The sequence below is a fragment of the Microcaecilia unicolor genome, chromosome 8 (genome assembly GCF_901765095.1).
Source record: "Microcaecilia unicolor chromosome 8, aMicUni1.1, whole genome shotgun sequence".
NCBI classification, from domain to species: Eukaryota; Metazoa; Chordata; class Amphibia; order Gymnophiona; family Siphonopidae; genus Microcaecilia; species Microcaecilia unicolor.
This window is the reverse complement of record NC_044038.1, coordinates 68,037,759-68,109,847: the sequence shown is the minus strand read 5'-3', so window position 1 is coordinate 68,109,847 and position 72,089 is coordinate 68,037,759. Positions and strand designations below refer to the sequence as shown.

The following is a 72,089-nucleotide window of genomic DNA, read 5'->3' as shown; positions in this document are numbered from 1 at the left end:
ATGCAATAAATAAATAAACAGGACAAATAAGAGATAAGGGAATTACTGAGGTAGGGATGATAAAATAAGGGAAATGGGACTTGATATACAGCCTTTCTGAAGTTTTTTGCAACTACATTCAAAGCAGTTTATATATATTCAGGTACTTATTTTGTACCTGGGGCAATGGAGGATTAAGTGACTTGCCCAGAGACACAAGGAGCTACAATGTGAATTGAATGCAGTTCCCTGGGTTCTCAGGCTGCTGTACTTATCCACTCCACTACTTGTTATTTTGTTTTTTTCCTGTTTCTTTTCTATAACTTTTATCTTTTTGTTTCCTACTGTTATTGTTTTATATGCTTGTGAACCATTTTGAAAAATCTATTTTGATCAGGAAAGGGGTAAATAAGTGCAAATGAATAAATAAAAATGCTTATTGGATTCTGTTCCTGGCTCTCTCATTGTGGGAAGAATGTATATGTATTTATATGTTCCAATTGATTTGCCCATGTGAAAACCATTCACTGACTGCCTCTTACATACTGTAAAGAACCTTTTCTGCTTCATCTATTTCAGATCAGCACATTCAGGGAAGGTCCCCTGTGTCACTGATGGGCCTAGGAGCTGAGGAAGTGAGCAGTGGCAGTGCTGTGGCCAGAAGCCAAAGGAGAAGGAGAGTATTGTCTGGGATCCGATCCCGGGACAAGGCGAAAAAGCACAGGTGTCGACTGAAAAGCCTGCAGCTACGGGTCAAAGACCTAGGGCTGGGTTACGACTCTGAGGAGATCATCCTATTCAAGTACTGCAGCGGTAGCTGTCCTGAGGCCTGCACCAACCATGACCTGACCCTCTCATTGCTCCTCCAAAAGAGTGACATCCCTGCTCTCATTGAGGAAAAGATCTTCAGCCACCCTTGCTGCCGGCCCACCCATTACGAGGATGTGGTCTTTCTAGACAACAATAACCAGTGGCACAAGGTAGAGAAGCTCTCTGCCTCTGCCTGCAGCTGTGTAGGCTGTTGAGAGGGAGCTGACTATGGCAGATACACATGGCTGCTGGAGTACCAGTGATCACAGGACAGGAAGCTTTTCCTGATGCCACACTCTCTGCACATGGAAGAAGGTGAGAGACTGGTCACTCCTAGAGCCCAGATGCAAGCATCAACTAGACACGATCCTCACATTGTCCTTGTAGCAATCTCCATACCCTGGATATCCGTGGGTGATGAACACTCCCTACGGGGCTTCTGCACCAGCTCCTGCTGTTTCTGCTATGGTGGCTGCTCCTGTGCCTGAGCTGGAGCTGAGTCCTGAGGCTGCACATTGTGAGAAACATGATTGGTGACTATTTGCCTTTTGTCACATAATGCCTAGCCACCTGCCTGTGGTTACCCCGTGGCCACTTAAGAGGGTCTATCCCAAGCATAGCTCAGGTCCACCTACACCTGCCATTTGTACTCTACACTAGCACCCTCCTCCCACTGACTGGGTCACCACCGCCTCTGGGCAAGTCTCCCACTCTCAAATTATCCCCAGTGATTTCTAGGTTACTGGAGGCCACACTCCCAGTGGTCCCACAGTTCCCAGAAAGCACTCACAGACCCAACACACAAACCACCAGGATTCTTTAACAGTACACACAAAGAGGCAATAAACTAAATTATTTATGGTCTTTAAAATTGAACAGTGTACAAAAAAATGTGAAATCAGCAAACAATAACAGGTAACTGAAATACGGATCAATTATAACACTATTTAAACATTTGTTCACTTTCTAAATGTCTTGTCCGCAAGGAAGGTGAGCCCTTAGGTCCCGCAAGGCCCCGAGGGACCTCAGAGGACAGCCGAGCAACCCCAAGTCTTCACCCGCGGCGACCGCCGTTCACCAAGGGTTGAGCCCCCAGCTGCAGGCGGTCAACGGGACTTCAGGAACCTCGGGGTTGATGGACTGACCTGGACCAGGAGAGAAGCGGGCAGGTGGAATAGAGACATCCACAAACAGGCAACAGTTCAGGGCAGGCAGCTAACAGCGTAGACAGAGTCAGGCAAGAGGTCAAGGCAGGCAGCTAGCAGAGAAAACCAGGAACAGTCCAAAAGTCCAAAACCAGCAACACCAGGAAACCAACTGAACACAGGAACAACGGAGACTGGCCTCGGGTAACAGAACCTGAAGCAATGTCCTATCTCAGGCCCGGTCCTTAAGTACTGTTCAGCAATCAGCCGCCCAGCCCCCCTAGGCATAGCCGACAAATCAGAACCTGGTTATCGACAGAACTCTTCTGATTGACTATGTCCGACCTCCCAGGCGGGACTACCGTCCTGGCCTCCCAACCTAACTCCTCAGATGCGGAGCTTCGGGTTCCCGCGCCCGAGAGTGAAGGAGACGCCGGCCATCGCGCCTCGGCGCCATTTCCCCTACTGGCGCAAACACAGCTCTCATAGCCGGTGATCAAGAGACCGGCAGCCGCGATCGCCGGCTTCCGGCCTCGGCCCCGAACTGGGCGGCCATCACCACGGCGAGCCCCGGTTCCTCGCCGTGGCCTCAAGCAAGCCGGCCTTCGTTGTGGCGGATGCCGGCTCCTGCTTCCCGTGAAGGAGCAGCCGGAGGGAGCGACGGATGTGACAGTATCCCCCCCGGATGCCCCCCTCCTCCGGGGTCCAGGTTTTTGAGGATATCGATCATGGAAAGCCCGTACCAACTCCAGGGCATGTACATTAGTAGCCGGCTCCCAGGAGTTGTCTTCGGGACCGAAATGCTTCCATGATAACAGGTAGAGCAGCTTTCCCCGACGCCTCTTGGAGTCTATGATTTCTTCAACCTCATATTCGGGATCGGGGTCAGCCTCTGAAACAACTGACTCTTTATTCTGAGGATGCCATTTAGACCCCCGGAAGATCTTCAGCAGAGAAACATGGAAGGCATTATGGATCCGCAGAGTACTAGGAAGCCGCAGGCGGTATGTCACAGCTCCGATCCGAGACTGGATAACAAACGGCCCGATGAACCATGGCCCCAGCCTCCGAGAGGGCACCCGAAGCCTCAGGTATTTGGTGCTTAGCCATACCTTTTGCCCCGGCTGCAAAACCGGGGCGGGGCGCCGGTGTCGGTCAGCAAACGACTTATACCTGGCGGCTGCTTTCTGTAGTTGCTCTCGAGCCATATTCCAGACTTCCCACAGGTCAGCCAGAGTTTGAGTAACCATGGGAGGAGTCAGAGGGAATGGGCGAAGGAAGCCGCGGATGTTGTCCATATACCATGAAAAATGGAGATTGCCCAGAGGCAGAGTGTTCACTGTGGTTATAGGCGAACTCGGCCCACGGAAGAAGGGATGCCCAGTTGTCTTGCCGCTTATTGACAAAAGCCCGCAAGAACCCCTTCAACGTTTGGTTAATCCTTTCAACCATCCCATTGGTCTGCGGATGGTAGGCAGAGGAGAAATGGGTAGCAACCCCCAGAGCAGAACACAGGGCTCTCCAGAATCGTGAAGTGAACTGGGCTCCGCGGTCACTGATGATCCTTACTGGTAACCCATGGAGCCGGAAGATATGTTGGATAAACTGTTGGGCTAACAGTGCTGCCGATGGAAGACCTTGCAGGGGAACGAAGTGTGCCATACGGGAGAACCGGTCTACCACCACCCAAATTACTGTGTGCCCCTGGGAACGGGGAAGATCCGTGATGAAATCCATAGACAATTCCTCCCAGGGTGCTGTAGGAACGGGCAAGGGCTGCAGATCTCCCCAGGGGCGCCCCACCACTGACTTGGTCCGTGCACAGGTCGGGCAAGTCGTGACAAACTGAAGGATATCTTGCTTCATACGAGGCCATTGGTACTGTCGAGAGATCAGACAGAGGGTTTTTTGGAACCCAAAGTGTCCGGCCCATATAGACGAATGTCCCCAACGCATTACTTTTTCCCGGTCCTGAGGAGGCACCAGTTCCCGCATTGGGGTGACCCCTCCTGGGGCCGCATAGAGGCAGGCCGTATCCATCATAGGATGAGGCTCTTCAATGTCCTCTGGAGCTTCGAAGGCTCGGGAGAGGGAGTCCGCAGGGGTATTCTGTGCAGCTGACCGGAACACAAGTTGAAACCGGAACCTGGCGAAGAACAGCGACCAGTGGGCTTGCCGCGGATTCAGCCTTTGGGCCTCCTGCAGATACAAAAGATTTTTGTGGTCCGTAATCACTGTAAATCGGTGCTCTGCTCCCTCCAGCAGATGTCTCCATTCTTGCAGAGCTAACTTCAAGGCTAGCAATTCTCTGTCTCCCACAGTATAATTGCGTTCCGCAGGGGAGAACTTCCAGGAGAAAAAGAAGCAAGGTTGACGCCGGCCCTTGGTGTTAACTTGAGAGAGGACTGCCCCAGTGCCCAAAGCTGAGGCATCCACCTCTACCACAAAAGGCTTGTTAGGATCTGGGGCTGAAGGATGGGAGCGGATTCAAAGGCTTTCTTCAAGTGACTTAATGCTGCTTGCGCCTCGGCCGGCGAGTTCCGAACATCCGCATGCTTCTTAGTGAACGCTGTCAGCGGAGCTGTCAATTGCGAATAGTGAGGAATAAATTGACGATAGTAATTCGCGAACCCCAGGAAACGCTGCAGCGCCTTCAGGCCTTGGGGTTGGGGCCACTCCCGGATAGCGCAGAGTTTGTCTGGATCCATTCGCAGACCCCCAGGTAAAAGAATATGTCCCAGAAAAGGCAGAGTCTGCTGATGGAATGAGCATTTGCTGAGTTTGGCAAACAGGCGATATTGCCGTAGGTGCTGAAGAACAGTCCGAACGTGGGCCACATGCTCCTGGGGATCCTTGGAAAAGATCAGGATGTCATCTAGGTATACAATTACCGTTGCGTAAAGCAGGTCTTCAAGAGCGAAGTTTATGAATCTCTGGAACACTGCTGGGGCGTTGCACAGGCCGAAAGGCATCACCTGGTATTCGAAGTGCCCCTCATGCGTATTAAATGCAGTTTTCCATTCGTCCCCCTGCCGGATACGGACCAAGTTGTATGCTCCACGGAGGTCCAATTTAGTGAAGATCTGGGGCCCCTGCAGCCGATCAAACAACTCTGGGATAAGGGGCAGGGGGTATTGGTCCTTAACGGTGATGGCATTTAGGCCCCGGTAGTCAATGCAGGGCCTCAAGGAGCCATCTTTCTTGGTCACGAAGAAGAATCCTGCCCCGGCAGGGGACGTGGAGGGACGAATGAACCCTTTCTGGAGATTCTCCCGGATGTAGGCTTGCATGACCTTCGTTTCCTCTCGGGACAGGGTATAGAGTCGGCCCCGCGGTGGCATTTTGTCAGCCATCAGATTAATAGCGCAATCAAAGGACCGATGTGGGGGTAGCACATCCGCTTCCACGGGACTAAACACATCAGCGAACTCCCGGTACTCCTCTGGTAGAGCAGCTTGACAGACTGACACAGTTCTAGGAGTGGCTACTACCGCGGGACAGCTGGATTCCCGGCCCTTCAAACAGGTCTCAATACAGGCGCCACCCCAGGCTTGAATCCTCCCTAAAGTCCAATCTATAACAGGAGTATGACGCCGTAACCAGGGCAGGCCCACTACCACAGGATGAATGGTGCGGGGTAAAATCAGAAATTGGGCGTCCTCCCGGTGGTTTTCCCCCACCTGGAGCCCCAAAAATGGAGTCACCTCTGTGATAGGCTGGGGTAACGCTGTTCCCTGGATGGATGTCACTTGCAAAGCGGATCGATAGGGCAGAGTAGGCCATCCCATTTGCCGCAAGAGTTCCTGACAAATTAAATTTCCCCCGGCCCCGGAGTCCAAAAGAGCTCGGGTGTGAACCATCGTCTCCTGCCACCGCAGGGTCACCGGGAGAGTTATCAGATGGTCTGGTAGGGGATTCGAGTGCCCCAAGACTCCTCCCTTCAGGGCGCCTTGGGAGCGGCGTTTCCCGGCCGTGCAGGGCAAGTGCGGATGAAATGACCTGCCTCGCCGCAATACAGGCACAGGCCGCCCCGAAGGCGTTGAGTCCTTTCCGACGGGGTTAACCGTTGACGGCCGATGACCATAGGTTCCTCAGAGGTCGCCCTGGATTCGCTGGAGCCCTGTCGGGGGGAAGGAACCCGACTAGACCGGGACCCGCCTCCAGACCCCCTCCGCCGGTCAGCACGGGCTCTGGCCCTTTCCTGGAAACGGGTATCCACCCGGACACAGAGCGAGATCAATGCGTCCAACTGCCCCGGAACCTCCCGGCCAGCCAGCTCGTCCTTGATGCGATCCTGAAGCCCCTCCAGGAAAATCGCGGATAGGGACTCCTGATTCCAGCGCAATTCAGTCGCCAGGGTCCGGAACCGGATAGCGTAGTCTGCTACGGTCCCTTCGCCCTGTTGGATCCGCAGCAGCTCGGAAGCGGCGGAAGACGGCCTTCCTGGAAGATCGAACACCATGTGAAATCGGCGTTGGAACTCCGCATAGTTGTCCAAAATCGGATCTTGTTGCTCACATAGCGGGGACGCCCAGGCTAGGGCCCGTCCTGTAAGCAAAGAAATAACATAGGCTACTTTTATCTGGTCAGAGGCAAAAGCTTCTGGTTGCATCTTGAAGTATAAGTTGCACTGGTTGAGGAACCCCCGGCAGTTTCCGGGGACACCATCAAACCGAGTAGGCTCAGGGAACCGAGGTCCCGGGAAGGACCCTCCCGGATGGGGAGTCGCTGCGGCGACCTGGTGCGCCGCAGCGGCCTGGTTCTGCACCTGGACCATGGTTAGCTGAGAGCAGACATTCTGCAGGGCCCCCGACAGGGCGTTTAACTGCTCCTGCTGCTGCTGGAGAATTTTAGCCAGGTCCCGTAGATCGGGTTGCGTAGGCGAGCTCATGGCTTCAGGTTCCTGTCTTGTCCGCAAGAAAGGTGAGCCCTTAGGTCCCGCAAGGCCCTGAGGGACCTCAGAGGACAGCCGAGCAACCCCAAGTCTTCACCCGCGGCGACCGCCGTTCACCAAGGGTTGAGCCCCCAGCTGCAGGCGGTCAATGGGACTTCAGGAACCGCGGGGTTGACAGACTGAACTGGACTGGAACCAGGAGAGAAGCGGGCAGGTGGAATAGAGACATCCACAAACAGGCAACAGTTCAGGGCAGGCAGCTAACAGCGTAGACAGAGTCAGGCAAGAGGTCAAGGCAGGCGGCTAGCAGAGTAGTCAGAGTCAGGCAAGAGGTCAAGGCAGGCAGCTAGCAGAGAAAACCAGGAACAGTCCAAAAGTCCAAAACCAGCAACACCAGGAAAGCAACTGAACACAGGAACAACGGAGACTGGCCTCGGGTAACAGAACCTGAAGCAATGTCCTATCTCAGGCCCGGTCCTTAAGTACTGTTCAGCAATCAGCCGCCCAGCCCCCATAGGCATAGCCGGCCAATCAGAACCTGGTTATCGACAGAACTCTTCTGATTGGCTCTGTCCGACCTCCCAGGCGGGACTACCGTCCTGGCCTCCCAGCCTAACTCCTCAGAGGCAGAGCTTCGGGTTCCCGCGCCCGAGAGTGAAGGAGGCGCCGGCCATCGTGCCTCGGCGCCATTTCCCCTACTGGCGCAAACACAGCTCCCATAGCCGGCGATCGAGAGACCGGCAGCCGCGATCGCCGGCTTCCGGCCTCGGCCCCGAACTGGGCGGCCATCACCATGGCGAGCCCCGGTTCCTCGCCGTGGCCTCAAGCAAGCCGGCCTTTGTTGTGGCGGATGCCGGCTCCTGCTTCCCGCAAAGGAGCAGCCGGAGGGAGCGACGGATGTGACACTAAAAAGTACATGGGATGATCAGGACATATAGCTGTTTACTGAGCTTCAGCAAGAGATCTGTCTCTCTTTTCTCCCTGGCTAAGACTGAACTCAAAACCAGTAACTGCTAGTTATCTTCAAACTCCAAGCCAATCAGAGCCTAGAACACAACATTTCAAAAATATACTGCATCTTTACTCCGATGATCAGAAGCAAACGCAGGTGCTAGGGGCTGTTAGCGCCATGTTACTCTACCTGTCTTGGAGGGTGAAGTGGATGGATGTAGAGTACAGATTATCCACCATGTTTTGTCACAATGAGTCAACACCTTCTCATCTTTTGGAGCTCAGTCTTGGCTCTCACATGAAATCCATAGCTCTTTATTTATTATTTATTTATTTATTTATTTATTTATTTCAGAACATTTATACCCCGCTGTATACCACTTAAAGCAGCCTCAAAGCAGCTTACAATGAACTGAGAAATCAAGTACAAAGACAGTAGAGAGGGCAGAAGAATCAGAGGGAGAAGGGAAGGGAAAATGCACTGAAAGACTGTGGCCAGATCAGAGGGGATACAAGTACAATGAAAATGGAAATTGATTAGATAAAAACAAACAAAAAGGAAAGATGAGAAAAGTCCAAAATGGGCCATAAATATGATGGTAAGAAGGACTTCAGATGATATTTGGAAGTCGAGGTGTAGACTGAACCCCACTTTGCTGCCTGTGCCAGTCCCTGAAGGTAGAGAACACAATGCAGGATGAGATGAGAGCGACCAAGCAGTCCAATGCGATAAAGCAGGCTGCAGAAGTTGAAAGCTGTTCCTCAACCGACCGCTCCAGCTCCTCAGACGAAGGATGCAGCTACCAGGTGACGCAGAGCCCCGGGAAGCTTTCATAATTGAGGCTTCATGCACAAGAATGGCTGTGAAAACATCCTCTGGCTTTAAATCTTTTTCTGGTGCCTTTTTCGACTCAGTGCTGAATATGCGACTAAATTGGACCCCTTGGCTCTGCACTGTTGCCACGCTATGGGCCTGTTCTGGGACCATGCAGTCCGCCTCCTGTACCATCACCCTGCGCTCCACTTCCGCTGACGGGAATGCGGCTCCTCAGCAGCCGAGGCACCTCCTGTAACACGGACACCCGGCCTTCCCGCTACGAGACTGCAGCACCAAGCGCGACTCAGGAATCCCGTGCTGTGCCTGACATCCACTGCCTGGCTCCACCACCAACATCTCTCCCTTGCTCGAGTCCGCCACTGTTGTAATGACCTGCGGTGCTGCTGGCCTGATCTCCAACCCTCCCGGCATCAGCCACCCTCAGTGACGCTCAGTGGTGGCGACGGAAATCAAGCAGGGAACCGGCCGAAAGATGACCGGAGCTCCACGGCAGCCCACGAAGCAAAAGGCGAAAAGATCGGACCAGATCACAGCCAGGCAACGGTCCATTGTGGTGATGGCAGCTTTAAATTGACCATTTTAGTCTCCTTCATTTCTACTCTTTCGTTCTCTATTTTAGTTATTTGTCTATTTAAATATTGTATTTGTATAACCACTGGATTGGCGTTAGCCTTTTCAGTCTACTGTAAGCCACTTTGAGCCTGCATCCTGTGGGAAAAAGTGGGGTAAAATGCGATAAATAAATAAATAATAGAGCCTGCGTTTGCTACCGCCCCATGATCAGAGCCCCTGAACACGTCTCAAGCCCCCCCCCCCAGCATTAGCAAGAAGTCCCTGGTGGTCCAGTGGGCACTTGTCAATCCCCACCTCCCTACCTTGAGTTGGAGGGAGGTGGCCTGCCTCCCTCTTCTTCCTTCGACTCCGCCTGCAAAATGGCGGTGCCCAGACCTGCCCAGTGTATCATGCGATGCGCTGGGCGGTGCTTCACACCATATAAGGGTTGGACCACCAGGGACTTCTTGCTAATGCTGGGGGGGAGGTTTAGAGGGACTGCAGACCCACTGGATCTCCAGCCCCCCCCCCCTGAACCTGTGTCGGGGGGGGGTCGGAGGGACAGGAGGTCTGCCGGACCTCCAGGCCCCATTTTACCTTGTTCAGGGCAGGGGTAGTTGGGGGTCTGGCGGTCCCATGGACCTCCAGCCCCTGTATTTGATAGGTCTGGGTTTTGACAGCCCAGACCTGTCAAACAAGTGCGGGAGGATTGTGCCTGAGCGCATGCTTAGGCACAATCCTTCCATACTTCTACCCCATGATGAATTGTGTGCTTAAATTTGCATGGCATTATCTCTGATCATAGGTCCAATAATGCCCCGCGCTGTTCCAGCGCTATTTTTAGAGTGCTGTTTGGAACAGTGCGGGGCTTTTGATCATCTTCTTGCTTGTATCTTGCTTCCTTTTGTGTTAAACTAAAGAAAAGAGCACTCATTTCTCAGTAACAGCTTTACAGCAAAGAAACACAACCTGCTGGAGGAGTGGCCTAGTGGTTAGGGTGATGGACTCTGGTCCTGGGGAACTGAGGTAGTGAGTTCAATTCCCACTTCAGGCACAGCTCCTTGTGAATCTGGGCAAGTCACTTAACCCTCCATTGCTCCAGGTACAAATAAGTACCTGTAAGCCGCATTGAGCCTGCCAAGAGTGGGAAAGCACAGGGTACAAATGTAACTAAAAAAAAAAAAATAGGAGAAATACACTTCAGGACATAAGGCAGGAAAATATCTAATACATCTTACAGGCTTAAAACACACTGTTTCTTCACACCTTTATTGGCTGAAGGTGCTTCTAGGTGAAGCCATGGATTGATCCTGCTGTTTCTATCACCAGCATGCTGCCACTCGCTATGAAATCTGTCATGTAAATGCCCCAAAATCTCTTAACTACACCTATTTTCAGACAGTCTTTTGCATTTTTCACTGTATGGAGTTTGCAAGTATGTATGTTAAATAAAAAAAATATTTTATTCAAAGTGTGTATTTGCAAAATGTCCTCATTCTATATTTTATTCAAAGTGCGTATTTGTGATATGTCCCCATTCTATATATGGCACCTAGATTTGGGCAATCAAGTTTGGGCATGATCCAGAGCTGCGCATGGAACTTAATTGACTAACAAGTCATTAACGTGCAATTATTGATGTCAATCAGCGCCAACTAGGACCTGTGCATGCATATGGTTGTGCACTATTCTGTATCACAGGGCGCCTAAATCCCATAGCATGGAACTCAAAAGGAGGCGTGGTCATGGAAGGGACATGGGCATGTCAGGGGCATGCTAAAATGTTGCATGCATTGTAACAGAATAATATGTCAGCTAGCGTAAGTATGGTGCCTAAACTTAGGGTGCAAGAATCAGTGCTCATCACAATTCTATAAAGTGCGCCAAACTTTCCAGCATCATATTTAAGTGCCATTTATAGATTCCAGCATTGCAAGTGCAGTTGAGCAGGTAAACATGTCCACATATACTAGCATTTTCTAAAGACACAAAATGCACATTTATCTATATGTTTATAAAATAGCACCTAAGAAAGCACTTACTCGGCCTCATAACCTAGGGGTTTGGTTAAAAATTGAACCTCCTAATGTCCAACTACTACATCTCTCACTGGCATAGCAGACTAATATGCACATCTCACAACATGGTCCCTGATATTACAGCCCACTGGAAAGCAAATATTGGTTTCATTATATGAAGTCTCAATATAGCCCAATGTGAAGATATACTGGATTGAACCTGCTGGAATTTAGGATTTCAAGTTACCAGGTATACTAGACCAGAATCCTTTTCATTACTAGTAGGGGTTTGTAATAATAAATCACAATTAGCCCGGCTTCTTCAAACATAAACCTGTTTTATATATGTCAATGCAAGTTCATCAACTGAAGTATTCAATCATATCCTGAGCTTGTAACTTAAGTTCATTCAGCGTGAATGAAGCACAGTCTCCTTAAACATAGGAAATGCTCCTCCGAAGGTAAGTGTGCCATTTTCAATGTGTTATAAGGGAACCCTTGTAGAGAACACTTCAATAACATTTCATAGCATTTCATAGCATAGTCTGAGGAATGACCATTAGAAGTCATCGCTCTTATCACATATCCTCAGGCATTATTTCACTTATTTTTAAAAGGATGCCCATCAGTAATAGTCTGTGGTGTTATTAGGAAGAGATAATCTAGTTATTAAATGGGTCTCAGTTACAATCTGTAGGTTTATCAGCAGGAAATAGTCTTGATTTCTTGACTAATGCCACCAGTAAAGGCCCATATGCACTTGCTGGGTCCTGTTATCTCTTGAGTTCAGTGTAAACAGACTGATTTTTGAACAGCAAATCCTAAAAACCAAATAGAGAAACATTAAATATCTCCTCCCAAATCATACATACTTTACAGTATGCTGCACATTAAGGTTAGTACAATAAATAACATATGATATAATCTATAGGAGCAATTTTCAAAGGGAAGTTGGTGGGTAAGTGGGTGTTTATTCATAGACCCCCCCCCCCCTTTCAAAACTGCCCTCCCCTCTTGAAGGGAAAGGAGCAGTGACAAGGGCTGGGGCATATCAACTGAAATTCCCCTTGTGGGCCTGGGGGAGTGGTTACTTTCTGGGAGGGTCTTCAGTTGGTAGAGGAGAGATTTTTGGGTGGGTCCAGTTAAGAAGAGTTCCCGAAATGCAGAGGGTGAGAAATGGAAAACTGTGTATAGCTTTCTAACTCATAAAAAACAGGGAAAGCAGACACAATTTTCTACAGGTAATTTTTCAAAAGACAATAATAAAAATAAAAGTATATGAGTATGGGCGGACCTTTGCTTTCATTATCGCTGCAAACCCTGCAGGTTACAATTACCCATGAGGTTTCCAGTATCACAGCCAGATTCATTGCACTCAGTATGTTGTATCCATTAAAGAATTTCAATATACACCCAGGTGGGGGCAATTCTATAGCGGCATTAAGGCACATGTAACTCATTATAGAACAGTAGCACAAAATTGATTTGGCATGTAATTAAACTCTGGAATTCGTTGCCAGAGAATATAGTAAAAGCGGTTAGCTTAGCGGGGTTTTAAAAAGGTTTGGATAGCTTCCTAAAAGAAAAGTCCATAAGTCATTACTAAAATGACTTGGAGAAAATCCACTGCTTATTTCTAGGATAAGCAGCATAAAATGTGTTGTACTGTTTAGGGATCTTGCCAGGTACTTGTGAGCTGGATTGGCCACTGTTGGAAAGAGGATGCTGGGCTTGATGGACCTTCAATCTGTCCCAGTATGGCAAAGCTTATGCACTTATGAACTTATAAGGTGCATGCATGGTAGGTGGAATGCCCATAACACGCCCAATCCTTCACCACTGGTACAGCCCATTTGCTGTTATGCGCCATGCAACTACATGTTCCAAGTGCCTAGCACTTACATGTTTGTCAATTTTTGGCATCATTTATGTGGTAACTGTGCCTATTCTATAAAAGAATGCATGTAATTTACACCTAAATTTGGTGCCCTTTATAGAATTGCTCTTATGATATACATTACAAGATAGCAAATATTTTGTATGCAGGAAAATAGATTGTATTGAGTAGCCTCAATTCCCCCCCCCCCCCCCCCCCCTAATATTCAGCATTATTTAACTGGCTATCTCCCACTTAATATTCGCAGTCAGCGCATAGTGGTTAACCAGCTATATCGCAAACACTCAGCGCACGGCTAGCTAAGTTTTGGGGTTGCCCCAGTAGCAGGCCTATTTTTGGCCACTATAAACTTAGCTGGCCAGTGCTGAATATTGACTTAGTCGGCTAAGTTTATAACAGCCAAAAATAAACCCAGTATTCATTGACAGCCCCAATATCTTTTCAGAGTTCATATATTCTCTTACCGTATAAGTTGAATCAGGTGCTTTGGGATTCAAGGTGTTAATCTGTAGGAGACAGATGCAGAATATTTTGTAAAATATAGAAAATATCTGCAGAGAAGGACCACTCAGCTGCCCAGTCTGTTTATTTCAGCTGCCTATTGTTCTGTCAGAGGTTTTAATCTGTGCTGGTCTCCCTTTCTACCCCTCCAATAAAGGTTCTTTTCTACCTTCTCCCTGGAAAACAGCTATGGGATTGAACAGGGTATCTAGAGAGGAAGTCATGTTAATATAATCAGAGGCATAGACAGACCTCGGTTTTGGGGAAGGCCCACCGCAGCCCCACATACCTGGGCTGGCAGGTGTCCCCAAGCCCCGCCAGCAGAATCCTTCCTGCAGTGAAATTTGACACCGCACTGCCTGCCCCCATGCACATGCTTGGATTTAGTGAAATTTAGCATGTGCTAAGCTTGCACGTGCTCAATTTCACAAAAAGTGAGCATGTGCATGGGGGAGGGGGAAAGCAGGACAGGCAGTGCCGAATATCACCACAGGAAAGCTGTTGCTGGAGGGGATTGGGGATCCCTGCCAGCTAAACCAGCAGACCTTGGGGGCCCGAATCCAAAATATGGGGGGAGGCCCCCTGTGGCTATGCCACAGTGTATAATGAAGCAAAACCAATAGGATGACAACACCTTATAGACTAACATTTAGGGAGTAATTTTATAGCAAAGATTCTTATGACAAAGTTCCAAATGCCCTTTTTTGTAGCCCACCCCTAGTGGTAATACTGAGACATTACAGCCACCATTTTAAAACCTGGACCATGGGAAGCAGGATCCTCCCCCGATATTCAAAACTACTACTACTATACTTGACACCTGGCCGGTTAAATGGCACCTAACCGACAATCTGCCGATATTCAGCTGGAGATAACCCTGCTAAATATTCCCAGTTAGCAACTAGGAGATAACTAGCTATATCATGTGATATAGCCGGCTATCCCCGAATATCCAGCACATAGCCGGCTACTGTAAGTGGCTGCTTTGGGCTGTGTAAATAGCTGAAATATCTACAATTATAGAATTGCAATTGAAGTGGAAGGAGTAATTCCCTTGAAATGGCCCCTGTTTTTTGGCACAGCTTCCTTTTCAATGTGAATCTCTGCAGAAGATAAGTTGTTTTTTTTTTTTTTTTTTGAATAATGAATGATTTGATATTTAAAAGGAAAAAGGATTAATGAAGAATAGTATACCCTAATGCTTTGAGAAGGAGATTTTGAAAGGCTATAAGACTCTACATGTATAGAATGCCCTCAAGGGCTCTCTTATTAGGTTGAAATTGAATGTGGGTATAGACACTAGTAAGGCACTAGTAAAGATATACAAATTCAGCATTGCAAATATTACACTAATCCCTAGAACACCAACACCTTTATTAGGAAACAGAATAAACAGGAGTTTCTACACAGAAACTACATATGAGCTCACCTCTTCCACATATACACAGAGCATGGATATTACAGAGCCAGTCCAGGTTTTATGCAGTGGGAGTAAAACCAGGATTGGATCAGATTGTCCCTGATGACCTGTAGCTGTCTGGAAGGTCAAACCTTTCAGATTCAAACTCTAGGAGCAGTTAAGGCTGAAAGCAAGCAAATTGTTAAGAGCTGGAGGGTCACCTAATCCAAACATGACTGACAAAACCTTCTAGAGCCACAGCACACATTTGCAGCCTGTCTAGTAAAGAAATTTGCAGCCTATCTAGTAAAGACTGGCAACTGCCACCTTTAAAAAAATTCCTATAGTGCTTTAAGGAAGTGTAGTAATGTCTGCATGCAGCCAATGTGAACCACAGTACAGAAAACCAACAAGCTATCAGGGAGGCTGAAAAGCCTAAGTAGGTGGTCCTGGCATTTCTCCTTCAGGCTAGGTCTCTGCCTCATAGAATCAGTGCAATATTGCACTAAGGGTCCCTTTTACAATTGAGCGCTAACATTTTTAGTACACATTAAAATTAGCACATGCTAACTTTGTAGATTCCCATAACAATATTATGGGCATCTATATGTTTAGCACATGCTATTAATGCCAGCACACCTTTGTAAAAGACCCCCTAAAAGAATAAAAGTGGTGTGGATCACTGAAGACTCTGGGGACACTGAATCTAAAGCAGTCCCTTGGAGTAAAAAGCAAGGTTGGCTAGAGAGAATCCATTATCTCCTTCTCTAGACATCATATGTAGAATCTGGCCCTTAGCACGCACTAACGATTAGTGTGAGCTAAATACTAAGAAGCCCATAGGTATGAAATGGGCTTCTTAACAATTAGCACATACTAATCATTAGCACTATTGTAAAAGAACCCCTAAAAGGCTGAAAAATCTATGTGGTAAGTGCAATTCTATAAAAGCTTCAAACCCTTTAGAATCATGCTTAGTGCCAGGTTTCCGTGTCATGTCTAGAATATGCCTAAATCTCTGTACTGTTTACAGAATACGGCTAGCCAGTTTCCACGACATACAGAATCTGCCTAAATTTCCAGGCACTGTGGCACAATATTGAAGCTGATCGTTCAGCGCTGATTTGACATGATGTTATGCACATGGGGATACTGGTAATAATTGTATCCAGAAATCAGGAGCCCAATTTATCTGCCTCTAACATGGGGACAGGGCTGAAGATTGATTTCTTTGGTGGCTCCAACTATGATGATCTTTTTCTCAATGCTGACAGTTTATTTTCTTCACCTCTTCTGTAATGAGGAGAAAGCTTAAACATGTCTGGGCAGTAGCATGGATGAGAAAAGACTGAAGACCCTGAGTAGAAAGAGTATGAGACAGGAACTCCAACATCTGCCTGGAATATTTCAAGTTCTTTCTTGGTTCTGAGAGAGTCATCTGTTTTGGCACCATTGGTTGTCATCACCCACCTGTGCGGCTGATTTATCCTGCTTATTGATATGGAAATGGTGATTATTCACATTAATTCCTTCATGATTCTGAGGTATAATGTTGCTATACTGGTGTGGAGGGGCTCTACTCACATCTGGAACCTCAAACAGGTTCCCTCCAATACCTGGGGGTAAGAAGGAAAGCAGAATTTTGTCTTCAAGTATTAGTTTGTGATTTAAATGTACAACAAGCTTGATGGGTGGTGCTGCACTTACCATTTTCTTTTCTCTGGCACTTGCCACCCTTCTTGTACAGGAGAACAGCTGTGGTGATAATCAGAGCAGCACCAAGGACAGCACCAATAGCAGCTCCTACTGCAATCTGCAAGGTTCTGTCAGGCTGTTCCACAGAAGATGCTGTGAAAACATGGGGCATCCAGGTCACTAGAACTGCACTAAAGGTGATTCCAGAACCAAGACCGCCACCAAAAGCTGGCAGAGAAAATAATCAAAGGGACCCTTCCAAGACAGTCAGAATCCAGTCTTTGCTGGTGAGAATTTTGAGTTCACAATTACATTATTATAAATTATAAAACTACGTACTATGATACCCAGCAGCACTATTGACTATGTAAACCTCCTCGAATGCCTAGACCCAATACATGGGGAATATCCAGCAGACCGATCATGGAGCAACTTTGATTCACTATCGACTGAAATATCTCTCAATCACTCAAAAGATACGCCAAGTCGCAATGCAAATTAGACATCTGCCCTAGTAATCTCATAAGATCTGCCCCTCAACAATTCATAACAGACCTCACGAGACACCTAATATACATGCTACAAAATGGTCTTTTCCCAAAGGATAAAGGAAATATTCTACTTACTCCACTACCTAAGGACGCGAAGAAAAGCACAAACGACTTAACCAACTATCGCCCAGTAGCATCCATCCCACTGATAACCAAACTTATGGAAGGCGTAGTGACGAAACAACTCACTAACCACCTAAACAAACACTCAATTATATACGAATCTCTATCAGGATTTCAATTGAACTATAGCACAGAAACAGTACTAGTAACTTTAATGAACAAATTTAAACAAACAATTGCAACTGGCAATAACATACTTCTCCTCCAATTTGACATGTCCAGTACCTTCGACATGGTCCACCATGGAATATTATTACACATCCTGGAATACTTTGGAGTTGGAGGTAACGTGCTTAAATGGTTTAGAGGATTCCTGACAACAAGATCATACTAAGTAACAACTAATGCAGAGACATCAACCCCGTGGATACCTGAATGCGGAGTTCCCCAAGGATCCCCCCTCTCACCAACCCTCTTTCACCTAATGATGATACCCCTAGCCTAACTATTAGATAATCAAAATCTCAATCCATACATATATGCAGATGATATCACGATTTACATCCCGTTCAAACAAGACCTAAAGGAAATCACCAATGAAATCAATCAAAGCTTCCAAATCATGCACACCTGGGCGAATGCATTTCAACTAAAACTCAACGCAGAAAAAACACAATGTCTCATTCTCACTTCACAACACAACACAAATAACTTCACCTCCATAACCACCCCTAACTTCTCCCTCCCCATCTCAAACAGTCTGAAAATTCTGGGAGTTACCATTGATTGAAATCTCACACTTGAAAATCATGCAAAGAATACAATTAAGAAAATGTTCCACTCCATGTGGAAACTCAAAAGAGTAAAACCTTTCTTCTCAAGGGCCATTTTTCGAAACCTGGTACAATCAATGGTATTAAGTCACCTGGACTATTGCAATGCACTCTACGCTGGATGTAAAGAACAGATCATCAAGAAACTTCAAACAGTCCAAAACACCGCAGCCAGACTTATATTTGGCAAAACAAAATATGAAAGCGCAAAACCCTTAAGAAAGAAACTACACTGGCTCCCACTTAAAGAACGCATCACATTTAAGATATGCACGATTGTTCATAAAATCATTTATGGAGATGCCCCGACTTACCACCTAGAAATGCTAAAAGATTGTCTCGCACCTTTCTTAACCTACACTTCCCCAGCTGTAAAGGATTGAAATACAAACTAGCTCACGCAACCAGCTTCTCCTACATGAGTACGCAATTATGGAATGCACTCCCCACTCACTTGAATACGATCAAAGAATTAACTAACTTCCGCAAATCTCTGAAAACCTCTCTCTTTAACAAGGCCTACCACGAGAACCCTTAACTAACTATAACACAACACCTCTCCACCTTATTCAGAATGTATCTCTCTATAACTGCTTGACCAGATCCTCTTGTCTTCTTTGACTTCTTTGTAACACCAATTGTATTCTTTACCCTGGTATGGCAATGCCATAACAGTTCTTTGTAAGCCACATTGAGCCTGCAAAAAGGTGGGAAAATGTGGGATACAAGTGCAATAAATAAATAATAAATAAATGATTGTGGAAAAAGCCCTGGTATGTGACTTTTAGCCAAGATTCATTGCAATGACTGCTTTAACTATCTTGGAAAGGAAATATAAAATAGAGGGAAATCCCTGGTGATTGTGAATGAAGATCCTGATTCCAATTATGCAGGAAACCCAAAGGTGCAGGAAGAAACTGCTTGGCCATAAAAACATACATGAGCACCTCCTAAGGCAGACTTGAGAGGGTCATGGGTGGATCAAGGATGTTCCCTTAAAAAGCATGCAGTGTTACAGAATTCGGGGGATCCACACCCAACTTGCATGCTGGGATTTATACCTGGCTTCAGTTGGTGTAAATCCTAGCACCCAAAGTTGGACGTGGATTCCAGCACTATGTACTATACTATAAAGGGTGCCCATCCTGGAGCCCCCTTTATAGAATACCATTCAGAGCCTATATACTGAATCCAGCCCTATATGTATTGAAAAGAAAAGCCTGGATGGCAGTGGTCACTTTACCCACTGCACAGGGTACGAAAGTGGGTAAAGTGTGGCGAAGAGGCTGTTTTCATGGGATCAGATATTCAGACCTTATTCAGACTGAATTCAAAAAGTAAGTCACCTCACAGTAACCTTTAGAAGACTATGCTTTAAGAAGGAGAGTCAAAGTTATAAGAAAAAACAACTCTTAATTCCTGTAGTATTTTATACCAAACCTATATATTTGGTTTTGCTCCACCAGAGATGGTCATTCTCATTGGCTGAATATTCAGTTGCAATAGCAAAAAGGGGCCTGATATTCAAAGTGATTTTAAGCAGGACACCTCTAGCAGTAGTTGGGAAAGGGGATAGGATTTGATATACCATCTTTCTTGGGTTACAATCAAAGCAGTTTACATATTATATGCAGGTACTTATTTTGTACCTGGGACAATGGAGGATTAAGTGACCTGCCCAGAGTCACAAGGAGCTCTACCATGTGTTTACCACTAGAGGTTGTGATGGCCAGGACCAGAAGTGACTGGGGAGCGTAAAGTATACCCTGTGGGTGGGGGGCCTACAGGTACGTGGGTACAGAGGATGCTGGGAGGAGATATGTGTTCTCTAGGGGTGGAGGCAGGGGTCAGAATCTGTTTAAACAGGAGGTTCATAGGGACTGGAGAAGAAAATGACTTATCCCCTTATTCAGGTCCTGGCTGATATTCAGCTGAGACCCACATAAGTATGTTATGTAGGTTTCAGCTGAGTATCAGCTGAGATTCACATAAGTTCAGTCAGCTAACGCAGGTCCGGTGAAAGCCAGATATTCAATGCTGCTGCTGGACATGGTTTTGTAAATTGCTGGTCATGACGTGTAAAAAAAAAAGTGTATCTCTAGGTCATTTATAAATATGTTAAAAAGCAGCAGTCCCAGCACAGACCCCTGGGAACCCCATTAACTACCCTTCTCCATTGAGAATACTCAGGGCCGGTCTTAGCAAGTACAGGGCCCTATGCAGACCAATTTGGTGGGGCCCCATCCTAGCCCCGCCCCACCCTAGCCCAGCCCCCACCCCATTGATAAGATTATTCCATTTTTAGAAAATGTTTTTATTTAGGAAATTTCAAATAAAGACAAGTGAAGCTAAACTTGATTGAAATAATAAGCACAATGCTATCATGAAACCTCCCCTCCCCAGAAATTATTCAGTTCAAGTCCACTACAATTAGTAGTTCCAATTCTCATAACAAAGGAGAATAAAAGAAAAATATTAAGAAAAGATCCAGTACTTTCAAATTCCCCTATTACTCTGTAACCCATCAAACCAGAGAGGCAAGTAGCCATATCAGTTACTAAAATAGTTTGAACTGATTGTACCTACTTTATATCAGATTTTGCTACTTTATGATTTCCATTCTCAGATTTTAGCTTAGTAATCTTTTCTTCCTGTGATTGCAGTCTAGCTTCCAAATGATTAATTCGAGGTGTCATATCATTAATTACTGGAAGAAGTGTTTTAGCTAAATCTGCTATTGCCATCCAAATTTTTATCAGGAGAAATATCTGCAGATCTATGTGAAAATAACCCAGATATGTTAGAAACAGCCTCTTCCAAGCCAGAAGATCTTACTTGCTCAGCTTCTCCAGCAACTAATGTTGTTGGGTCAAATTCCTCTCATGGAGGCAGACATTTCCAACCCTTGCACCATCTGCAAGTGTCATTAGATGAGAGAGACACTTCTCCTAATCTCCTGCCTGCATGGAATCCGATTTCAATTTGACATAAGTGCACAACTGTTGGCATCAGCAACAATGGCTCACCTCACGTCCTCACCACCTCCGATCAGGCTCCAGCTTTTCCCGCTCAGTGGCTCCTGCCCTAGCGTCCAAACACAGGAAATACATCAGAAGGCGGGACATTGAGCGGGAAGCTGGAGCCTGGAGGTGAGCCGTCACGCTGCAACTGTCTGTCGTCGTCGTCGGGGGCGGAGCCATCGCTGCCTGGGCTGGCTCGCTGGCATCGCTCAGTTACTCGCCGGGTCTGGGGACTCGGGAGCTGACGGCGGGCTCAGCGGGCCCAAGCCGGGGGTGGGCGCTGCGCCGGTGGTGGTGGGAGCGGAGCGGCTGAGCCGCAGGAATGGGGATCATTTCAGGCGACTAAGGCGAGCAGCGGCAGAGGTCGGAGCGGAGGCATGAGCGAGGCAGAGTTGAGGCGCGCCGCGCTGGGCCCCCTTAGGCGCGGGGCCCTATGCGGCCGCATCGGTCGCCTCTGCCTAAGACCGGCCCTGAGAATACTGACCATTTAACCCTACTCTCTGTTTTCTATCTTTTAACCAGTTTTTAATCCACAATAGGACACTACCTCCTATCCCATGACTCTCCAATTTCCTCTGGAGTCTTTCATGATTTACTTTGTCAAATGCCTTCTGAAAATCCAGATACACAATATCAACCAGCTCACCTTATCCACATGTTTGTTCACCCCTTCAAAGAAATGTAATAGATTGGTGAGGCAAGATTTCCCTACACTAAATCCATGTTGGCTTTGTCTCATTAATCCATGCTTTTGAATATGCTCTATAATTTTGTTCTTTATAATAGTCTCTACCATTTTGCCCTGCACCGATGTCAGACTCACCAGTCTATAATTTTCCGGATCTCCCCTTGAACCTTTTTTAAAAATCGGCGTTACATTGGCCACCCTCCAATCTTCCAGTACCATGCTCGATTTTAAGGATAAATTACATATTACTAACAATAGTTCTGTTAGTTCATTTTTCAGTTCTATCAGTACTCTGGGATGAATGCCATCTGGTCCAGGAGATTTGCTACTCTTCAATTTGTCAAATTTCCCCATTACATCCTCTAGTCTATAGATATTTCATTCAGTTTCTTCGACTTGTCAGCTTTGAATACCATTTCTGGCACCGGTATCTCTCCCAAATCTTCCGAGGTGAAGTCTGAAGCAAAGAATTCATTTAATTTCTCCGCTACGGCTTTGTCTTCCCTGATTGCCCCTTTTACCCCTCGGTCATCTAGCGGTCCAACCAATTCTTTTGCCAGCTTCCTGCTTTTAATATCCCTAAAAAAATTTTTACTACTGTATGTGTTTTTGCCTCCAACGCAATCTTTTTTCAAAGTCCCTCTTTGCCTTCCTTATCAGCGCTTTGCATTTGACTTGACATTCCTTATGCTGTTTCTTATTATTTTCAGTCGGTTCCTTCTTCCATTTTCTGAAGGATTTTCTTTTAGCTCTAATAGCTTCCTTCACCCCTACCCCCATTGCTCACTAGACTACCAGGGACTTCAGAAAGGCCCAGAAGGGCCTATCCTGAGTGGGTGAGAATGGGAAGGGGTATGGATCTATGGAAGTTGCGGTGTTTTATTGGGGGAGGGAGTTGGGAGTAGGGCTCTGGACCTCTTTAGGGTGGAGGATGGGAGGGGGTATGGATATATGGAGGGTTGAGAGGTCTTGTTTTGTTAGGGAAGGGGAGTAGGGCTCTGGACCTCTTTGGGGGTGGAGGATCGTAGGGGAAATGAGACAATGTTTGCTATGCTGATCCCAGCCAATTTGGTTTATGGTTTATTGGGTCTTGCTATACCTCTCTTAATTCAATATGTCAAAAAGCAGCCATGTCAATTATGCTCAGATATTCAGTAGTGGTTCCTGGACATGGCCTGACACTGAATATCTGGGGATAATTCTGCCCGTCATGGTCAGTGTTTATGAAAAGGCTGCCGTGGGATGAATATTGACTGGATATTATTCTAGCATGGAACCCATTTTACACAAGCATATTTTGTGAAAATATAAATAATTTAATTTTGTGCATGACATTAATTCAAAATTTTTCAGGCCAATGTACTTAACAAATGGCCAGTCAAAATTCAGCCCACAGTGGTCATTCTTTATATCAATATTGACCACTGTGGGCAGAATTAGCCCTGGATATTCAATGCTGGACCTTGTCTGGTCATGGGCACTAAATATCTAGGGCTAATTGAAAGTGAGCTGGCTGCCAGAGATTATATGAGTCCTGGCCAATATTCAGCCAGGACCTGCATAAGACAGTTGTACAGGGTCCGGCTGAATATAATCCGGGATCCACATAACTGATACTCCTCTTCTTTGACCTGGTCCCAATCCCTCTCTGTCTCCCCTGAAGGGAATAATAGGCCTGAGAGGGCTTATGAGGGTGGGATAGGTGGGCTTGGGCTGGGCCTTTCTGGAATCTCCCTCAAGATCTAGGGAGTCATACCACAAGATTTAAACATTATGAGACTGCTGCTAGAAGCATGGTGGCCATTTTGAGGCTGGACCCATAATGCGGAGGAACAAGTGGGCATCACTCCTGCCCCTATGACTGCCTAGACCACCAGAGAGATTCCAGGTAAGCCTGGAGAAAAGTTATGGGGGTGAGAGGTGGGAGCTCAGGCTGGGCTTATCATTTGCTTTTGGGAAGGGAGGGAGAGGGGATAAGGATAGGGGGCACCCAAAGCCACGCTTGCTGCTACCCGGAAGTCAGGTGTCTAGATAGCTTCACTGCTAAAGTTAGGACAGCCTTTTCACTGCCCTAACTTTAACCACATACTTAACTGGTTAGCTGGCTGAATACTGCTGCTAACTGGTTAAGTACAGGCTCCGCCCATGGATCACACCAGCATTACCAGGCAGTGCAGGGGAAGTTCATGTGATATTCAGTGTCACTGTTTGGTTAACTGCCACTGAATATCAGTGCTTAGGCAGCCACCAGCAATTAAACTAGGCAGGAGCCTCTTCTGCTCTGTTAAATCACCTTGAATATCAGGCAGTATATTAATATATCACTATGTTGCTACTCACATAATACTAAGTTCCTGATTTTTTTCCGTTTCCTGATTCTTTTTCCATTTTAAAATTTTCTTCAATTCAAAGTTTCCAACTGGGAGATATAAATGTTTTAAATCACTCACCGTATACTATTATAGTTACTGTGGCTTGGTGTTGTTGTTTTCCCCCCCTTGTTTGAATATTCACAGTGTAACTGCCATTGTCAATTATATTAACTCCTGAGATCTCCATGGAGCAGTTTGGAAATCCCCTCACCCTACCCTCATAAGGAGGAAAGGTTTGCTCAGGAGGTGTAGCAGTTGGGACATAGCTCAGCATCAGATTTTCCTGTATGCACTCCCCTCTGTGCCAGCTGAAGAACACAATATTCCCAGTGACACCACTGACAGACAGCAGGACATTCTCTCCCACCATTGCAGTCTTCGGTATGGGGACAACAGATATTTGTGCAGAAATCCGCTGCCTCCATAAACCCAGAAACGCTGAAAGAGAAGGAGAGAAAAGAATCTTAGTGGGATTCAGCTCCCAGTGCTGACCTCATGTTTACACTGGCGACCTCACTGACTGTGTGGGTTGGTGTGTGTGTGGGGGGGGGGGGGGGCAGGGGGGTAGAGGAGCAAAAAACTATAGTTAACTGATTTTTCGCCACCTTCTCCAAAAAATTATGATGAAGGCACTAGCTTCTCTCTAAACACTTGAACAAGTGCAAAATATACAGCCACTTATCAAATAAAAACTGCACATCAATCTATATAAATGACAAGTGACCGACTCACCCGCAAAAGCGCAATAGATCCCGAACGTTCAGAGCAAAAGTCCAAGTCCCGCCTCCACCAGCTCCAGAACCAGAAAGGAGGAGGAGTCAGAGGCGGTGAGGGGCGGAGAGAGTACAGAAAACAGCCCGAATGTACGGTATGTGGAGAGAAGGACGGGGCGTGGGAATCGGAGGGGGAAGGAGGAATGATTGAAGACCCCCCTCCCTGACGTTGCTGCCACCCCCCCTCCTTCCTGCCCGCCCAACCGGAGCCTCAGTTCATGGGGAAGCAGACAGAGGACGGCGTTTCCACCAGTGTTGGGGCCCGGAGAAGAGGTGAGCGGTTCCGACGCTGTCCCGAACCGACGAACACGAGGGCCACCTGGTCATGCGCCTGGTCTCTCTCCCACTGCCGAGTCGGAGGTGATACCCAATGGAACAACTGCCGCAGAAACTGGAGAGCACAAGGACCCAGCAGACGGCATTGCATCACCAAGGCAGCACTGCCGACGAACAGCACCGGAACGGCGGGGTATCCCGGAAATTAGTTTGTGAGGCCATAGGAAAACAAAAAATTTGCCCGTTTTTTTTATGGGCTTAACGGCTAGTATAAAATAATAAACTCTAATGTACAGCAATTATTTTTTTTTTTAGTTTTCTTCCTCAAAATTGTTTTCCTTCTCTACTTTAACATAGTTGTGCTATAGTTCCTTTTCCAGGTTCTCTTTCCTTCTATTTCTTTCCCATCCTCATTTCCCTTATCTGTCTCTTCAGCATTTTCCAGTCACTTCTCTCTAACCCCATCACCATCTCTTCACATCATTTTTTTTTACTGCTACTTATTGATATTTTACATCCTCTTTCACCCTATCTCCTCTCATCTTCTATCCCTCTACCCCTTCCTTTCCCTCTTCACCCCAGTTCCCTTATCTAAATCTCAGCTTCTTTATAGCCCAGCTTGCCTTCACCACCCCTCTGTTCCTCTGTCTCGAGCCCAAACATCCCAATTTCCCCAGAGGGTTCTAATTTTTTTTTTTAATGATAGCCAGCAAAGCTTTTAGTAACCACTTTCCCCTTCTATCCCCAGCTCAAAACAGTTCCCTCTGCCAAACCTCAATCTCCCTCTCTTTCAGTGCCTCCCCATAAGCCTCCCTCTGCTTCAGTTACCCTTCCTCCAGTCACCATGATATCCCCCTCAGTTATGAGCAATAGCTGACAGTGCCCATCACAGGATAACTGAATGAGTTCATGGCTGTCCTGCTACCACCTCTATTTGCAGTACATGTACCAACCTTTAGGGATAATGGATTCAGAAAAGACCAACACAGTGACCATGAGGGAATGCACATGCTTATTCAATGTACCTAAAATAACACTCCATCAGCTGCAATCTGCAGTCATTGGCACCAGGAGTTTAGTTGATATTGGTGACTGGCATTTATATATTTTTGGAGCCCTGGTTTACCAGTCAGTAGCGTAGGAAGAAAATAGATTTTGGGTGGGCCTAAGGGGGAAATAGGTGAGCACTAAAAGTGCTCCCCACCCCCACTCCCCTCAAGTCCGCCTCCCAAACTCAAGCTACATCAGCAGGTGCCACTGTTGGGTAGACCTGTGCCCACCCATAGCTATGCTGGTGCTACCAGTCCCTCTTCATCTCCATATCCCCATCTGTAAATCTTTCTCAATGCACAAGGAAGTGGGAGCAAAGGAAGGCTAGACAAATCCCAGGAACAATAAGGTTAAAAGTTTATTGCTATGGTGTGTAAAAAAACACTACAAAAATAACATAAAATCAGTGCTCAAAATACACTATTAAAACAGTACACAATAAAATAATATCAGTACTCAAAACTCAACTAATTCATATGAGCGAATCGAATTTCACTGAATTTCACTACAGCAGAAGTTAACTTGCTATGTCGCTTTAGATCTTGCCTTAAAGCCTCTGCCTTGCACAGGGCCTTTTGGTCTTCTTAGCACTTCTTTGCATCTGTGCTGAATAGCTAATAAGTTCACTAGCATGGATAGAAATGTACTGCACACTAATGTGTATGTTTAGTAGATTTTTGATATACTGCCTTTCTGTGGCACAACCAAAGCAGTTTACGTATTATATAAAGGTACTTTCTCTGTTTTGTACCTGAAGCAATGGAGGGTTAAGTGATATGCCCAGGGTCACATGGAGACAGTTTCCCCAGTTCTTAGCCCATTGTGCTATTAAGCTAATTATCCACTCCAAAGCAATCAAAGTGGAATACATTCCATACTGTAGTTATTTTTCTGTCCCTGGAGGATTTATAATCTGAGTTTGTACCTGAGGCAATAAAAGGTTAAATGACTTGCCCAAGATCACAAGGAGCTGAACTGAGATTTAAAACTGGGTTTTCCTGGTTCTCAGTCCACTGTTCTAACCATTATGTTAGTCCTCTACTCCAAACTCCATGTGGATGTTAGGTTTGCTCCTGTGCAAAAATGTGCACTAAAGCCAAGCTAAGTAGTGCACAAACCCTAGCACACTTTACTGCATTAGCCACTAACCTCTGGATTCTATACATCGCACCTAAATTCTCATGCACAAAGTGACTAATGAGCTCGGAAACATCAATAATTGGGTGCTAACAACCAATTATTGATGTTAATTGGCAGTCAATTATTTGTGTGCGCATGTCGCTGCACACTCTTCTATAAAAAACACAGCTCCTAATTTCAATTGCGCATATCTGAAAAGGAGCATATCAGGGGCATTCCAAAAAGTTGCACATGGATTTACAGAATTCATCTGAAGTGCGGTGCAGGCATTTATACCTGCTTTTAGCAGGCATAAGTATGACACCCAAAAGTTAGGTGCCAGGTCTGCACAGAACACTATTTATAAAATACTGCTTACCGCTCAATTTTTTGGTGCTGACATTTATTGAACTCTTTCCTGAGGGTAATTTTATAACAGAATGCCTAGGTTAATTGGGCAGGAAGCCACCTATTTTATAAAAGGCACATAAGCATCTATACGTCTTTATAAAATACTAGCACAAATCCTGCAGAAACAGAACTTATGGCTCCTAAGCAGTGCCCACAGTATAAGTATGTAAGTGTTGCCATACTGGAACAGACCAAAGGTCCATCAAGTCCAGTATCCCATTTCCGACAATTGCCAATCCAGGTCACAAGTACCTGGCAAGATCCCAAACAGTAAAATTCATTTTATGCTGCTTATCCTAGAAATAAGAAATGGATTTTCCCAAGTCCATCGTAATAATTGTTTATGGACTTTTCTTTTAGGATGTTATCCAAACCTTTTTAAAACCCTGCTAAGCTAACTGCTTTTACCAGATTCTCTGGAAATGAATTCCAGAACTTAATTATATATTGAGTGAAGAAATGCTTTCTTCAATTTTAAATTTACTACTTAGTAGTTTCATTATATTTTTGGAAAATGTAAACAAGCGATTCATAGCTACCCATTCCACTCCATTCAGTATTTTATAGACCTCTATCATATCTTCCTCAGTCATCTCTTCTTCAAGCTGAAGAGCCCTAGCTGCTTTAGTTTTTCCTCATGTGTAAACTGTGACTCCTCCCAAACCCTTCTTTGAGCACACCTACTCTACAAGTATGTGCGGCTTGCATCCCATGTACTTGTAGGCATAATCTGATTTTTTAAAAGAGACCTCTTGTGTGTGAAAAGATGTTATAAAATTACATGGTTAGTGAACTTCAGCAAGTCATTTTCAGGGCTGACTCAGCCGCTAGGTGATAAGGCAACAGGCTTTGTGGATGGCAATGCAGCATCAGCACAAACAGCAAAGGTATCACTTTAAAGCCACTATCAGTGGCAGACCTTTCAGCATCTGTGCACATGCACTTAAGGCTTGCCCCCTTGAGAGGCAATGGAGGACACAGCAAGCTTTAAGTCTGAGCAGGATGCTGAAAGGCAAAGGCCCACCTCTGAAGGCTAGAATACGAACTTGGTCCAGTGGCTGGAGCCGCAACAGCAGTGGTGGAAGGGGAGGGACAAAAATCCTGGACACTGGAAGCGGGGGATAGAAAAGGGAAGATTTTGGAGACCTAGGGTGGTATTAGAGAAGACCTAGACTATGGGTTGTGCCAACATGCATGGTTGCTTAGGCTGTCCCTGGTCACCATCTGTCTTTTGTTATCTATTGTATCCAGGGCTGGCTTAAACCATTAGGCAGACACTTAGGAGGCGGCAAATAGCTGCCTTAAACAGTATATCCTGTCAGTTACAAAAGCTCAAAGAACCATCAGCGTGTAACTTTATCTGCAGTGAATGTAGGCAGTTTTTATACAGTCCATATACCCAGGTAAATTTCTTTTGGAATACTGCCATATAAAATATATGAGAAAAGGAAAGGGAAATGGGACTTGATATACCACCTTTCTGTGGTTTTTTGCAACTACATTCAAAGCTGTTTACGTGGAGGGGCATAATTGAACACGAACACCCATCTCCATGGGCGTCTATCTCCGAGAACAGGTACGTGAAGGGGCGGGACAAACCGTTTTTTCGAAAAAAAAATGGACGTCCATCTTTTTTCCGATAATACGGTTTGTGCCAGCCAAATGCATCGGATTTGTGCGGATTTGAGCTGGGCAGTATTCTTTTTCAGCTATAATGGAACCAAAGGCGCCCAGCTCAAAAACGAACAAATCCAAGGCATTGGGTCATGGGAGGGGCCAGCAGTGGCATTCCTAGGGGGGCAGACACCCGGGGCGGCGCCCATATTTTGTTTCGATAATACGGTCGGGGACGCACAAATCTTAAAATTTAGGTCATCCTTAGAGATGGTCGTCCATCTCAGAAACAACCAAATGCAAGCTCTTTGGTCATGGGAGGAGCCAGCATTCGTAGTGCACTGGTTCCATTCACATGTCAGGACACCAACCGGGCACCCTAGGGGGCACTGCAATGGACTTCAGAAAAAGCTCCCAGGTACATAGCTCCCTTACCTTGTGTACTGAGCCCCCCAACCCCCCCCCCCCAAAAAAAAAAACCCACTCCCCACAACTGTACACCACTATCATAGCCCTTATAGGTGAAGGGAGCACCTGTGGGTACAGTGGGTTTTTTGCTGGGTTTTGGAGGGCTTGCTGTTTCCTCCACAAACATAACAGGTAGGGGGGGATGGGACTGAGTCCGCCTGTCTGAAGTGCACTCACCCACTAAAACTGGCCCAGGGACCTGCATACTGCTGTCATGGGCCTGAGTATGACATCTGAGTCTGGCATAGAGGCTGGCATGAAATATTTTTAAAGATGTTGTTGAGGGTGGGAGGGGGTTAGTGACCACTGGGGGAGTAACGGGAGATCATCCCCGATTCTCTCCAGTGGTCATCTGGTCAGTTTGGGCACCTTTTAGTGCCTTAGTGGTAAGAAAAATAGGTCCGGATGAAAATGTCCAAGTGTTCGTCGGGGACGTCCTTGTTTTTTTCAATTATGGATCAAAGACATCCAAGTGTTAGGCACGCCCAAGTCCCGCCTTCGCTACACCTCTGACACGCCCCCTTGAACTTTGGCCGTCCCTGCACATCTCTAGCTGGGAGATATAAATGTTTTAAATCACTCACCGTATACTATTATAGTTACTGTGGCTATGTGTTGATGTCCCCCCATTGTATGAATATTCACAGTGTAACTGCCATTGTCATTAGTATTAACTCCTAAGATCTCCATGGAGCAGTTTGGAAATCCTCTCACCCTACCCTCATAAGGAGGAAAGGTTTCCTGAGGAGGTGTAGCAGTTTGGACATAGCTCAGCATCTGATTTTCCTGTATGCTCTCCCCTTTGTGCCAGCTGAAGAACATAATATGTCCAGTGACACCACTGACGGACAGCAGGACATTCGCTCCTACCACTGCGGTCTTTGGTATGGGGACTACAGATATTTGTGCAGAAAGCTGCCAGCTCCATAAACCAAGAAACACTGAAAGAGAAGAAGAGAAAAGGGAAAGTTTAAAACCTCAAATAACAATAAACATTAATTAATTTTTTTTTATTTCAAATTTACTATACTGCCTTAATTGACTTGTTGGACAAGGCAGTGGACATACTATATATTTATCGAGACTTAGTGCTTCTGCCCTATAAAATAATCAAATGCATCCCCTCCTCACGACACCTTCCTTGATATCAACACTGGGACAGCAGAGCAAGATGTAATGCTGTCCTACTGTATATCTTCATGCTTTCAGTATACATTAGAAGAACAATTAACTCTGTAAGGGTTGGCATGCACCTCTGTATTCTCTTATTTCTTCAATTCAGGGGCAATGCACACCAGGAACAGCCTAGAATCTATTTACTGTATTTATTAGTCGCCCAATCCCTAAAGATAGGTTCTTAGTAATATACACCAGGGGTTACAAAATTAAGACAGATTCAAAAACAATACTTAGTTATTGTTAGTATTGTGCTTTGCAAAAATAAAAAGGTATCATACTCTGGAAACTTAAGTAAGAAGAAATTTGTCTCAAGTGTGAAGGCAGACTGTTTCACAGCTTAGTCACTTGCAATAGGAAAGATGAATCAAAAATTCACAAATCAAATTCAAATTTGAACAAACAGTGATGTCAACTCTGTGAATGTTTAGGTGCAAAAATTACTAAGCAACATGAGAAATACTGGGGCTTTTTAACTAAAATGCGTAGGCACCTACGTGCGTACAATGCACATCAAATTAGAACTACCACCCAGCTACCGTGTGCCCCGGGTGGTAATTCTAATTTTGAAATGCGTCCATAACATGCGGCAGAAAATAATTGTTATTTTCTACTGCTTGGTGCTAACTGGGCGGTAATCAGCAGTGTACGCGTGCTGATGATTACCACCCGGTTAACACATGAGACCTTACCGTTAAGTCAATGGGTGGCAGTAAGGTCTGAAGCCCAAAATGGATACAAGCTGATTTTTATTTTGCCGCATGTCCATTTTTTTGTGTGTGTGTTTAAATCTCTTTATTATTATACATTTTATACAAGCATATCACTTGCAAAAGAAAATTTTCACTATGGTAATAATTCTAAGGAAATTATCTGTACACAAATTAAATAATTCTATAGTTTCCTATAAGTCCACTACCAGAGTCCAATAGTCCTATAAAGGAGACAAAGGAAAATAATCTTTACATCAAATTGAGTTTCAGACAGGTTTCTATTCGGTTTTTTCTTATATAAGAGCTCTTCTAGCTGTTATAAAGGAGGACAATTGGTCAGGATCAAAATATACATATTTCACTGACTGGTAGGAAATTAAACATTTACATGGGTATTTAAGATAAAATGTTGCTCCCATTTGGAGTACCTCCTGCTTCATTTGCAAAAACAATTTCCATCGCCTTTGCGTTTCCCTCGCTAGATCTGGAAAAACATGAGTTTGCAAACCACGAAAAATTGTATCTTTCTTCTGAAAGAATTTTTTTAAGATCCAGATCTTGTCAGAGTTGTTGTAGGAGGTGGAAGGCCTCCAATTATTTAATATACAGAATAAATTCCTCATATTTGGACAGGGAGAAATGGAGGTTTTTCTCTTTCCAAAAACAGGGGAAAGCTTGCTGGAATAGCAATTCACTCCCCTCCCTTTCTCCCTCCTCTTGCATAAGTCAGGTGAATTGTAAACCTGATTTACCCACAGTTTCTCCCACTAAGTGTGAATGGCCTAAGGGAATTCCAGAGACAGAGTTTCTTTCCCATGTCCTTTGAGGAAAGGCCACTTCAAAGACTCTTTTTGTTGTAACTGTAAGAGGACATAACACATAACACTTGCAGAAGACATCTTTCTAACACAAAAGATCCATACTGTATCTCGCAAAGGAGAGGCAGATCGAACTCCTTTAAGAAAAGGATCTCTGGAGCCAAATGGCAATAGTTTTATGACAGGCAACAATAGTTCTCTTTGAACACAAAGGAAACCCATGTTATAATATCAACACAGGATCTGAGCAGGCAAGAAAGAAATCTAACACCTATCTGTAGGGAAGCAGTTTTGGTCTTTAGAATAAGAATGACTTGGGCTATCAGAAGCTTGGGAAAACATGACCTCCAAAAGGAAAGTAATTAACTCTTGCCTCCTCTTCTTAGAATTAGAATAATAAATAAGAATAAAGGAAAATATACTAAAACAAAAACATCAAAAGACCTGAAATATATTCTTTTGAAGGTATGACCAGAAGAGAGGTAATAATCTAAAACCACCCTGTCACTTCATGACAATAGACCAAAATGTAACTTCTAAAAGAAATGTAAACATATGCCATGCACATCCTTTGTCATAAAGATCCTGACTGTATCCTGACTGTATTTACAAGATGCTAATTAGGGAGGGAAACGTCCCTCCCTCCTTCTTGCTCTTTTGTACTGAACGAGAAAGAAAGTTCTATATATTATGTCTTTGCCAGATAAGAAGTTGGTCAGTGTATAGTGCAACCTGCCCCATGCCAAGGGATAGAGAGCCTGACCTGACCACTTTCCATTGTCATTCCATGTTTTTCTCCTCTTTTCTATACTAGACTATACTTGACTATTTTCTTATTTTTTTATCCTAATCTCTGGATAATTAAATAAACCAGTGTTAACCCCAAGAAGCGCTTCTTTGGTCTCTTTTTATGTTTCAACATTTTTATTAAGATCCAACTGACACAGTGCAAACATTACACCATTCACAAGAAATACAAACATAGGCTTGCAGTAAGTTCACACCCTCCAATACTATTCCATATTCTATGGGATTTTTTACATGTATAGAACACTCAAGAGTAATTCAATGTAAATTTATGTTTTAGGTGTCATCCCCTTTTCCCCTATCCCCCTCCCCCCACCCCCCTCCCAAGAATCCATCCCCCACCCACATCAATGCAACTAAAGATTCTCCAGAAGGAGGCACATTTACATCCAAATCATACATTGTATACCCTCCCCCCTCCGTTATATTCTCCCTCCCCCCCCCCAAAAAAAATAAATAAATAAAAAAAAATAAATTATAAGCCGTTTAACACTGAACTGCGCGCGCGTGGAGTCAGAGACTGGATATAGGAACCCCAAGTCTCCAGAAACTGTGACCTCTTCTTCTGTGAGGGTCCCACCGCCCTTCGCTCGTGCAATAGAAGACTGTGAAATCTGTTCCTCCAATGCCAAAAATCAGGTGGGTCCGCAGAGACCCACCCATGCATAATCACTTTTTTCCCCATCAAACAGGCCCTGCGAATCAGCTGCCTCGAGCCCCTCTTCTGGAAGGCAAAAAGCTCATATTTATCAAATAGTATCCCCAGAGGCGTAAAACTTATTCGAGACTGTACCAACCCCTCCAGATATTCTATGATCTGATGCCAGTATTTTTGTGTGGCAGTGCAACCCCAAAGACAGTGGTACAGTGTGCCTTCCTGCCTCCGACACTTAGAGCAGAGTGGATCGGGCACCCCTCCCATCTTAAACAGCTGCGTCTTGGTCATATAAGCCCTGTGTAGGATTCGGAATTGGCATTCCCGCAGACTCGCATTTACTGAGATCTCCGGGATTCGGGACACCAACTTTGTGTAGTCTAAAGTCAATCCGGGTCTCTGCATGTCACGGGCCCATCGAGTGGTGATTGCTTCGGTCTGTCTCTGCGGGTCTATTACCCATAGAAGCTTATGTAGACTCGAAATTGAGGGCCGCTGTCCCGGGGTCTCCTTAAAGAACTCTCTGACTTTCCTCCCATGTCCACAATTCAACTGTTCCATGTTGAGAGACCGAATATAATGAGCTAATTGCTGGTATGCAAATTCATGACTGGCACTAATTCCTACCCCCAATGCTCCCAAGGTTAGAAGGCCACCCCTCGTCCCTAATACATGTTCTACCCTTGTTATTCCCAGTAGTGCCCATCTCCGAAACACCTGATTCTCAGATCCAGGCGTAAATGTTGGGTTTCCCTGCAACGGTAATAGATCAGATATATCCGCTCCCAAACCCCAGTACCTATTTAATTCCCGCCACACCTCCCTTATTGGTCTTAGCAACAAACTACCTCTAAATTGTGACGGTACCGAACTCTGCGGACCATGTAATAAATAGTGTAAGTGAAAGGGCGCAAAAAAAGCTTGCTCCAGTTTCCGCGGCGTATAATCATGTCTGTCCAGCAGCCAGTCAACCAAATGTCTTAGCAGACAAGCCTGATTATATTTTTGTATATCTGGCAGGCCAAAGCCTCCCACTTTCCAAGTGCCCATTAACAAATTCAGCGGCAGCTTAGACTTTTTCCCCCCCCAAACAAACTTTCGTAAGTGCTGGTTGAATTTCGTAATATCTTTATTTCGCAAACGCAGTGGAAGAACCTGCAGCATGTACAGCCATCTAGGGAACTCTGCCATGCGAAATAATTGGACTCTCCCATATAGCGACAGCGGCAGAATTGCCCATTTTTGTAGCCTAAGCTGCATATTCTCCAACAGCCGTGTATAATTAAGATTATAAAATTCCGTCGTCCTCATGGCTATCTGTACCCCCAGATATGTAAAACTCCCTTTGGCCCATTTTAAGGGGAACCCACTCCCCCACTCCGCCTTCACATCATCCCTTGCCGTTAGTGCCAAAGACTTGGAAAAGTTGAGTTTGAATCCAGCATAATCCCCATATTCCTTAAACAATTCTAACAGCGCCTGTAGAGATTTCTTAGGGTCCGTGATGTGTACCAAAATATCATCCGCAAAAGCTGAGATCTTAAAACCCATCTCTCTCCATTTTACTCCTGCAATTTCCGGATGCGACTCAATCTCTCGTACCAAGGGGTCCAAAGTCAGAACAAACAGCAATGGGGAGAGCGGACACCCCTGTCATACCCCTCTTCGAACCTGGAATTCCCGTGATTTCTCTCCATTAATCCACAGGAACGCCCGAGGATCTACATACAGCGCTCCCACCGCAGTGCGGAAGAAACCCTCGATGCCCACCCTCTGCATCACAGCAAATAAGAACTGCCACGCCACCCTATCAAAGGCCTTCTCTGCGTCGAAACTTATCAGCAGAGAAGGCCGTCCCTGTTCCTCCACCTTCTCCAAGGAAGCAATAAGGGCCCTCATGTTACTTACCACCGATCTACCCCTCACAAACCCCACTTGTGGCGACGCTACCAAACCAGGGAGCACCCGCGCCAGTCTGTTAGCGAGAATTTTCGCGTACAATTTAGCGTCGCAATTTAACAGCGAAATTGGTCTATAGGAACCCATATCTTCTGGGTTTTTCCCCGGTTTCAACAACACGATCATTTTTGCTTTGGTAAAAGACTCCGGGACCTTACCAGAAAGCGCTATGGAGTTAAACAGATTTAACAAAGGCGGAGCTACCTGTTCATACATCAGTTTGTAAAAGGCTATACTGTAGCCATCAGGCCCTGGTGCCTTATGAATATCACTCTGTTGCAAAGCTAATATTAATTCCCCCTCCTCTATGGGGGCATTAAGAATTTCTTTCTGTGGTGTCGCCAACTCTGGCAGGTCAATATTATCCAGAAATAACATACTATCAGGTATTATATCTGTATCTGCTTCATACAGGTTTGCATAATAATTTCGAAAACTTTCGACTATGTCCTGCTCAAGCCTATGCACTCTACCATCCGGGTTTTGCACCTGCAGGATCCGGGATATCCCCCTTGACCCTCTGGCAAACCGGCCCAACAAGTGCCCTGCCTTGTTCCCATACATAAACAACTGATGTTTATAATACATAGTCGATTTGTATGCCCTCTCCTGCAAGAGCTCATTTAATGCCCTCTGAGACTCCAAGTACACCAATTTCTGTTTCTCCGTCTGGACCCTCCCATAGCTCCGCCGCTGCACCCGAACCTCCCTTTCCAAGCGCAAGATCTCCTGATCCCTGTGCCTCCTTTTCCATGCTCTATATGCGATTATTTCTCCTCTCAGCACCGCCTTTGCGGCTTCCCAATATAACCCATGTTGTTCTATATGACCCTTATTGTGGAGTGCATATTCCCTCCACTTTCCCTGAAGATGTTCCTGAAATTTTGCATCTCGGTAAAGCTCAAATGGGAAGGACCACCCCCCATAACTCCTCTTACTCCCCGCTATTTCCAGTGTTACCCATACTGGTGAATGATCTGAAATTTCTCCTGGCCCAATCTCCGCTGCCACAGTTTTAGAGAAGAGTGACCTTGAAATGAATATATAATCAATCCTAGATGAAGATAAATGGGCTCTGGACAAGTGTGTGTAATCTCTACACCCCGGATGGAGCACCCTCCACACATCTATCAATTCAAGGGTAGTGCACAAAAACGGCAATCCCTTGGAATAGAATCTCTGCCCCAAGCCCCCCTGACTTGTCTTGTCCAATTTTGGGTCGTAGACCATGTTAAAATCCCCCCCTAGGACCACCGGTCCCTGCTGGTAAGGGGCTAGCAGTGTCACGATTTCTGAATAAAAGTTTTTATCATAGACATTGGGCGCATATATATTACAAAAAGTGTAGGAGGCCCCTCCCAACTCTGCCTCGACCAACACATATCTACCCATAGAACTTCTCTTTACTGTTTTGATATTTAATTGCAACCCCTTCCTGAATAGGATCAGTACTCCAGCCTTCTTTTTGTGTGCTGGGGATCCAATTACAGCTTCTACCCAGCCCTGCTTAAATTTATCCTGCTCTATGGAAGTCAAATGTGTTTCTTGAAGGAATGCTATGTCCACCGCATGGCGCCTCAGAGCCTGCTGAATTTTTTTCCTCTTTATGGGCGATGAGACCCCCCCCCCCACATTCCAAGACATTAACTTAACCTGCCCCAGCGCTCCAAGTTAAGGCTTTTCTCAATTTGTTCAATTGTCTAATGTATGGAGAGAGCACCCCCCAGCCCTCAGGTACTCCCTCGTCTAGCCACCAGATGATCCTTTGCCTCCCCCCAGCGCACGCAGTCAGTCCACCATGAATATAAACTGTCCCAAAAACAAACCCCAAAAAACTCCAGAACTCCCCCCCTCGCCCTCCCCCTTTTGTACCCCCCATTCTCACCAACCGTCCGGAGTCCTTCCGGAACACTTCCATTCTGGGCCTGAAGCCACCCTATTCAACTATATCCTACCCGCCTCCATCCCCCCTCTTCCCCCCTCCCATATATAAGCGGCTGACAGTTCTCACTGTCCAAATCTCATATCTCTCCATCCCAGCTCTCCTTCAATGCATTCGAAAGACATGACCCATGCATTATTTATGAGAGAGCCATAGACACTTTCCATCCACTGCCCTCCTATTCACTTCTATTCCACTCCTCCCATCCTCCTTCCCTGTCCCAACCTTTTATATTCCCTCCTAACACATGCATACCACACCCCCTCTATTCATACTTGTCCTCATCAACCATCCATTTATCCTGCATACGAGTAACTCTTTCCTATAATCCCCCCTATTCAGATCCTTAGGAGCCCCAACAAACATCTCCCCCCTACTTCTGTCTTTATCTTACAGGAGACCTGCGACAGCCTGAGACATACTCTAAGGACTTCCCTCCAGTCCCCTCTATCAAGAGAAACCCCCCAAGCTCAAGTCTAAATGGTTCATTACTTCCCAGGTTAATCAATCAATACAAACGCCCCACCACATTTTGCATCTGCTGCCTATAATAACTTCTTACGAATGTCCAGCTATACCAGCTTTTCCTCTTCCTGCTTTATCTCCCGATTTCCAGTGTCTCTTAAATCTCAGCTGTGCTCTTTTTGCAGGCTTGTAGATTCTTATCATGTTGCTAACGACAGTTCCTGCCTATGTGAACTGCCGACCTTATCAGCTGCCTATTGTCTTAACACTTCGGCAATTTGCTCCTTCACAGTCCACTGTCAGTAGAATGATTTCCTGGGCTCAAAACTCCCTAATACAAGGTGGAAACAACTGCTTCAAACGAAACTTGGCATCAGGGTTCTCACCAAACTACAACTTAAATCAACTGCTGTCTCGAAGTTTAACTTACTGGTTCGTCTGTCTACTGCAGACTCAGCTGCTACCTCTCTGTTGTCTGCTCGCATGTCCAGCAGTTCTGCTTTCACTCTGGTGCAGCTCTCTTTTTGACCACTTCCTCCAGATAACCATTAGCGTCTTCCACTCGTTCAAAAAATAACACCTTGTCTTGTTCCATAACTTTCAGTTTCGCTGGATACAAGAGGCTGAAACGAATCTTGTGTGCAAAAAGTGCCGAGCATGCTGGTACAAATGCCCTCCGAGCTGCAGCTACTTTGGTCGAATAGTCCTGAAAACAAAGGACTTTGTTGTTCTGATATTTCAGGTGGTTGCCTCCCCGCAGCGATTGTAAAATTTTTTGCTTGTGGGCATCATTAAGCACTTTAAGGATTGTCACTCTGGGGCGAGTTTCAGCTGCCCTTCGCGGCCCCAGCCTGTGTGCTCTCTCTATACGGAGCTCCCCCACCAACTCCGGTAACTTCGCTGCTTCCGGTATCCATTTTTCAAGAAAACTTCTGAGGTCTTTCTCTCCCAGGGACTCCGGTAGACCTACCAACCGGAGGTTGTTCCGTCTTGCACGATTCTCAATGTCTTCTAACCGTTCCTCCAATTCAGTGACTCGCTTTAGCAGTGCGGGGGTATCACCAGACAGCTTCTGCACCGTGTCTTCAACACTGCTGACTCGCTGTTGTACCTCCCGCAGGTCTGTCACGATGGTTGCGTATCTCTCCTCCATGCTGTTTAATTTGTCCAATATTTTTTGAAATTTGTCATCAACCGACAATTCCACTGCCTCCGACACTTCCCGTATAATCTCCGCTGCCCATTGCGAGCTCGGAGTCGGAGACGGCGGCTGGCTCTTGTCCGCCATTTTAGCCTCCGCTCCGCGCCCTTTCTCTCGGCTCTCTTTTTTCAGTGTCTTGGACGCCATACCTCTCGATTTCTCTCCTTTTGTGTGTCTCGCTCTCCTTGTTCAATCTTAACCGCTTGCTAATTGCTTTTCGGGGGGATATCAGCTGATTCTGATCAATGGCTCTTTCGGGCGCTTCAGAGCAGTGAGATCAGGCGTCCTCACTCCTCCATAGCCCAACCGGAAGTCGCCCCTTTGGTCTCTTTTTGTCTTTGTTGCAGTATAAATAGTACTACCCGCAGTCTGGTTCTTAAGGTAACGGATGAGAGGATTGTATTGTGTGAGTAGTGCCCAGCCGTGATTGGAGACTCTGGAGGCGTGGCACGAAAAGCACAAACAGAGGGTAACGCTACTGTAGCCAACAAAGTAGTAGCTGTTATTTGCTCTGTATCTGACATTTCAAGCAAAGCTGAAACATCAAGTGGTTGATCATTTTGAATATTATTCCTTTGTTGATTGTCCAAAACCCTCACAGGAATATAAAAGACCTGTGAAAAGGGTGGTATATCTTTGTCTTCTATTTCTAATATTTCTTTAAAGTAATTTTTCAACATTTCTCTAGGTGAAATTAAAGGTTGTCGTGGGAAATTAATAAAACAGAGATTATTACTTCTCGAGGTGTTCTCCAACATTTCTGATTTTCTCCTCAAATTGATCAAATCTTTAAGCATTGTTGTTTGCAAAGTCTGTGACTCTGAGGAGACTTTTTCCTGTTTCACCATGTCTTCTTTAACAGCTTTCACCTCATTTTCTATTTTTTTTAATTTCCCATCTAGCATCACAACTTCATTGGATATTTTTCTCATTGGGGGCATAAAGTCTTCCCCATTTCTGAAATTAACAGCCACAGATTATCTAAAGTCACTTCTTGTGGTTTTTGAAAACGTTTTGCAAATGCTAAAGTCTCACTCTCTTCCTGTCAGGGGCGTAGCTACGGGTGGGCCTGGGTGGGCCCAGGCCCACCCATTCTCGGCTCAGGCCTGCCCATTTGGTTGTCCTTCTCCAATTGGAGGTGGGGGGCTGTACGGGGGTCTGGCCGGTGTGGCCTACATGCTCTACCGCCTCAGCCTGCACCGGCTCTTCGCGCCTCGCTGCTCGCGCTACCTGCGTGCCGCCTCCTGGAAGCCCCGCTGTGGGCGGCCGATGTCGAGCCCGAGACCCGCGCCGCCTTCCTGCTGGGCGGGGCCGGTGGCGGCGCTGGTGCACACAGCGCTGGAGCAACCCGAGGCGGCCGAGCAGGCCCTGGAGCGCTTCCGGCAGCTGGGCCCCGTCTGCGCGCCCTCCTCAGATCTCTTCCGTGGCTCCAACGAGCTCTTCGTGCGCCGCCCTGGAGCTGAAGCAGAGGCTGGGACAGTTGGTAAGTCGGTGTGGAAGGGGGGAACGGTTAGTGCGGACCCAGTGACGTACAACGGGATGGATCGTGCTGCACGGCAGGTGAATGAATGGGGAGAGAGGGAGAAAGAAGCAGGCGCTGGGTCGGGTCTTGCTGTTGCTGGAGGCATCTGCAGCTATGGTGGGTAGATGAAAGGGGAGAGAGCATCAGGGCAAAGATGGGAGATGCAGTGGATCTGGGGAAGGATTCAATTGGGACTGGGGAGGCTTTTATTCCGGGCCGGACTCAACTAATCTGGGATTGGGCCTTGCCTCACCACTGATCACCACCACCCTCAGCCCAAAGTCTCCTCAGGTAAAACAAATATGTGTCATTGTGGGCTTTTGGGTGAGGGTGGGCTCTTTGCTACAGTGCCGGGGGGGAAGGTGTGGAGGTATGTTGGTGGGTTTCTGGGCAGGGATGGGTTCAGTGCCCAGGTTAAAATAATAATTTTAAAAAGGTGTTTTATGTTGGCTTTTGGGTGGGGGTCGTGTCTGCAGTGCCCAAGCATGAAAAATTAAAATGTTTTACATTTAATGCTGATTGCTGATGAGCTTAAGGGTGGAGGGAGGGGGAGATTGGGAAGAGTAGGGGAGATGCCAGACTATTGGGGGGGGAACAGGTAGACAGTAGTACAGGGCTGATGCTAGGCTGCAGGGAGGGGTGGTGGAGCTAGGGTAGAAGTGATGCCTAGCTGCGAGATAGATGATGGGGAAGGGATGGAGAGGGCTAATGCTGGGCTATGGGGATGGATGAGGGTTAAAAAAGAAGGGAAGGGCAGGGAATGGAAGGGCTGATGCCGGGCTACAGGACAGTTTGTAATTTTTGGTCCTCTATTCTGTAATTCATGAGGGTTGGTATGTGTTCTGCATGTGACCAAGGTGAGAGAATCTGCTGGCATGTGGTTTATGTGGTGTTATGAGTCTGACTTGTCTGAATTTTCCAATGGAATGCAAATTCCTGCTATGTATATTCACCACTGTCTTTATAAAAGTACTGTTGTTAGTATTTGTGTTCAGAATTGGTGTTAAGAAGCTTCTTTGCAGGCTTTAGTGTTACTTCACAAAGCACCTGGTAGTGAAGGAATTTTGTATTGCTATTATTGAGGTGCCACCAGAATTTGAATATATTTTTCCTATGTAATTATATTGTAGGATCCTGCCATGTGTGTTGAGAGGTTTGCCGTTGTAGTAGACATACATATGATCAATTTTAAGATAATAGGATAATGTAATTATATTTAAAAATATCAATTTTTCCATTAACATTAAGTATGTACTGTATGTGGTTATATTGATGCAGGGCAGCTGTTGGGCAGACTACTTAGAAATCCATCATCAAGTGAATTCTAAGGCATTATTTTGTAGGATCCCAACAGACACTACTCATACTTATATACACAGTGCGTGCCCACCCATATTAGCTCTGGGCCCACCCAAAATCTGGCTAAGCCACTGCTTCCTGTGAAACATGTCTCTCACCTCCCAACGTCTCTCTGTCTCCTGCTGCATGTGGGACATCAGGGAGCTAGTTGTAAAAACTCCTATCTTCTCTGTTAAGGCTGCAACTGCTTCCCGTCCATGCCCGCCCTGAGGCACTTCGGTATTCAGGGCTAAGGACACTGCCAAGGGAGAGCTGCGTCCCACAGGTTGTGGGGGAGGGGCCCTTCCCTTGGGGCTCAGGGAGACTTCTAGTTCAGGGTTCAGCCCTAGGTCTCCTGTCCCAGGCTGAACCAGCGAACCGCTCACCGACTAACTGCCGAAACTTGAGCTCGCTGAAGGTAAGAATAAATCAAGCCTGATGAGACTAAAGGTCTTTGCTGCTGGGATGCAGTAGCAGAAGCTGCGCCTCGTCTCTTTGGCATTCTCAGGAAATAACTTTAGTTTAAAGCGAAAACCACAGGAGCTCAGAAAAACACGTCTGACTCAGTCAGCGGCCATCTTGGACTTGCCGCATGTCCATTTTTGGCAAAAAAAAAGCCTTTTTTGCAGGCACGCTGAAAAATGCTCACGTCCAATACACATGTCTACATCAGCACAGGCCATTTTTCAGCGCACCTTAATAAAAGGGCCCCACTCTGAGCAAAAATCTTGAAGAGTATTGAAAATTATACAAGACACTTTTTCAAAAAAACAAAACAAAACTGGGTCTGGACTGGTAGCCAGTGTAATCTCTTCAACAGGTGAATAATTCCATCACATTTCCAGACCCTAAAAATCAGTCTAGCAGCAGTATTTTGTAAAAACTGGAGCTGATTTACCATCTTTGAAGAAATTCCCAGCTACAAAGCATTACAGAAATTGATCTGAGGTAGGATGAAGAACTGGACCAGCAATCTGAAATGGTTCTCAGAAAAATAACATATAACCAAGAGATGATGTCTCTATTTGAAAATTACAGTTTCAAATCTTTTCACCTGTGGCTCCATAGTTAGAGCAGTGTCTATAATAGCCTCTAGAACTCTACATATTCTCAACCGAAAGAAATATTCCTGAATAGAGAGACAACTCAATAGGTACTTTATCTAGAACTAAGGTATGCTAATCCTCAACACGGACTTAGGGGTCCTTTTACTAAGCTGCATAAGTGTGCGTGCGCCCAACGTGCGCCAAAATGGAGTTACCACCCGGCTACCACGTGGCTCTTGAAGTAATTTCATTTTTGGCACACGTCTCATACGCGCTCCTGGAAAATATTTTTTCTTTTTGGCCATGTGTAGCAGATGCACGCCAAGTGGCATTTGACGTGCGTAGGTCATTACCACCCGGTTACCGCGTGAGTCTTTACCGCTAGGTAAATGGTTGGCGGTAAGGTCTCAGACCCAAAATGGGTGCACGGCAATTTTCTTTTTGCCACGCGTCCATTTTCAGCAAAAGTTTTAAAAGGCCTTTTTTACAGGCGCACTGAAAAATGGATCAGCGTGCGCCCAAAACCTGTGCCTACACTACCGCAAGCCATTTTTCAGTGCGCCTTTGTAAAAGGACCCCTTAGTGTACCAAAAAAGGCTTTCCACAGGATATGCTAAAGTGTTTTGTGGTAATTTCCCTGTTTGCATGCAGTAATCGCGCATAAACTATTTTTAGAATATTTTTGAGTGTGTGTGTCATGGGCAGAGCAAGCATGCTGGCCTAACCATGCACTAGCTGGTTAATGAAATATATAGATTTAAACAGTCACTGTAAATACTTTAAGATAAGGAACATCAACTTATAACAAGTTCTTGGGAAACTGAAAGTGTCCTCCCAATGGGACTAGCTTCCCTTTAAGAGCAGTCCCATTGCACAAGACTCAGGTCCCAGCTCTCAGTTGCCGATCTTTGTTTTTTTAAAAAAAAAACCTCTTCAAACAAAATCATCATCCCCTGCTGCAACGAGCTTACTAAGATACTTATAGTGAAACCCAAGTTCAGTGTCCAAATTCTTGTCTAAACTCCTCAGCCAATCTCCTGTGCTTTCTCCTTTCTATTCTCAGGCAATTTCAAACCTTCAAAAAACCATTTCAATAGCTGCCACCCCTCTCTCACCTTTTGCTTCCCTGGGGCAACAGCAGGGAAACAAAGAGGTCCTTTTACTAAAATGGCTTGCGGTAGTATAGGCATGGGTTTGGGGTGCGCACCAATCCGTTTTTCAGCACACGTGTAAAAAAGGCCTCTTTTAAAATTTTTGCCGAAAATAGACGTGCGGCAAAAGAAAAATTGCCACGCGTCCATTTTGGGTCTGCGACCTTACCGCCAACCATTGACCTAGTGGTAAAGATTCACGTGGTAACCGGGCAGTAATGACCTATGCGCGTATCAGATGTGCACCAAGAATGAAATTACCGCAACAGCCACGCAGTAGCCAGGTGGTAACTCCATTTTTGTGCATGTTGGGCTTACATAGATGCTTACGCGGCTTAGTAAAAGGGCTCCAAAGGAAAGGAAGGTCCACCTGTAATTTCTTTGTTTCAGGACCCTCTCACAACCTTCCCGGGCTGGCAACAAATAACATACCATAAGAAAAAAACTGAAAAAGAGTCTGCCTGTTTGAAACAGTGGCAAAAACATCTCTCTATCTTTCTGAGAGCTGATATCTCATAAATCAATGTACATGCCTTCTGATACAGGTTCAAGGAGTGTTGCTGTGGTATTCCTTGTCTCTGGGTCTGAGAGAGCTTCTATTTCCATGGGCTGGGGTGGCTTTCCCATCTGCTTCTCCTTAAAACTGTTTTCTGGGTAAAGCTCTAACCAAGGAGGTTGGATAAAACAGGAGACGAAGTGAGCCTATCTACCATTGTAAGAGCTGAAGCCAGTAGGCGGAGTTTGCCATGGTTTTAGTACACCCAAAACAATAGCAAACACTATTGAAAACAATAGCAAAAGATTATTAGAAATAAGGGACTGCCTATACTGGTCCGTCTGTAACAAGTCTAAAGCTGTTTCAGTTAGATAGGCAGTGCCTTAAAAGGTGGAGGAGAAAAGATTTTTCTTTTAACTTATTGGACAGCTTTTTAATTTATTTGAAAGCTTCCCAAATGTAGATATCAATATCATGAAATAACAGTTGAATATCACTAAAACAGCTTCAAAAATTATTGTAGCTAATAGGAACAGCAATTATAAACTCTGTATTTTGTGCACATTTTTCTACACTGTTCTATACAATATAGATGGCCAGATATCAGTGAGGATATCCTGTTTCCACATGGTTTCATCTTAACTGTTGTTGTAATCTGCCTTGGGAAGCCTGCTATTATAAATATGATGAAATATATTGACATTAAATGGATGTATAATTAAACTCTCCTGTCATTGGGGCACATGGAATCACATCTTCATCTGTTTCATAGAAGTTTAGATACACAAATGGATTATTCTGTTTTGAACATGTTTCAGGGGCAAGTGGTTTTATAAGTCAAAATAAAAATAAATATTTTGTTTGATGCAGATCTATTTTGTTTAAACATAACTAAATGGGCTCTAAGCCCCTAATGCTGTCCATTGGTTTTCTTATATTTAGTTCTTGTGATGACTTATACTGTGCCAAAACTGAAAACTCTTGTCTCTATATGGTCGATAATAAAAGGAGCTCATTGTGAACACTATCCACCCTAAATGGTTGTTTTGTGGCTGTACATGAGGAATTGTGATATTGAATAAATAAGTGTGTGTTTTTGTTCCTAGTCATGCATCCAAAGGTTATATAAAAGAAATCCAGTTAATCATTTAATTTATTAGTGGAACATAACCAGAGAGGCATGGTAGGATTGCGTTTTCAATATGGTAATACTAGGGCCCAGCTAAGGAACAGGTTATTTTGAGTTAGTCTTCACTGGACCAAACTTGATTTCCTTGTGCCATCACTATCTAGTGGGTAGGTAGTGTTTTAAAAGGTGGAGGATTAAGGATTTTTTTTTAAAAACATTTATATCACACATTATCCCAAACAAAGTTGGGTTCAATGTGGCTTACATTTGAAAATACAGTGAGAAAGAAATAATAGAATTCAGTTATATCATGGGAGCAAATAGATGGCTATGTCTGAAACATTAACAAAGTTGAGATTAGCATATATACCCAACTGGGCATTTAGAAGTTTGTCATTTAATGATGCCGCATGTTCAGAAATCATAGCCATAAATATAGGCAGTTTTTCAAAGATTATCATATGCATACACCAGAACAGGCATCTATCACATTGCAAAAGTAAACAACAACTTCTACAGAACACATCCAAAATTTAATTTATATTTTCTTATTTCCATCTTCCAAAATTACAGCACATGTACAGATCAGCAGGACCCAAACACTCCAAAACAAGTAAAGTCAGAAACAGCACAGTTTATACCTAATTGTTCAACCACCCTTAGGATTCACCTTTGGGTTTAATAAGTAAAATCATGAGCATGTAAGGTCTGGATAAACAAATTTAAACAATCAAAGTTTAAAGCAAATGATCATAATATGTAATATGTGGTAGCAATAATGAAACGATGGAATATTCACATAGCAGGCAGCCTGAGCCAACAGATTTATTTTCCACTGAACATATTTAACTTTATATGAACTTGGCAGCTAATACTGTGCTGAACTGGACAATGGTGGCCATTTAGACTGACTCTGGACTTCTGCATGAAGGTAGCTCTGCCCTCATTATTCAATATCTGTCTTTTATATAGTAGTAATAAAACACATCAAATGCATTTTTATAATATACCACTGCAATCCACAAAAGGACAAGTTCCCACATGCCATCTTTTCCTTTTGATCTAGACACAGGAAAAAAAGATTTAAAATGCTCCTAGGTTTCAACCTAATTCATGTTTAATGTGGGGTATAAATGTGATAAATAAATAGATAGAAACTCTGAATGTTGAGCACCTGATTTTCATAACATGATGCCTGTTTTAGTGGCACTTTACCAGGAGAAAAAAATCTCTGCACGAATATAACAGTGCTAGGATGTCCCTATAACCAGCCCCTCCAAATGACATACTGATTATGATTTATAACAAATTACTACTCTATGAAAAGTTATTCCATTATTATACTTCCTCTGTGTACCATATACTGCCCAAGCCAGCATGTTTGGAAATAAAAGTGAGATTAAATAAAAATGCTACCAACAATAAAGAGCGACACGGTAGATGCAGCTGCTCATAGGTTTGCTTGCTTTGTATTGAGTGATGGCGATGACGGCTGTGTGGGGAAGGGGAAACAGAGATTAACTTAATAGGTTTCAACGTTTTGACGTTTATCTAACCTCCTTGGCTATAACTCACCTGTGTCTGGAGCCCCTCCCATTCCCTGTAAATGGGGAAAACATCATAAGGATTCCTATGACATTGTCTCCCAGTCCTTTCCCTTACCCCCACCCCCTCCAGGAACCGGAGAAGTGTTTACCTTCTCTATGGGGCAAGCAGTTTCGCTGCTCTTCCAGGTAGGGATATTTACCATTCCCTAACTTATGGGCCAATGATCAGAAGCAAACATAGGCAATAGAGGCTATTAGCGCCATATTAGCAACTGCGTTTTTAACCGCCCCATGATCAGAGCCTCTGAGTGTGTGAAACAACGCACTAGTGGGCTCTGACCACAACTAGCATGCAAATGCATGCTAAACAGGTCTCTTAGTGCAAGTAGCATGCAAATGCATGCTAAACATATGATCAGTGAGCAGCACGCCAAACATCGGCGCACTGTCCATGGCAAGTCCTACACCAGCTTGGAGAGGGTTTGCAGACCATTGAGGAGGAATGGTGAGCCCTGTCCAGCATGCATTTGCATGCTAGCAGGCCCTCCATTCCCCCCAATACAGAACCCCACAGGAGCAGGAACCCCGACCCCCCCACCTCAAGCCAGCGACACGAGGGCTGGAGGTCCAGCTGACCTCCAGTCCCCCTGACCCCCACCCCCAGACACAAGTTCACGGTGGCTGGAGATCCAGTGGAACTCCAGCCCACCTAACTCCCCTCACACCCCCCCAAAAAAGCCCCGGTGGCCCAGAGGGCTGCAAATCAAGCCCCCACCACCACCTGGAGGTCTAGCGGACCTCTTCCCCATCCCCATACCTTTGTTGGAGGAGGGTGGTAGTACACTCCCTCCTCTTTCAGCAGTGCCGCTAGACCACCAGGTTGGGGGGGGGGGGGTGGTTGATTTGCATCCACTGGGCACTAGGGCTTTTTGGGGTGGGATTCGAGGGGGAGTTAGGGGGCTGGAAATCCATCAGACCTCCAGCCCCCGTGCTGCTGGCTTGGGGTGGGGGCCCAGTGAGGGCACTAGGCCATCAGGACTATGCTGTTTGGGGTCTGGTGGTCCCACATACCTCCAGCCCCTGTGTTTGACAGGTCTGGGCTTTTGACATCCCGGACCTGTCAAACAAGTATGGGGGGATTGTGCCTGAGCATGCCTCCCACACTTTACTCTATGATCAGAGATAATAGCGCACATAATTTAGCATGCTATTATCTCTGATCATAGGGGCGGTAAAACCCTGCGCTGTTCCTGTGCTATTTTTAGAGCGCTGTTTGGAACAGCAGAGGGCTTTTGATCATCTGGGCATTAAGGGGCTTTCTCACTATGGGGAGGAATTTCTTTCTCTATAGAATTTAGAGGGATTCCTACTTCTTCAAGGGAGATACTTAATTTCCTGCAAGCTCTCCTGAGATGTAAAGTCTGAGTGCTGCTCCCCCTCCCCTGTACTTGGTGCAGGGCTGGTGTTAGATAAGCAGGGGCTCTGGTCAGAAACTGGGAAGGGGGCCCCAGAGCCCACCTGCAAGATATGCCTCCTTCAGCTACCTGTGGCATAGGGACCCAGGGCAATTGCCCTGGTTGCTACTCCCTAACGCCAGCCCTGACTTTGTGAGATTTTCCCAAAGGATCACAGCATGCAACTTCATTGGTTAAAAAGTCATTAGCAGTCAATAATTACAGAGATGCCAAGGGTGAACCATCCCAAATAGTGAGATTTACAACACCAAGAAGCGAGATTGAAGACCAAAGAGTGGCACATCATTTCAAAATAAAATAATCAATTTGACACAATCATGCGAGGACTTAAGACCACTTCCTCCCTCTCATAACGTAAGCAGCTGTAACAGCCCCCTCCATCCCACTGATGCACCATCAACCCAGATGGCCAACAATTGCAACAATAAGGAAGACCAGACCACTGGTTGGGGTAATAACAGGGTTGCAGCTTTATTAGCAAACAATAAGAATCTAAATTGTCCTTGAGCCTAATGTCTTCTTTCACCACGGACTTCCTGGCCCACAGTGGGCCCAGTTGTCCTGCTTTCTTCTAGTAAAGCCCCCCTCCATGCAGTATCTCCTCACCAGCAGCCACATGACTATCTGATTGCAGTGTGACCCCCACTACTGCTAGTTGCAGCTCCATGCTGCTAACCCTGAAGACAGGTCACCCCGTATCTATGTATTCTGCTACCAGACCACTGCATTATTGTCTCTCTCCTTCCCCCCTCCCCTTACACATAAAAAAGTTGTGACATATGCACAATCCAGGGTAAATATGTTCTTCATTGACCCAAGGAAGGATTTAGTTCCTGAAACTAGTTACAAACATATTGTTAGTCCCAAAAAAGATTTCACTAACAACTTATTTGCTGACCCTAATTCTACATAATATTTAAGTGGTCTAACAAAGTTGGCACAACACTTCATTCAAACGTCTAGCAAGAAATGTTCTGCTAAGGTTAAACATTTTCATTTCTTATACTCAACTCCCTGCTCCATCAATGCTTAAGACTTTCTTAACCCCATTACCTGTGAGGATGAGACACCGCCTGCAGAACACAAACTCCATCCCAGAGGAAGCGTTGCAGGTCTCCGAAGAAGAGAGAGTTTGTGGTTAGATCCAGGATCTCTGTAAAGAAAAAGACTGATTCACACCTGCTCCCATATCCCTAATCCATTTGTATAGAGTTCAAGACCCTGAATCCACTATCCTGTCTGGTCATCTCCAGCACCCTGCTCTGTCCTGTCTAGAAACCTGCACTAGTCTCCTTTCTGATAACCAGTAATAGTTATTCAAAATATCTTGTGATTTGTAATGATTCCTTTTCACAGGTGGCATGGGATTCAATAGAGTTTAGAGAAGGCCAATAATTAATATTTAACAGAGAGCTGGACAGGCTTGTAGAGAAGGGAATAAGAAAGGATGGATTTTTACTAAGCTGTAGTAAGCACTAACATGTGCTTACCGCAGCTTAAAATGGCAGTTTAAAATAGCGTACCGCTACCCACTCGCTAAGAAATTTCATTTTTGGGCTAAAGGTGCTAACTGATTAATATGTGATAGCATGTGAGCTCTTACCACATTCAAAATGGGTAGTGATAAGGGCTCATAACGCTAATTTTTGTCAATGGTTGCATGATAATACCAGCATTAGCACATGGCCATTAATTCAGAAAATGGAAAATTGGTCAGTGCACAGGAAAGTCCCGCATAAAGGCACACTAAGGCCACTTTTTGCTTAAAAGGGCCCCTAAGTAAAATAAATAAATCAATAGATAAATACATCCATAGCTCTCTTTTTAAAAAACTGATATCACGACAATCTGTTGAATAACAAATGTGTCTGTACTTAGGGGTCTTTACTAAGGCGTGCTAGTGTTTTTAGCTGGTGGTAAATGCTGAGATGCACATAGGAACATAACAGGCGTCTGTCTCAACATTTAGCGTGAGCTAAAAACATTAGTACACCTTAGTAAAAGACCCCCTTAGGTTGTACTTAAAACTTTCTCTGCTCCTCTTAAGAGTTAATCATGACAAAAAAAAATTTCTAGGCAATAAAGTAATGTCGATTGATTGTTACACTTTCACTTGAAAAGAACTTTCCAAAGAATTGAGAAAAAAACACTCTGAGGCCTTTTATTAGCTGCGCTAGGCCCTAACATGTGTCTAATGAAGCTTAACGTCGCATATTATGGGATGCACTCAGACACCCTAGGGCAGTGATGGCGAACCTTTCAGAGACCGAGTGCCCAAACAGCAACCCAAAATCTAATTATTTATCGTGAAGTGCCGGTACTCATTATGGGCGGGGTCACCACATATGACTCCACCCTTATGATAGCCACACCCCCTTACACTAGCCATGGCGCATATAAACAGACATCATTGAAAATATTATACTAGTATAGGAGAAAAAAATACCATGATTTTCTTTCATTATAAATCATTTCTGTAAGTTGTTACAGCTCCAGTATACCCAGTGCAAAATAAGACAGCAGATGTAAATTCTCAAATTGGACATATTCCAAACACTAAAATGAAAATAAAATGATTTTTTTCTACCTTTGTTGTCTGATGATTTTGTTTTTCTATCCATATTGGTCCTAGTCGCTGATTCTGCTGCTCTCTATCTGTTCTCTTAACTCCGTTTCCAGGGCTTCCTTTCCATTTATTTCTTTACTTTCCTCATTTCTTCTTCATTTCTTGCCCTCCATTCATGTCCAGCAACCCTCCTCTCCTCTCCAGCCACAAATGTCAAGCCAAACCTCCTCTCCTCCAGCTGCCCATGGCCAGCCACCCTCCTCTCTCCCCTGCCCTCCCCTCCAGCCACCCTCCTCTCCCCCTGCCCTCCCCTCCAGCCACCCATGTCCAGCCACCCTCCTCTCCCCTCCAGCCGCCCATGTCCAGCCACCCTCCTCTCTCCCCTGCCCTCCCCTCCAGCCACCCATGTCCAGCCACCCTCCTCTCCCCCCTGCCCTCCCAGCGGCAGGCCTCCCTCCCACCCAGCACCAGGCAGGCAGGCAGGCCTCCCTCCCAGCACCAAGCACCAGGCCTGCCACCCAGCACCAGCACTCCCACCCAGCACCAGGCCATCCACCCACCCAGCACTCCCACCCAAGCACCAGGCCTCCCTCTCACCCAAGCACCAGGCCTCCCTCCCTCCCACCCGGCACCAGGCCAACCACCCAGGCCTCCCTCCCACCAGGCAGCAGGCCTCCCTCCCACCCACCCACCCGGCAGCAGGCACCAGATCACCCTCCCTCCCACCCACCCGGCACCAGCCCGCCCAGCCTCCATCCCTCCATCCCTCCCTCTGAACACGAAATTTAAAAGTCTTTCCTTGTCCGAGTTAAGGCGGCGTCAGCAGTAGCAGTGAAAAGCGTGCTGCTGGTTCGGCGTGCCTTCAGCCTTCCGTCTCTCAAGCTCTCTGGTCCCGCCCTAACAGGAAATGAGGGCGGGACCAAAGCTTGAGAGACGGAAGGCTGAAGGAGGCGTGCTGAGCCAGCAGCACGCTTTTCGCTGCTACTGCTGACGCCGCCTTAACTCGGACAAGGGAAGACTTTTAAATTTCGTGTTCAGAGGGAGGGATGGAGGAAGGAATGCTTGACGCCAGGTGGGTGGGAGGGAGGGCTGGAACAGGCTGAGGCGACGGGCGGCGCCCGTGCCCTCTCTGGCACGCGTGCCATAGGTTCACCATCACTGCCCTAGGATAACTCTGAAATGTGTGTGTGCTAACCCTGTGCTAAAAACGTTTTAAAAATTTTTCTTGGTGAGGTGGGTTGGTGGGAGGAGAGTAGGCATTCCTGTACAAATCAGCATGGTTGCATTACTGTGTGCTAACTGGTTAGCAGAGGATTGTCACATGAGTCATTATCATTTACAAAATAGGTGTCAGTAAGTGCTCACATAGTAATTTTTTTTTATGGCTGCGCACTAATGGCAACATTACCACATGTAGTCCAATAAGAAAACAGAAAACATGTCTCAAATGTGGTATAGCTTTATTCCAACAGATTCAAGACAGCACAAAGCCCGACATAAATCACGTTTCACCCTATCAGTGGGTTACATCAGGGGCCAGCTAAACAATGTACATAACAATACACATTTAAAAATATGTACATAAAAAACAAATTAAAATAAATTGAATACATCAGTTTAAAAAAATATCTGTAAGTTAATCATATAGCACTTGTTCTTAAAGAGAACATAAACAACCAGGAAAACTCCTAAACAACTACAAAAACATAAAGAATATAGAAAACATAAGTCAGACATTGTAAAAACACATTTTGAGACTAAGCAGCCAACAGAATAGTAATATGCAAATAATTGAAGCATAATATAACAAAATAAAGCTTATCCAGCAATTCTCAAAGGCACACTGATGGCAGCAATAGCTAAAAGCAGGCAATGTCAAACACACACTGTTGTTCAAAGCTTACTTATATTAATTTCCTCTCTCTGGGGTCCTTTTACTAAGGTGTGCTGAAAAATGGGCTGCCCTAGTGTAGGAGCGTGTTTTGGGCATATACAGATCCATTTTTCAGCGTGCCTGTAAAATAGGCCTTTTTTACAATTTTGCCAAAAATGGACGTGTGGCAAAATAAAAATTGGTGCACTTCCATTTTGGGTCTGAGATCTTACCACCAGCCATTGACTTAGTGGTAAGGTCTCACGCAGTAACCGTGTGGTAACTGTCTACGTGCGTAGAATGATGATTACTACCAAGTTTCCACTGTGCGCCAGAAAATTAAAATTATTTTCTGGCACTTGTCCTGGATGCGTATATAAAATGAAATTACCACCCGAGCCCCAAGGTAGCCAGGCAGTAACTCCGAATTGACCACGCTGGGCATGCATAGGTTCCTACACAGCTTAGTAAAAGGGCCCCTTAGGGTTAAAGGTTAAAAAGATTTTTTTGAACACATATTTAGAGACTCACAAATTTAACCAAAACATCATAAGATGATAACTTCATCTCCAAATGCACTGGTTTAAGAAATCAGCAGCTTTGATTAAAACAACCTAAAGAGAAGGAAGTATAAGCAGCAAAATGCAGGAGACATATATTGAATAACATATAAAACATAATACTAAGGGGGGTTTCTTTCATTATTCTTTTCCCAGGATTGTGGTTTGGTCAGCCTTGATGGGGACTAAAGTAGGAGGCGGGATTGAGCATTGGGGGTTGTGTTTTGTATAAAAGTGTGTGTACTGTTCTCCTAAGTTGTACAAGCGGTGTTCTTGGTGTATACATGAAATGTATAATAAAAATACTGAAATATAAAACATAATACTGCAAAAGACAGACATGAAATAACACTGATCCAAGAGATTAAAACAAAACATAAATCATAAATATCAATACATGCCACAAATAAAATAAAGGGTAATACAATAAAAGAAGGAAATAAATTGGTTAGCTCATAACACACTGCAATAAAGCACATCTAAAATAAAAAATCTAACAAATACACACACATTTAATACTAAAAGAAACAAAATTCCAAAGTGTGTCGATTTCTTAATTTACCTTATAAAAAAACTGAAAGTTCTTTCTCTTGATTAAGATCTCTTGGAAAGTGCACAATTTGAAGATGAACTACTGTTCAGCTTGTAATAGGACTTTATCTATATCTCCACCTTTCCATGAAATAATAGGTCTGAAAATCACTAAAACTTATCATCTTCAAATCTGTGATTGGATACCACAGAATGTTTATGTTTATTTGGTTACTTAATATACTGCCACTTCTAAATAAAAGGTTGCAGTGGTTCACAAACCCCTGTTTACTAAGCCACGCTAGCAGCTGCCATGCGCATATGCCGACACAGTCCGTTCATTTTGAATGGACTGTGTTGGCATTGCTGCACAGCTTAGTAAACAAGGGGGGAAGTCAATAAAATATTAAAATAAATAAAATAGAGAAGGAACACCAAAAATTGAAAGGACAGACTCAACCATCCAAGGACATCATCAACAGTAAAATTGGGACACCGTCCCTGCATAGGAAGGCTAAGCACCAGCCATTAGCTTGCTGGAGGTGGAAAAACTAAAAGCTAAAGTAAACAAAAGTGGGGTTTTTAAGAAGAGACTTGAAATGTGGAAATGAAAGTTCTGAATGAAGCATAGGGGGAGATTATTCCACAGTTTGAGGACCAATAAATTAAAAGCCAAGTGACGGGTAGTTTTGTAACGTGCCTGTTTAGGAGGAGTCAAGAGAACAGAGGGCATGAGTAGTGTATAGCATAAAGGCCATGAAAAGGTGCAAACCATACATATTTCTAGTTTTTATTTAAGCTGTTTTGCTCTTCTTGAGCTTGGAGCAGATCTAGAATTGTAAAATAGCAATTTTCTGGTAACTACTTTCTAAGACTGTAGAAATTTGTGCTTTGACATTTGGCCTGTGCTAACTTGTGATAGTTGCTGGTCAGCAACTGAGCCAGAGTCTCCTATGACTAAGGACACCTGCTGTATCCAGGTAAACAATCAGAAGGAGAAGTAAGTGGGTGTGGGTAAAACTATAGCCCTAGCACAAGGGTGGGGGTAGTAACTTGGTAACATACCCATTATCTAATGAAAACTTATGCTTATATGCATGAGAGGCCCTAACTGTCAATATAATAAGAGAATAAATTTTTTTTTGTTACATTTGTACCCCGCACTTTCCCACTCATGGCAGGCTCAATGCGGCTTACATGGGGCAATGGAGGGTTAAGTGACTTGCCCAGAGTCACAAGGAGCTGCCTATGCTGGGAATTGAACTCAGTTCCTCAGGACTGAATAAACATTTGAATAAACATTTATTATGTCTAATACTTATTTAGTAGCCAGAGTTTTTCTTGCCTGGAGAGTAAAGATTTACTCTTACAGAAGGTTACTTCTGTTGCGGAGGCAAGACAGACATGAACAGTAGGGGTGTAGGGAATAACAAGCGAGAATAGGTAGGATGGGGAGCCAGAATGTAAAGCTTTATGTGTAATTCATAAGACTTTGAACCATGGGTGAAATTTTACAGGTAACCAGTGAAGGGAAGATAGAAGTGGACTGATGGGCACATATCTGCTAGCCTTACAGATGAAGCGGACAGTAGTGTTCTGGAGGGTCTATAAATGGCAAAGTTGGGAAATGGGAAGGCTAGAGTAAACCACACTGCAGTAATCTAGGTGCGATGACAAATGCATGAATTAAAGTATGCAACGTGGAGAAATCCACAAATTTAGCAATGGACCAAAGGTGATGGAGAGACAAAGCCACATGAACTAAAGAAACCTGAGCTTGAAAAGAAAGGGCAGAGTCTAAGACAACCCCGACATAACAATAGGATTCAACAGAGAGAATTGAACATTCAAACAGAAATGGGATAAGGAAAGGTTTAGAGAAAGGACCCATGATCCAGCAGGTGACTATCTTACCTAGATTCAAAACAAGTTTTTCTCTCAAATATCACATTACAGATACAAGGAAATTTCAATACCAAAGTGGCACCCAAGACCAGCATCTTTGCCCTAAGAGCAAGGAAAGCCTGATATCTCAATTGTGTATCCCAAACTAAATCAGGAACTATGCCGAGGTAGGTGGGACACAAGCAGGAAGACGGGATCTGGGACTCAGAGCAACAGCCTAAAATAAAGCATAGGAGATACAGCACTGTTCAGAAAAACTGTGACAACCAAAACACTGAGGTTCTGCTGCATGTAACTCAAGCTAATCTTGAGAAAAGATAGGTGGAGGGGCATTTTCGATAGAACGTCTAAATCAGAATTTGGACGTTTTACAAAAATGTCCAAATTGTGAACAGGAAAGAAGGTCATTTTCGAAAAAGATAGATATCTATCTTTTGTGTTCGAAAATGCTATGGACGTTTTGTGATTTGGACGTCCTTTTTTTTGGTCCATATTTGAACAAATGTCCAAATGCAAAACATCCAAAACAGAGGAGGAGTGTCTTAATGGTTAGTGCAGTGGGCTTTGATGCTGGCAACAAGGGTTCAATTCCCACTGCTGCTCCTTGTGACTTTCAGCAAGTCAAATGCACAAGGGGAATTTTTGGATATGACATCTAAGTCTGAATTTGGACTTTTTTTGTAAAACATCCAAAATAAAACAGGAAAAGTCATTTTGAAAATGCTGTTTGGAAAAATATTTTGTGATTTGGATGTTTTATTTTTTGGTCCATTTTCAAACAAATAAATCCAAATGCAAAACGTACAAAATACACAAGAAAATCCACAATAAAGTGAAATCATTCACATGTTGTAAGTGTGGAAAAAGCTTTGGTTGTAATGTAAATCTCAAAGTGCATCAGAAAGTCCACATGGGAGAGAAACCATTTGCATGTATAGAGTCTGGTAAAAGATTTGGTCAGAAGGTAAACCTCACAATGCACCAGAGAATACACACAGGAGTGAAACCATTTACATGTCCTGAGTGTCATAAAAGCTTTGTTTGGAAAGAAAGCCTCATATGGCATCAGAGAATCCACACAGGGATGAAACCATTTACATGCACTGAGGAGGTAAAAGCTTCAGTTGCATTGGAACAGGTAATTAGGGAATGTACACTCTTGCTATGAAGAATGGAAAAATAGCACTCTGGTATTTAGATATATGTAATGAGACTTCCTTTTCATCTATAGATCTGAATTCAAAGCCCAAATCTACTGATAAACAATAGACACAAGGCTCAGATGTTATAAAAAAAATAGAAAGCTTGGCATCAGGTACAATAATGGAAAAGTGACATCCCAGGAAAGCAATCAGGCATTCTTGGGGGCACTGCAGTGGACTTTATAAAATGCTCCCAGGTACACATCTCACCATTGCTCCCTTACCTTGTCTGCTGAGCCCCCCCAAAACCCACTACTCCCAACTATACACCACTACCATAACCCCTACAGGTGAAGGGAGCACCAATATGTGACACAGTGGGTTTCTGGTGGGTTTTGATGGGTTCACAGTTTCCTCCACAAGTGTAACAAGTAGGGGGAGGTAGCAGCCTGGGTCCACCTGTCTGCAGTGCACCGCACCACTACTAGACTACTCCAGGGACCTGCATGCTATTCTAATGGACCTGAGTATAACATCTAAGGCTAGCATAGAGGCTGGCAAGTAATATTTTTAATCACATTTCTTTGGGGTGGGAGGGGGATACTGACCACTGGGGGGTAAGGGGAGGTGAGCCCCGATTCCCTCCAGTGGTCATTTGGGGCACACCTTGTGTGGAGTAGGGGAGTAGCCTAGTGGTTAGTGCAGCAGACTTTGATCCTGGGTAAGTGGGGTCAATTCCCACTGCAGCTATTTGTTATAAAAACTAGTCTAGCTTAAAACATCTATTTTAGTCTTGGACATTTTTGTTTTGTTCCATTATGGCTGAAAGACATCTAAGTCTTAGGAACACCCAAGTCCTGCCTTGAACACACCCCTGGCACACCCCCTTGAGATTTAGACGTCCTTCTGACAGACTTCAGAGGGAAATGACTAAAAAGAGGTTTCGAAAATACTGATTTGGACGTTTTTGTGAGATAAACGTCCAAAGACAGACTTATATCACTTTTTGGACATTTTTCTCTCTTGAAAATGAGTCTGATAGTGAGGTGGATGCCAAATTGAGTGGACCACTGAGTACATTAGACATTTTTTAAATTGATTTATTCAATTTATTTTAAGATGTGTTTATACACATTTTTTAAAATGTGTACTGCTATGTCCATTTTTTAGTTGGCCCTTGATGCAGCCCATTGATAGGGCAAAACATGATTCACGTCGAGCTTTGTCCTATCTTGAATCTGTTGGAATAAAGCTCTACCACATTTGAGACTGTTTTCTGCCTTCTTATTTGACTGCTTGGTGCTACTTGCAGATTACAGTATCCTTTCCTTTAGTTTACCTTTTGGATTGCTGAGAAACAATGTCTTATTCTCCGTGGAAAGATGTATTGAGCTTTGGAGATGACTTGTTACAGAAATTGCTCACTAAGAAACCATTCTTTAAAGAAAATGAAGTAGAAATTGTTGAGGATGATAATGTATTACCATGAGAAGAAACTATAAAAAGGGGCCTTTTCAATATGACATCTAAATGCAACTTTGGACATTTTGCCAAAAACATCCAAAATTCAAGTGGTGAACATAGAAATTTTTGAACCAGAGAAACATCCTTTTGTTTTGAAAATGACCATTTTGTAGATGTTATTGTAATCAGTGTATCTCTCTTTTTGGACCATTTTTGAAGAAAAAAATTCCAAGTGAAAACACACAAGAACAAGCCATTGGGACATCTGGCTTAGTAGACTGGCTACACAGACATCCCAGCAAAGCAATAGGGCACCCTAGGGGGCACTGCAGTGAACTTCACATAAAAGGTCCCAGGTACACATATCTTAATTACCCCCTTATATTGTATGGTGAGTCCTCCAGAACACACCAAAAATCTACTGTACACCATTACAATAACCCTTATGGATATAAGCATCACTTATATGTGGGTACAGTAGGTATTTGGAGGGTTTTGGAAGGCTCACACTTTCCACCATAAGTGTAACAATTATAGTGGGAGAAAAGGGCCAGGGTTCCCTTCTCCACAGTCCACTGCACCAACCACTAGGCTACTTTAGGGACCTACTTGCTGTTCTAATAGGACTGGCCATAACATCTGAGGCTGTCATAGAGGCTGATATGTACTGTTTCTTTTCCATCTTTGGGGGGGGGGGGGGGGGGGAGGGGGTCAGTGACCACTAGGGGAGTAAGTGTAACAGCTAGAGTGGGATAAGGACCTGGGTTCCCTTCTCCATAGTACACTGCAACAACCACTAGGCTACTCCAGGGACCTGCTTGCTGCTAGGACTGGCTATAACATCTGAGGCTATCATAGAGGTTGATATGTACTGTTTCTTTTCCATCTTTGGGAGGGGGGTGGGAGGAGGTCAGTGGCCACTGGGGGAGTAAGGGGGATCATGCCTTAATTCCTCCAGTGGTCATCTGGTCATTTAGGGCACCTTTTTGTGACTTACCAGCTTATAATCGAAAGTAATCGCTGGCTATTTCCCAACACAAATCGGGATATGGCCGGCGATTTCGCAAAAGCGGCGAAAAGCGTATAATCAAAAGCTACATTTGTGATAGCTTCGCCGCTTTCCCTTCGCCTCGCCGGCGAAACTTCAAAGGGGCGTGTTGGCGGCGAAGCGAAGGCGGGACATGGGCAGGCTTGGGCATGGCTACCAGATGGCCGGCTTTCGCGGATAATGGAAAAATAAAACCCGGCGATAAGCAGTATTTCGCCGGGTTTACTTGGTCCTTTTATTTTCACGACCAAGCATCAAAAAGGTGCCCCAACTGACCAGATGACCACCGGAGGGAATGGGGGATGTCCTCCCCTTACTCCCCCAGTGGTCGCCAACCCCCTCCCACACTAAAATTATTAAAATACAAACCTTTTTTGCCAGCCTGTATGCCAGCCTCAAATGTCATACCCAGCACCCTGACAGCAGTATGCAGGTCCCTGGAACAGTTGTTGTTGGTTGCAGTGGACTGCAGAAAGGCAGAGCGAGGCCCATCCCCCCCTACCTGTTCCACTTGTGGTGGGTAATGTTGAGCCCTCCCAAACCCCCCAAAACCCACTGTACCCACATGTAGGTGCCCCCCTTTAGCCCTTAGGGCTATGGTAATGGTGCACACTTGTGGGCAGTGGCAGTGGGGATTTGGGGGACTCAGCACACAAGGGAAGGGTGCTATGCACCTGGAAGGTAATTTGGTTGTTTATAAAAGATGTTTGAAGTGCCCCCTAGGGTGCCCGGTTGGTGTCCTGGCATGTGAGGGGGACCATTGCACTACAAATGCTGGCTCCTCCCACGGCCAAATGCCTTGGATTTCGCCGGGTTTGAGATCACCGGCAGTTTTTTCCATTATCGCGGAAAAACAAAACTGGCGATCTCAAACCCGGCGAAATCCAAGGCATTTCGCCGGCCCACACTGTATTATCGAAAAAAAGGATGGCTGGCCATCTTTTTTGAAAATACAGTTCCGGCCAGCTGTTGCGCCGCCGCCAAAATAGATCGCCGGCAACCTATTTTGCCGGCGACGTTCGATTATTCCCCTCTTAGTCATGATCGAAACAGGTCTAGACCAAAATATCCAAGTTATAGCCATGGATGTTTTTGCTTTGTTCCAGTATGGCAGAAAAACGTCCCAGTTTTGGAAATGCCCAAATCCCATCCCCAATATTCCCCAACATGTCCCCTTGTGATTTCGACATACTGCAAACAAACTGCATAGAAAAATGTATTTAAAATGGCTTTCGAAAATAGCAATTTGGATGTTTTGGCAAAAAAAAGTCCAAATGAGCCCCTAAATGTACTAAGAGAACTGACTTGCGTGCTTCAACACTTAGGGTCTCTTTTACCAAGCTTTGGCAAAATGTTTTTGACATGTGCCGAGGCCCCCTTTTACCGCAGCAGGTAAAAGGTAGGTCTTTCATTTTTTTTTAAAGAAATGGCCATGTGGAAAGTGAAGCACTTGCAGCGTGGCCATTTTCAGGGGGGGGGGGAGCACTTACCGCCACCCATTGAGGTGGCGGTAAGGGCTCCCGTACTAACCCAGTACTGCCCGATTACCACCGGGTACACACTGGCACTACAAAAATAAATATATTTTTGTAGTGCCAGTGTGTACCCGGTGGTAAATATATTTTTGTAGTGTCAGATATGACGATGCACTGGGGGTGGGAACTACCGCCAGGCTGCTGTGGTAGTCCGGCTTACTTCCCTTTTAGCGAGCGGTAAGCCTGTGTTGGATTTACCGCCTCTTTGTAAAAGGGGCCCTTAGATTATTGTAGATTTAAGCCTATAAGACAAGCGAAAAGGAGGAGCAGATCTCACGTGAACGTGAGCAACAAAACAAAATAGTGAGGTAGATCCAAGGAGGATATCAAAAAGTCTTTATTGGAAAACAGCTAAATGACGACCCGACACAGCCGTGTTTCGGCATAAAAGGCCTGCCTCAGGGGTCTGGAGAATCTCTGATGTTGTGACAGGAAAGCTTAACTGTAAAATTTTGCAGCGCTCATTTTCGCCAATCGGATGGCTACTGTTTTCAGTGCTTCTTTCCCATTGAGGATATTACAAGGATCTTACAGCCGGTATTCTCACAACAATTTCGCAGTTAAGTACCCCTGTCACAACATTAGAGATTTAAGCCTAAACCAAGGGGATTAATGATAAATAAAAAACACAAAATGTTTTCTGATGATGGTGATTTTATGACCAAATGGGAGGCAATATTAAATAAGTGCTCCCTTGATCTTATGCTATTGATTATACAAACAGCCAATAGAAAAGTAAATGAGGTGAAAGGAACACTTGACAATGAATTATCTATTTTGAAGGAAAATGACCCATATGTTATTTGGAGATTATAATAAACTGTTGGGAAGATTACATAGTAACATAGTAGATGATGGCAGAAAAAGACCTGCATGGTCCATCCAGTCTGCCCAACAAGATAAACTCATGTGTATACCTTACCTTGATTTGTACTTGCCTTTTTCAGGGTACAGACCGTACAAGTCTGCCCAGCAGTATTTCCCACCTCCCAACCACCAGTCTCGCCTCCCATCACCGGCTCTGGCATGGACCTTATAAGTCTGCCCTCCACTATCCTCGCCTCCCAACCACCAACCTCTCTTCCCCCACCTGCTCCGCCACCCAATTTTGGCTAAGCTTCTGAGGATCCATTCCTGCTGCACAGGATTCCTTTATGCACATCCCACACATGTTTGAATTCCGTTACCGTTTTCATCTCCACCACCTCCCGCGGGAGGGCATTCCAAGCATCCACCACCCTCTCCGTGAAGTAATACTTCCTGACATCTTTTTTGAGTCTGCCCCCCTTCAATCTCATTTCATGTCCTCTCGTTCTACCGCCTTCCCATCTCCGGAAAAGATTTTTTTGCGGATTAATACCTTTCAAGTATTTGAACGTTTGTATCATATCACCCCTGTTCCTCCTTTCCTCCAGGGTATACATGTTCAGGTCAGCAAGTCTCTGCTCATACGTCTTGGAACGCAAATCCCATACCATTCTCGTAGCTTTTCTTTGCACCGCTTCCATTTTTTTAACATCCTTCGCAAGGTACGGCCTCCAAAACTGAACACAATACTCCAGGTGGGGCCTCACCAACGACTTGTACAGGGGCATCAACACTTCCTTTCTTCTGCTGATCACACCTCTCTCTATACAGCCTAGCAACCCTCTCGCTACAGCCACCGCCTTGTCACATTGTTTCATCGCCTTCAGATCCTCGGATACTATCACCCCAAGATCCCTCTCCCCCTCAGTACCTATCAGACTCTCACCGCCTAACACATAAGTCTCTCGTGGGTTTCTACTCCCTAAATGCATCACTTTGCATTTCTTCGCATTGAATTTTAATTGCCAAACCTTAGACCATTCTTCTAGCTTCCTCAGATCCTTTTTCATGCTTTCCACTCCCTCCCGGGTGTCCACTCTGTTGCAAATCTTAGTATCATCCGCAAATAGGCAAACTTTACCTTCTAACCCTTCGGCAATGTCACTCACAAATATATTGAACAGAATCGGCCCCAGCACCGATCCCTGAGGCACTCCGCTACTCACCTTTCCCTCCTCCGAGCGAACTCCATTTACCACCACCCTCTGTTATCTGTCCGTCAACCAGTTCCTAATCCAGTTCACCACTTCTGGACCTATCTTCAGCCCATCTAGTTTATTTAAGAGCCTCCTGTGAGGAACCGTGTCAAAAGCTTTGCTAAAATCTAAGTAGATTATGTCTATAGCACGTAAAGAATTGAAACAAATGAAGTATGATAACTTTAAAAGGGATGAATATGATTGGTGCTGTTTATCCATGGCAAAAAAAGAAGGGAAAAGTCAAAAAGTCATACACAGGTAAATGATACCCGCAAGTGAGCCTTCTCCTGTGTAGCCCCCACACTCTGGAATGCACTGCCTGAAAGGCTCCGCTTAACACAAGACTATTTCTACTTCAAGAAGCAGGTGAAAGCTTGGTTCTTCAACCAGGCCTTTAATGGAAGAAATAATTAACTTGTTAATCTCACACACACAAGGAGTGATACGGGTTGCACATACTGCAGCGGGACACGTTTATCCACTCCTACCCCAGCTAAGATAATATTTAACCATCTCTCTGACCCCATGTGCACCTCTCTTTAAATTAGTCACCTTATTTTCTAACTCCTCTTACTCTCTTACCTATCTATATGTTCCGTCTTTGCTTATACCCTACACTGTCAATTAAAATGTTCTATTACGTATTGTGTTGACACTGTAAGTAGTATACTATGCCATACTTTGTAATGTTATTTGAATTTGTAATTGTCTATTGCTCACGTTTGATCTATTCTTACTGTACAGCGCCTTGAGTGAATTCCTTCAAAAAGGTGGTAAATAAATCCTAATAAATAAATAAATGGCAAATTTAGAAAGCTGCTGTTTACCTGGAGATCCACACTGCATAGATATTTCAAGGGGGAGGGTTGGGGGTTTGGTGTGAATGAGGTTTGGACAGGACAAAAATCTACACATCTATTTCCCATTTTACAAAGGAATATATGTTTAAGGGGGGAAAATGTCCCCATTGGGTTTTGTACCAGCTCAAATGCATGCACAGGTTTTCAAAAAATGCTAATTGTGGTCAGGGCTTTGAACACGAGACTAAGGAGCCCTTTTACAAAGCGGCCGTAAACCCATCGCAGGCTTACCACATGCCAATTTGGAGCTATTGCCAGCCCAACAAGGGTGCCAGTGGTAGTTCCAGCCCCAGTACGTGTCATTTCCCAAGCCGGGGAAAATATGGCCAGATTTATTTGTGCGGCGGTTACCCAGCAGTAATTAGACAGCGCTATGTGCTACCCAGTAACCGCTGGGTCAGTGCAGGAGCCCTTACTGCCACCTCAATGGGTGGTGGTAAGTGATCCCCTCCGCATGGACATGTGGTAAGAGCAATCTTACCACACGGCCATGTATTTTTGCAGCCTTTTTACCTGCTGCGGTAAAAAGAGCCTCAGTGCATGGCAAAAATGGCCGCTGCCACTACCGCTAAGCCCTTTTTACCACAGCCTAGTAAATGGGCCCTTAAGAGAATCTTTGTCCTTAATCCCCTATTTTTTATTTCCACATCCAAAGTGAAACTAAATTAAACACTCACACATGTAGGTTTGTAAAATGGGGCATCTACACATGGAAGTGGCACCAAGAGTATGTGGAAGCAGGGGCGTAGCTACAGGTGGGCCTGGGTGGGCCCAGGCCCGCCCAGTTTTTGGTCAGGCCCACCCAGATGTCACCATGTCTCCTCACTCTCTCCTACCCCCGCAGTAGCGCTTGTCTTCAACGCTATTGGCGCTGCCTCCTCCACCTCACAGTCTCCGAGTCCGTCTCCCACTCCCGTAGCAGCTTGCGATTTGCTACCAGCACTGCCTGACAGCTGACACGCGGCACAACGTCCTGCTCTGGGGGCGGGGCCTTCCCTCTGCCACGCTGATTCAACTTCCTGTTTATGCAGGGCAGAAGAACGCACGCGGCAGAGGGAAGGTCTTGGAGCAGGTTGTCAGTTCCGCGTCTGTGATGTCAGGCAGCGCCGGTAGCAAATTCTAAGCGCTGCCATGGGGGGGGGGAGACGGAGACAGAGACTGTGAGGTGGAGGAGGCAGCGCCGATAGCATCGAATACAAGTGCTGCGGCGGGGGTGGGAGAGGGTGAGGAAGACAGTGGTCTGCTCGCCCTGCAAGGGGAGGGGGGCTAAAGGGAAGGGAGAGGTTCTGGACATGTGTGGGGGGGTGAGGAAGACAAAGGGGAGCGGGCTGAAGGGAATAGAGAGGTTCTGGATGTGTGTGGGGGAAGGGAGAGGGGGAAGGGAGAGGTTCTGGACGTGTGTGGGGGGTGAGGAAGACAAAGGGGAGCGGGCTGAAGGGAAGGGAGAGGTTCTGGACATGTGGGGGGGTGAGGAAGACAAAGGGGAGCGGGCTGAAGGGAAGGGAGAGGTTCTGGACGTGTGTGGGGGAAGGGAGAGGTTCTGGATGTTTTGGGGGGAGGTGAGGAAGACAAAGGGGAGCGGGCTGAAGGGAAGGGAAAGGTTCTAGACGTGTGTGTGTGTGTGGGCATCAGGGAAGGAGTGGGGGAAATCCTGGCCACACTGGATCACAGGAGAGGGGGGCAAGACGAAAGAGAGAAGTGACAGGAAGATGCTGGGAGGGGGTGAAGGCTGGGGAGAAGAGAGAGCAGATGCTGGGCTAGAAGGGTGGAGGGAGAGAGACACTGGGAAAGGTGGAACCATGTGGGAGAGGCCAAGGGGGTGGCAAGGAAATAAACGTGAGGAAGATGGTGATTACAGGGGAAAGAAATATGGTAATGGGTCATAGATTGAAGATGGAAGGGAATGGATGGCTGGAGACGTAGAGAGATGGGGAATAGGAGAACTAGTGTGTGGAAAGGAAATGGAAATCTGACAGGTATCTGAAAAGTAAAACAAAGGAAAAGGGGTTAGGATAAAATTTGGGTGGACAGAGAAAAGAAAAGAAAAAGAGAGGAAAGAGCTAATATGGAAAGGTTAATATGTCAGAGGCAAGTGAAGTGAGGGAATGGAACAAGAGAAGAGAAAAAGACAAATGGACAGCAGCTGCTTGAAGGAGAAATAGCAGAAAGATTGGAAAGTTCAAAAGAGAAACTGGATCAACATGATGGAAAAAGAAAATGACCAGACAACAAAGGTAGAAAAGGCATTTTATTTTGAATCTTAACTGAAATATGATAGCTTGAGAAATATGCATAGCAGATGTCACTTTCCTCATGAGCTAAAGTGTTTCTGTTTCTATTTTGAGTTGGGAGGTGCTGGGGGAGAGATGGAGAATAGGGGGAGGAAGGGCGGGGCAGAGAGAAAATTTTGTGCCCACCCACTTTGGGCTGAGGCCCACCCAAAATTGGATGTCTGGCTACGCCACTGTGTAGAAGCTGCCAGGGTGGTGCCTTTCACTTTATCCACATGTATGTTTCTAAAATGGCTTTTCTACTACTACTACTTATCATTTCTATAGCGCTACTAGACGTGCTCATGCGAACAAATACATGTACGCTTCTGCAGGTATTTTAGAAAAGGATCTATGTTTGGAAAAGCCTTTTCTAAAGTCCTGCTAGAACTAAGTACATCCCAAAGTGGACATCTCGATTCCAACCTCCATGAATTATGTAAACTTGAGAGCTAAATGTACCATGTCTGTCTGAATTCGTGACTGCATTGACCCTGCTTATAAGGGGAAGTTTCTCAGAGTTACTGCAGCCCTGATCTGTTCATGCAACTGAAACTAACATCCCTACAGAGAGACATCAGGAAACAAAGTTTGAAAAATACAAAACTACAGGTTGTAGTTACTAAATACTGATTTCCTTGTACTGAGAATCAGAGAGAATCCCATTATTTTAGAACCGTGGCGAGAAAACTACTTCTCTTTCAATAAACACTAATCAAAAGCATTTGTAATAAACTAGCAAAACCATACTCACGTGAGTCTCCTGTCCCTTCTCTATCCTGAGGATGTGTCTTTCAGTTCAAGGACGGCACTGTCCCAGGGATGGTGGGTAGAAAGACAGAGAGGGAACAAGTTCATAAGATTTCCTTTATGGACACAGTTGCGAGTTTCCTAAACAAATATATAGAATTGTTGTGGCTTCATCTTCAGTTTTTCTGCTGCAGAAATATCCAGGGAACACACAACTGTAACCAGAGATTTACTGTGCAATGCCAGTGCCAGCCCCACCCAGAAATCAGGTACATTGCCAGTCAGAAGTCCTTTTTCACAGCTACTGTACAAAGTGCCAATCACAGACACATTTATGCATACTGTGATGTAAAGAGGAAACACAAAAGCAGGAAAAGAAAATGAGGAAGAGGGAAGATGAGCTAGACAAGGGGAGAGGAAAGCACTGCAAGCATGGTGAGATTAAAACATAAGCCAACTAGGCACATGCTTAGGACCCTCTCAGATGTGCTAATTCAATGGCTCCCATGGCAGAATTATACCTCAGCTGCTGGTAGAAAAGGGGAGAGGTGGACCAGATCTGCTGCTGCTCCCAGAGGTTTATCATATTTCCCTACCCCCTGTGCGATGTCGTCCAGTCAGGAGTCTGTGAGCAGCGCTTCTTACCTGCTGCCTTCATCGTTGCTGGTTTTCCTTCACAGACCCAGAACCATGTAAGGCCCCATTTGAATTAACTTTCAAAATGTATTTATATTACGAAGGTGGGGGGGGGGGGGGGAACTCTTATGTTTGCCAGAAATCACCAATCGGTTAATCCTGCCCTCACTGTGAAGTGAAAGAGGGGGGGAAGGAAAGGAACCAGAAAGCAGATGGAAAAACTTCCAGAGGAAGGGGAGAAGGAGCGAAAACTGAAAGGGAAACTTGAAATATAGAGACGGGCAGAAGTGGAAGAAAAAGGACACTTAGGGCTCCTTTTATTAAGGTGTGATTAGCGCACACTAAATGCTAAGAAGCCCATTTTATTCCTATTGGCTTCTTAGCATTTAGGGGCCCTTCTTAGCATTTAGGGGCCCTTTTACTTAGCTTTGGTAAAAGGGGGCCTGTGCTAACATCAGCACATGTTTTTGGCACACGCTGAGTCCCCCTTTTACCACAGTGGGTAAAAGGCTGTCCATTTTTGATGAAACAAATGGCTGTACGATATGAGAACCACTTTGGTGGAGAGCCCTTACCGCCACCCATTGAGATAGTGGTAGGGGATCCCCAGTTAACCCGGCAGTAACGGGGCAGTGATTACCACCGGTTAAGTTCAGGCGCTACAAAAAGTTTTTTTTAATTCCTATAGCGCCGGATATGGCATGTACTGGGGGTGGGAACTACCGTCGGGCTCCTGAGGTAGCATTGGGTGTTAAAACTTTGGGTGTCAATAAATCTCCTAGGCTGATACTGGATTACTGATTGGTGTGATATACAACGGGGGAGGGTATATTCAGATGTATAGTTTTTATATAGTAGAATCTATCTGATTTGAAATTAATTTATGACAGAGATTAAACCTGTATTGTCTAATTCTATATTTAAATACGTATTTCTTGGATGTGCACCTCAATAAAACTTAAGGGGGAAATTTTTGGAGGGATTTACATGGATAAAAAGCATCTTACCACATAAACCCAATGCAGCTAAAAGTCCAGTCAATGTTCTACGACATGCATTATTTTGCCCACAAGAGGAGGCAATCATAGCAGCATGTTCAGGTTAGGTGAGGACAAGTACATGTATAGAATGAGTTTTTAATCTATGTAAGAGTGGTCTTCACTATAAACAGATTCCGATCCCCTTGAGCTTATAAAGAACTGAGTATTAAACATACCAAACTGTAGAAGTTTCTTCCCTGGTTTGAGTAAAACCAGAAACAGAGACATTGCTGTTTGTTGTGGGAATAAAGCAAAGCAAGCTAGCAGCTAATGGCAAAAACCACAGCAAGAAGCTCCCACATTCCTTGGGCTTCAAGGCAGCAGGAGGATATCCAAAACGCCACAGGCCTTCATCAGAAAAGGTGCTCGCCTGCATTTGCAGACAAAGGACCCTGTTTACAAAGGTGCGCTAGCATTCGTTAGCATGCCATAAAAATTAGCGTGCACTGTGTAGATACCCACAGTATTCCTATGGGTGCCTACACAGCATGCACTAATGTTTAGCTCGCGCTAACAAACGCTAGTGTGCCTTTGTAAACAGGGCACAAAGAGAAGAAGCCATCAATTTGGACTACCATTGGATTGGCCACTGTTGGAAACAGGATATTGGGCTTGATGGACCTTTGCTCTTTCCCAGTATGGCAATACTTATGTACTTATGTGTTATTTTATGGTTAACTCCAGTTATTAGTAACTAGGTCTCTTGGCATAAAACAGGACCTGTGTTAAAATAGCATGAGTTAGTGGTAAAATAATATGTTAATAGTAGCTCACATCGATAACTTTTCCCCTTAGAGTGAAGAGTTTCAGCCTCTGGTAACCAGAGCTGATATTGTGATGTCATAATGCCCTATTCCACCAGTGCCTAAGAGCCAACCTCATCAGTGATGTCACAATGGTTTGAATGTTCTATACTTTTATTACATAAAGAAGTGATTTTGATTTCTAGAGACATTTTTTTCTATACTTAAGGGGGGAAGTTATCAACTTGATCTACCTTTAAGAAGCATTATTTTACTCTTAACCACAGTTATTAATAACTAGTTCTCATTGCATAAAATGGGACTTGTGGCAAAATAACACATCTTAATTGTAACCTACATTGATATCTATATCCCAAAGGGTCCTCGGGTCAAGAGTTGTGCCACATCCTACATGCAAAAGCCAGAACAGACATATCCTTCTTCTTCTCTTGCATCACCCAATCTCTCCCCTCCCCCTCCTCCTTTACCTCAAATACACATCTCTGCAATACAACAAAACTAAAGTATATAATGGACCTAACACAACTCTTCCATTGTACGATTCCCTGTGCCACATGAACTTTATCATACCACAACATAACTTTGTATTTGTTTACACCGGAGTCTCCAAATGCCTCTCTGGTACTATGTAAGCCACATTGAGCCTTCAAATAGGTGGGAAAATGTGGGATACAAATGTAACAAATAAATAAATATGTTTGTACATCCGCACTTAAATACCAGCATTCTACCTAAAAGCTGTTCTGTAACTATGTGCATACCTTTGACAATGTGTAGTTTGCTATATTCATTAGCAGTGTATGGGTGGGGTTGACAGTTATGCATGTAAATTGCAGAATACTATAAGTTACACATGCATCACTGGATGTTAGGTGCACACATTCTTATAGCTCTATGGCTGGCATAAGTGCTTGTGCCTTGGTGTATACACATTGTATCCACTTTGTTAAGTTTGTATAAAGGAAAGTAAGTGCTTATGTTTCTTTGAAGAATAGGCTCCTAACGGGTGCACAGTTATAGAATTACCCTCCATGGGTACTGCATTGTTGAGAAGTTCTCACTTCATGTTAAGGGGAGGAGGAGACCCAAGATGGCAGCAGACAGTCTTTGGCAGCGGAGCATTGAGTCAGGCCCTAAGATCAATAATGGAAGGCTCATTTAGGGGTTTGCCCTACCTTGACAGTTCCTGCTTTGTCTTTGACGTCTAGACTAATGGACATTTTCACTGTAGCTCTGTGAACTATTGAGAACAGCTTGCTGGTCAAAGAAGTGACTGGAGTTTTTCTCACCTCCCCTGTGCACACCTTTGATCTTGCCTCCAAAGTAGGCTCATCTGCTGGACATGACTATAGCCTGCAAGTGACTGGAATGGGTAGCTGAATTCTTAATGGATGATATGGTTTGAAGTGCCCCTGCAGTAATAAGGCTTCTGTGACAATTTCACCAGTTTTGTTGGCAAGTCCTTCTGGGGCTATATCTAAACCTGCTGAAGAAGCTGATTCTAGAGATGGGAGAACAGGTAACTATGATTCAGATTATTCTTTTCAATGTGCATCACCTTGCATTTGTCCACATTAAACTTCATCTGCCAGTTGGATGCCCAGTCATCCAATTTCCTAAGGACTTCCTGCAATATTTCACAGTCTTCATGAGTTTTAAGAACCTTGAATAGTTTTGTGTCATCTGCAAATTTAATCACCTCACTCATCGTTCCAACTTCCA

General features: G+C 45.0%; 1 protein-coding gene across 1 annotated transcript; it reads right to left on the bottom strand.

Moving 5' to 3' along the window:
* Positions 1 to 11,960: 11,960 nt before the first annotated feature.
* Positions 11,961 to 68,206, bottom strand: LOC115476779 (carcinoembryonic antigen-related cell adhesion molecule 16-like). The gene is made up of 8 exons (XM_030213358.1): positions 67,932 to 68,206; positions 50,411 to 50,510; positions 30,502 to 30,858; positions 24,285 to 24,644; positions 16,692 to 16,832; positions 16,455 to 16,600; positions 13,549 to 13,590; positions 11,961 to 12,008 (listed from the first exon to the last, which is right to left on the bottom strand). The coding sequence occupies exons 2-8, from the start codon at positions 50,448 to 50,450 to the stop codon at positions 11,961 to 11,963; spliced, it is 1,134 nt and encodes a 377-aa protein (XP_030069218.1). The 5' UTR covers positions 50,451 to 50,510; positions 67,932 to 68,206.
* Between the last annotated feature and the right edge of the window lie 3,883 nt (positions 68,207 to 72,089).

What these genes read in the sequence shown, in the direction of transcription:
- LOC115476779 (XM_030213358.1), bottom strand. Translation starts at nt 50,450, where the DNA reads ATGGAGTTTGTGTTCTGCAGGCGGTGTCTCATCCTCACAG. An exon ending in GCGGTGTCTCATCCTCACAG is followed by an intron (nt 30,859 to 50,410) that starts GTAATGGGGTTA and finishes CTTCTCTTTCAG; the next exon opens with TGTTTCTTGGTTTATGGAGC. An exon ending in CACCTGATTCAACTTATACG is followed by an intron (nt 12,009 to 13,548) that starts GTAAGAGAATAT and finishes TTTGGTTTTTAG; the next exon opens with GATTTGCTGTTCAAAAATCA.